We start from the raw sequence: 60,948 nt of genomic DNA, 5'->3' as shown, positions 1-60,948 counted from the left end.
TACATGTGCACGAATAACGTGATTATTTCCAATAAGCAAAGTAAAGACTTATGATGTTTACATGTCAAGAGCAGAGCTCACCCGTTTAAATGCAATTTCATTATTTGTTTTTTTTTTCGGTAAGAATTGTGCTTTTTTTTTACCGCCATTATTCACATGCACCACTGCACAGCACAAATGATGCACTCAGAAAGAGTACAGGTGTGCAGGTGCGTGTCACGACGTTCATTTACATCACAAGCACACGCGCTCTTTGGTCAGAGCGGCAATAAGTGTTTACATTTTGATTAAAATTGGAATACGCCACCTATGTTAATACGAATTATGCTTGCTGCAATTATGACCTTAAGTGTTGTGTTTACATGAGGTAAAGCTTAAAAGCAATATTGCCAACGTCTCATTATAATAGCATTAGTGCATGTAAACGCAATAAAACTCTGTTACTCACATGTGGATACGCACAAAACGTTAGATAAAGCATTACATTGCTACAATAAATGTGAATGAATTAACTTTACATTGCTTGTAAAAACAGCAAAACAATAAAACACAGTGAGCGGTTTGTATTGATTTAAACACTGTAAATGTTTAAAAACAAACCTTTCTTCGCCAGAATCAACAAATGCAGGAGCGCCGCACAGACATATCACGTCATAACATTATTACATGTACTTATGGAGAATTTAATAATCTGCGTTTGCCCTTAAATTGTTGTGATGTGTGGAGACTAAAAGATGTGCATCAAATCCAGATCACTTAGAATGACAAAGTTTTACTAAGAGATCCGGAATTTACTTTTGGCTTATTTCAAATGGTTTATTATAGTGTGGAAGAAACATTAGAACCTTCAGTGTTTTTTTTTTTCTTTTTCTTTTTTTCTAATCATATGATTACTTTAGGAATTGGATCAATTCAGTTTAAACCAAGTTTGGTGAAATGAAACCATACAACTTGTATGACAAATTATTCAAAGAAAAGGCCATAAAAATTACAAATGAAAATTTTACAAGCCAAAAAAAGATAAAGATTGGGACTATACAGTAAAAAAGTTCAGATCTGTTATATGGCCACCAAAAGGTAGGGCTGGGCGATATATCTAACGATATGATCATACGCATCTAGTCAGTAAATCTTTTTCAGTTTTTCAGTTCATTGTACTGGTGATCCGAAAACCGATGCAACCGGTTCTTGACTCGGTGGAAACGCGGCATAGCTCTAGACTTAAGCCTTGCCGTGAATCTGGTGGTTTGTCATCTAACGCCATTAACGCTCACTCTGACTCACTCCCTTACCAGTGAGCTGACTACTGAACTAGTGAGCTGACTGAGATGCACCCAGAGATTTGTGTGGATTTATTTTTATTTTCTTCTTAATCATGTCCAAACACACAGAAAAAAACTCCTGTTGAGATCCACACACTATTATAAAGATGCCGTTTATTAAAGAAGAGAATGAAGATGTGAAGAAACCTTCAGTGTCAAACATGAAGATAATGAGGAACAAACAGGTTGGTTTTCAGTCTCATTTGATCCTTCTTAAAATGTTAATCACTACAGGAGTGTTTGATATTTTTGAAGCATGCCCAAAGGTATAAAATAAATTCGACTTAATCACCGAATTTATTACTTTGGGTGATTTGTATTTAATGTACTAAGTACAGAGTAAATTTAAACTGGCATTTCATTTTCTACCATCTTACACCTGTTAAATATGGTAAACAGGACTCTGCTTGGCCTGTGAGAACCGATGAGGTTTGTCTTCATGAATCTGATGAAGCATATTGAAGTAGAATAGTTGCTTATTCCAAAAAAAAGTTTATTCATTACTTTTGCACTTTTTGATATAACCATTAGCTGTCTATGTAGTATCATGGCTGAATTCAAAATATTGAGTGAACAAAAAAGTGATAAGAATTTACACAATTAATAATTTGATAGCCATGCCCCCTCATTTTTCAAATGAAATATTACAATTCTCCAAAAAATTTTTAAATGAACACTGTATGTTAAATTAATTGTAAAATTGTATGTTAAATTAACTGTTTCACTCAGATAGACGTCACAGTAGAGAAATAAGGACAATCGCTACTTCCGTTTCATGCCGACTTTAAAAGTCAATTATTGTTTCAGACATGGGCATTGAATACACAACACAACACTTTCTTCAAATGTCAGCATTGTATGTTTAAATTCTGTCACTCATCATTAATTCAACACACATTATTGTATTCTTTCTGCATGCTTCTGACCTTTGCATCACATCTGGCCCATTAAAGTTATACTCATTTACTCTCCCTCATATTGTATGACTTTCTTTCTTCAGATAAAAAAAACGAAACATTTATTAACACCACTGAACATAAAACAAATGTAATACTGTAAAACTGTAAACAACAATACTCCAGCTGGTCTAGTGGGGAGTAAAAAAAATATATATTTTTTTACTATTTTGGCCTGGGCAAGCCTTTCAAGGGCCCGTTTTCTCTGTTTTGCCATGTGCCTGTTTCGGGCCACACTTTCTTCCTCCACCACTTCTGCCCTTTTTACAGCAGCACTAGTGGATGGCTGGCAGCCAAAATCCATGCTCCTTTCACTGACTTTCAGCTGCTTTTGCTGCCTCCCTGGTTCCAGCCGAAATGATGTTCCCACACAGCCTTCTATCTACTGGCTCAAATTTTGAATCATCTCGGCTGAACATATCCACAGCACTCAGCTTTCTGCTCTGTAGAGTATATTTGACAGTCTGGATAGCGCTGAATGGTGTTAAAGCTTGTACTTTTCTTGTCAATAATATTAAAAGAAGATTCAACTAATGGGCCATGGAATATTGACATTGCAGCTTTCACTGCTTGACACAGGCCTGGATATTTTCCAGTATCGTCGACACAGGCCCACCACCTCACAACATCATCTCCATCTTGGAAGCTGGGCAGGGACTGATCTACGTTGTACTGGAGAATTTCCTGGTGTGTGTCAACATCAGGCAGCAGGTGATCCATCATTGCAGTGAGTTTCCTCAGTTCAGACCCAGTTTGAGAGTGCCCTCTCAGTATTGGGTCCATGGCCGACAAACACTGGAGGGTCTTGCTCTGCAGTGATGTAGACATGTGATGTATGCCTGGGAGACTTCTTCCAGGAATGGCTTCAGCAGCTGAAACAGATCAGCAACACTTACTATACTTTTATCATACAATTTCTGCAGAGGCTCCTAATCAATCATTAATCATTCTAAGTGCAGTACACAATTTAAATTACTCACAGGGCGTTGTGGATGTGCCACTCTGAACTGATTAGCCTTCTGCCCCACATACATCTCCCTCACAGGCAGCAGTTTGTAGCCAGAGTTTTGGACATCAGGTTCAGGTGCTCAGATTTGAAGCAGGCAAGGAAGTTGGTAAAGACTTGAAGCTGTTTTTCATGCAGTTTATGAACAAGTGTCTGACTGCCCTATAAAGAAAATAACATTAACATACATTGAACATGTGTGTGTTTTGCATGTGCATATTAATTTTAACTCAGGACTCCCGAAAGATAAATACAAGAATTCCCTTTGATCACCTCACTATGAAAAAGCATTATACCCTCTGGTCAAATAAAATGTTGTCAGAAATTATTAGACATGGGATCACTATAATTTATTTTCTATACCTAGGCACCACAGAATCCTGTAACATTTTTATAATCAATCTAATTCTCATAATTTGTGATATTTTTTATTTTTTTGTTGAGAAATGTAGCATTCACCTGAGTAGAAATGGGAGCCAGTTTTCCTGGAAAAATCAAAGGCTCTATAACAAAGCTCTGTACAAAAGCTAAAATTCCTTTGGTTACCATAGTGCAGGTAGGCAATCACAGATCCAAGGATAAATAACTGTGATGAGTTACCTTTTTTGCCGAGGTCCTCATGAAAGCATTGAATCTGTCTCTGTGCCTTTTCGCTCACTTTGTAATTGGCAAAAAGCTGACTCAAGGGCTCCTTGTAGAGGGCCTTGTCTTCCCTGCCCATAAAGCCATAGTAAAGAACCTTGTAGGCAGGAAGCAGCCTCTGGGTGCCAATGGCAACATCATAAGCCGATAGCCAGCGATGCTGAATGAACCTTTTGGGAGCGGAACCATGAAGGCCCATGAACTCGCATATCTCTCTGAAGTACGCCAACTGAGAAAGAGAGATATATTAAATCAGTTTTTTTTTTTCCTCAAAGAGCTCAGGTAGCCTAAATTTGTCAGTTAAGGATAATTTTTTTTAGAATCTAAATTACATATAGAAAATACAGTCTCACCATTTTGTATGCTGCTGCTGTGCGTGACAGCTTCAACCCACTCAGAGCTACTTTATCTTTATACTTTATCTGTAGCCAGCGTTTGGGCCAGCTTCACCATCACTGGTGCAAATGTAAAAGGAAGTGTATGTTCCGCAAGAGTAGCGAGAACCATCGCCTAGACAAAGAAAACATTATTAGATTTTCATAAGCAAAACTTTTGCAAAAAGCCTGCCTTTTATTATAACCCTGAGAATCCTATTGAGTCTAGTTCAACTCTAGTACAATTGAATAAACACACCATATACACTACATACAAATTGTCCTGGTAATGTAGCCTACTTTTATGTAGCCTGACAATAGCTTACTGGCAAATGTCAAGTAACCAGTCAACAGTGAAATAGTAGTGTAATAATAAAACCTTTATATTCATCCGGAAGAGGAAGGCGGGAACTGGCGGACAATCAAAACGAAACTTTAATAGTCCAAAATAAACACAAAACAGCGCACCAGCCCCTCACGGACGACTGGTGCGCTCAAATAAAAACCAAAACACAACTAAAAGCCCAGGCCTGGTCCTCTCTCGTCCTTCACTATCGTCGCTCCAGTTTTATATCCTTCCATCTCCTACGTGGGACTCGAGACCGGCGGTGGGGCGCAGGTGTCGCTGATTTCCCAATCATTCCGCCAGCCTCACTCCTTGTTCCCACGTCCCTCGGCCCCGCCCCACTCGCCACAAGTAGTTATTAAATTATTTAATTTAATATTTATACAAGCCTATTTAATTGATAAAACACACCTCTGCATTAGCAACCCGCTGACATGTAGGTTACAGGCAACCTAACTCGCGCCCTCATGGCTTCAGGCCCCGGCTTGGGAGCACTTTGACTTGAGACTGGAAGGACACTGGCTGTAGTCATTACAGTGCACACTTTTTGACGGTGCACCTCTGTTTGGCAGTGTGCCGAAAGAGCATGAGAGCCCTTGTTGCTGTAGTTTATTTCTTTAGAGCAAAGGCTGCATTTTGAATACCCCGCTTTGTCAATTTTTTTTTTAATACTGTGACAGCAGGAAGCTGTGCTGAACTCCCTTCACCTCGTCTTGACATCAAGCCATTTGCACCTCAGCCCTGAGTCAAGCTGTCTTATATAAATAGAGTCCTCCTCTTTAAGCTCGCTCATTCTGAAAAAAAATTGTCAATATATTAAATGCTGGGCTCCTTTTTTATGATCATAAATGTTTGTTAAGGCCAAATCCCACTGCATTAGTCAACGTTAAATGATCCGCCAGAGCAGGTGTTTCGATCACTCATTAACGTTAAACCAGACACCAATGGGTCTTGTTTCATTACGTGTTCGTTTTCATTTCGCTCATTTCTTATGACAAGATATACATAAAATAAAATTAAGATAACAATGTTAATTTTGACAGCAAATTTTGATTTAGTTTTAGTCATAGTCTTTTGACTAAAACACCATTTAGTTTTAGTCATATTTTATTTATCTGAATAGTTTTAGTTTTAGTCTAGTTTTAGTCGTTGAAATACAATAAGATTTTATTTTATTTAATCAAATAAAATATAATGGGTTTAGTTAAATTGTAATGCATTAATTTATAATGTCTCTAAAATGTCCAAACCCATATACTCCCGGATAAAACATCTATTAACCTGTTTATATAATTGATTTTAAAGATTGAACATGCAATACAGATACAGATTTAACTACTGTGACTTATCTTAAAATGAAATAAAACCACTTTTCCTAAAGTAGAACAGTCTTTTTTCAATTAATGATATATGCATTCTTTATAACTACTTGCATACATCATTCTGTATTCTTTCAAGCAGACATATTTAAAAGAATAAAATATAATTAATCCTTAGTGAACGCTTTTCTTTGTCTTTTGTTGCTTGATCAATATTAAGGACACAGAACGCATTAGGTTTATTACCCACTGTCATTTTTCGGATCATCTATGAGCTATGGCGCGGTTCAGCGGCAAGCAGTGGCAAAACGCCAACAATCAATCAGAATATAGACGTCCTTCGCGCTGGCTGATTTCGGAGAAACATAAGATGTAAACTTTCGTTCCTACCAAAACATTAGTTCCGAGAAAATGGAGGATAATCGTTGTAGCTGGGTTTCTTATCATTTAAGATACAACTTATTTTTTCATACAGAAAAAATTCAAAAGACAGAGAAAGCCCCGGCCGTGCAATCACCTTCACCGTCTTGCTCTCTCTCCCTCGTGCATATTAATCAAAATAATTTTTTGCCCCAACCAAATGTGACCAAAACGGTTATAAAAATGCTGTCATTATAAAGGTGTAAAATGTCGTTGATGAAAATAATGACGAAAAGTACTCGTAAACGAAATTAACAGTAATGCAGTGGAGGAGATAACTTAGCCTTGCCAAAATCCTTCACAGTGACATTAAGCTAACAACACAATTTGCTGATCTTACTAGCTGACTAGGCGACACTTCCATTAAAACGTTAATGTTAAACATGTTAACTAACAACAACCTTAGAGCAAACAATTATATTGTTGGCAGACAACAGCACTTACCTCAAAACTAATGTCAGTGTCCAAGATACATTGAAGTACGAGAGTGTATTGAGTATGCTGTTGCGCTTAATTCTATGTGAAGATGTAAGAGTTGGTTCCTTTGAAAGATCAGCATAGTGTTCCTCATTAAGAATCTTTATTCTCAATTTCAGCCGTGGATCATCCTCTGAAAAAACTTCTTGAGACAAAACTTGTCAATCAAGCATAAGCGGCTGAAATAGTTTGCACTGAACGACTCCAAAAAAACGAGAATTGAGTGAATGCACAAGTTATCACCAGTGATTTTTGCTAGCGTACCCCTTATAGGCATCTTGCAGAAAGGGACCTTTATTCCTTCTGTCTCTAAAACTGTCATATCGTCCACAAAAGGCTTCAATATTGAATCTATTCCATACTTTTTGGCATCTTGTGAATGGAACAATGACACCAGATGAATGTTCATTAGAGTTGAATTTACTTTTGGTGAAAGGTTATGGAGAATGAAGTACAGACAACCAAGTTTATGAATGCCTTTTTTTATCCTAAGGGGTTAGCGGCTTCAAAATTGTTGTAATAGAGTTGAATTTGTAGAGCATATCTGTGACTTGAAAACAAGGGGTTATTTTTAAAGTATGTTCCATCACAGAAATCTTCAAAAATGTCACGTTGACTGCAGTCCTACATGAAATCACACACATCGGAGTTTCTTAAAAATGAATTCTAATGTTTTTAGTATTGGTATATAAATAAATGTATTGTTAACCGGGAGTTGCTCATATGCTCCTGTTTGTTTTTTTCTCTTGGTGTCAGACCTAATGCCTAAAGGCACCTGAACTGGCTGCACTATACCCCACTTTCTATAGAAATACCTTTTCAATTTGTTGTCTGTATTTCAGTCAGAAAAAAACAAAAAAACAAATCAGATGTTCATAAATCATGTACTGATCTACACTGATATGGCACTTAAAGATATGACCCATTCATAACTGAACACTGAGTCAATGCTCACTGTAGTGGTGTTAAATATGGTAGAGTAAAGTTGCAGTGAAGAAGTCAACAGATTAAAGCTGCAATAAGTAGGAATTTTGTAATAAAATTTCCGAAAATAATTTGCACAGTGTGATATATTTCCTCCAGTTGTGTACTTACAATATCTCAAAAGTCTCCAAAGATTTTTTATTTCAGAGAAATTCCGATTTTATATAACTGGCCGTCCCAGAAAAGAAATGTCGCCTCTCAGTGATGCGATGTCCGCACTATACTTTGTTTCCGGTGTAGACCATGTGATGTTCCACCACACCGGAATATCACATGGTCAAATGCGGAAGTGGTGGTTATGTTAAGTATGGTTTGGTTGTCGTTGTTATGGATCAAGATTACTCTTTGACGAGTATTGAAGTGCCAGTAAAACGTAAGCGTCCATATTCGGATACACGCAGACTGTGTGACAAACGGAGGAATAAAACCAGGATAAATATTGGCCAGGCGTTTACGAGATGGAGAGAGCTGCGTGAAAATCTTGGACTTGACAGAGACTCTGCTCTCGCGAGTGTATTGATAGAAAGGTAAGCAAATCAATTATTTATTTTGTTATTGTACAAGTAACGTAATAGTTACAGTAAAGATGGTCCAGGTCTCATCTGGATTTGATAATTCCAGCGAGGATGTATCTGTGTTTCCCTGCAACACATGCAACTGTCAATAATAGCACTTATAAACAAATTTATATTGCTCTTTGTACTAAAGTAAGGATTTTTATCACGTGTGGTGACCGAGATTATGGCAGTACAATTAAATACAATCGGATATGTGTTGTTAAAAATATATTTAGTCATTACTTGCAAATTTTCGTTCAAATTTACTTTTAGAACGATTGGTTTGAGCACGTTAAACAACACGGCATTAAGCATAAACACGTAACACTGCACAACATTAACCCAACAAATCATTTAACAAATAGCTGTAAGTTGTAACGGGATAATATAGTATAACATTTCACGTTCCTTGCAGTTCATTAATTATGATGACATAATATGATCAGATATACAGGTAATACAAAAATGAATAAATTACCTCATCCGTGATCATGATTCGTTTATCCAATTTAGATACATTGCTATGGTGAAAACGCATTTAAAAAGACATCTCCCATCGTCACCTGCTTCATAACGTCATCAAGCTTCGCCTTTGATATTGTTGGAAATGCGCCCTCTTGTGGTCAAAAATCACATACTGGAGCTTTAAGTCCTAAAAAAAGGGAAGCCAATCGTCAACATGGGCATGTATTCAGGCTATACTGAAGATTAGAGCTGTACAATACATTGATATTTTCATAAATGTGCATATCGCAAAGGTTTGCAGTGATTTTAACACCTAAAGTCGTGGTTAGTAAATGATTTTGTATGGATGCAAATATACAGGTGCTGGTCGATTATGGAGTGTAGCCAAAGGTGTTGTATTATAAGTGAGTGGTAGTTTATAACTGCTCATTGGCGCATGCTTTGTTGATTTTGTTAAACTCGAGGTCACTTGCAAATGTATTAATTGACAATTAATCGATCATCGATTAATCGTTAACATCCATAATTATAAGCAGTCCATAACAGGTGAAGGTTGCAGCAGAGAAGCTAAAATCTAATACTTTGGATTGTTAAGTAGGATAGCATGAATACTCACCAGACCCTTGGTGTCCCGGAATCGAGGAAAAATGTGAAAGATGGATGTGGACTTCTTTGGGTCCTTTACAATCTCCTGACAGAACTGAAAAGTTTCTTTCATCTTCCAGAAGATGATATCACGATCAGTACTGTGTTTAAGCAGTGAGATTGCTTCTTGGCAATCATCATCTGTTAGCTGATCTGTAAGGCAGATATTTTCCTCCATTCTAGGGCCACAAGTTTTCTCATTTGATCGAGAGGACATTTTACAACTAGTGTTTCTCTGAACTGTCTTTAGGCGATTCATAATAAAACCTGTGCCTCTCTGTGCATCATAGTATTGTTCCTGTAAAAGAGACAAATTTGGGTAAAACAAACACATAAAAAAAGCTAAGATTTTAAGTTTTAAACATCTTGAACAGCAAGCAGAGATACTTACATAGCCTGTCTTCCCTTCAGGATCTTTTAGGTTTGGAAAGAAGGTAATAATCCCAAGGGCATACATTTCTCTTGTGGCCTTAAGTGGTATATTTCTGCAATAATAAACAATATACCATGAAACCAAAACCTAGTCTATTCTGCTCTGTTGACTTGGGGTAAAGACAATAGCATCTATAAAAACTGTTCTTGTTACACTTGGCATATAAAAAAGCAATATTAATGTTACAAATATTACAACATTTATGTCTGTTTCTCAGCCCAAATGGATTGGATCACTTTAGAAAACATAGGTTAAGCAACTAGGTTATGTATTTATTTAATAATAAATATTATTAAATATTTAATGATGTTTCACAGGCAGGGTCACATTTGAATAAGTTGAAAGTACAGTGGTCTGAACACATTAAATGAACAAAGCTTACCCTTCTTGTTCAGTGATGTGTGCAACCAATATATTAATCATCTCCTTTCTTTTGGATGTTGACATATTACCAGTGTCTTTATAGTGCTGCATCACTTCTACACCACCAGGTTTGCACTTTAGGATGTCTTCAATGGTCTAAACAGACAACACCAAAATGTACACATTGTCTATAGAACAGCATTTTTTTGATAAACTGGAGAACATTTTCTTTAAGCTGGGATAGATCCCTTGTCTTACCAACCTCTTTTGCAAGCTTGGAAACCTGGGTCTTTTGGAAGGGAATGCAGAGGTTTTGTTGCCTTCATTGCATTCAGTAAAGGTTGAAGACTTGCTGACAGAGTTCCCATCAGTCAGAAGAGGGGACAACTCGTGCTGAAGTGGAATCTACACATTATATACAAATATTACTAGCAAAAATGTAAACACCAACACAATTTTAAAATAAGACCAGAAAAGTATAAACATAATTACCATCATTAGTATGTAAACTAAAGCACATGCCCATTTCAGCAACAAGTTCAGGAAATACATCCACGTCCACTTCTGTAGAGGTGTCATCCGTTACCTTAACGGTGTCTGTTCTCGTATGGCAAATGCTTTTTTTGCTGTAGAACAATAACTTCATTACTACCCCCCAAAAAATTATTTATCATTAAGACATCAAAGTACCTTGTGCATTTACTGTATAATATAGCTTCATTTACAGACTTACCTTCAGTGACAAACTCCAAAAAGCATGGCTTTTTGAGTTTTACATATTATCTAGTGTCCATGTATTGTGTTCTTGCCTTTACTGTCCAACCTGTAAAAGTTAAGCAAACTTGAATGACATTTTATACAAACAAAAATGACAGAAAGATAAAAATACATAAGATACAAATTCAAACAGAAAAGTAATAAGAATTTAATTTGTCACCAAATGCATATAACAACATTACAGTGTGGACACAGGTGTTGGTTTATGTATTTGTGTTTAACTAGGACTCAATATAATCACTGTAGGTCACTTTGTTTTACTACAGATTCTGTTTAGTCTCACACAGAAGAACTTCCACTTGCCTATGCCAATTGCCAGCATTAATATAAATATATAAAGTTATGAAATATAAATTTGTTCTCAGACAAAAACTGCATGACCGGCAATGCAAATTTTCAAATAAACGCTTTCTTTATAAATAAACCACAGATTTTAGCTTAAAACAACAACATTCTTGCCTGAAATACTATTAAAATTAAATTTCATGACAGTAATATTTAGAAAATTATAAAAATATACAGTGGTTGTTGCGAATCAGCTCAAAGGGCAAATATGAATAATCAATCATAAATAATTTTTAGTAATTATAAATATTTAGATCCGCTGTAAGTATTTTGTTGACCTCTCAGTGTCAACTGTCTGTCAATTCTAAGAACTTTACTTTCCGGGATTTGAGTGAGCCAATGAGGATTGGTACCTTTTGGAGGGAAGTTTTACAAATCTTTGTTCCTAGTATGGTGTCTTGCATATGAAACTGGGGGGTTCAAGAAAATAATCTTTAAGATTCTTATAAAACGTATGTGTTGCATAGACATCAACATATAATATACACTCTCATCACTCTCAAACATCATATAGAAAAGGGGTGGTGTTAGCGCAGTGGAGAAGACACATGCGTTTGGTGTGAGGGACCCGGGTTTGAATCCACTGTGAGACGCCAATGTGTCCTTGAGCAAGACACTTAATCCCTAGTTGCTCCAGAGGCATGCGACCTCTGATATATATATAGCAATTGTAAGTCGATTTGGATAAAAAGCGTCAGCTTAATGAGTAAATGTAGATTACATTTATTATATTAACTGTGGTCTTGTCTTTACAGGGAATCTGTATCTGGGGCTCATCTAGTTGTCCTGGTCTCTGTTGTCTTTCAGTGCTGTACTGTACTGTACTGTTCAGTGCTCCTCTCTAGGTGCTGATCCACCATCTGGGCTGGATACCTGCTGGATCTGGCTGACCTTCTGACCTGGGTACAGATTGGATCTAGTGGCTACGGTGACCTCAGAATAATAGAGAAATAGACCAATATTAGTGTAGATGTCATTCTTCTAACGATGTAGCAAGTACATTGGGTGTTATGGGAAGTGTTCCTAGTTCCAGTTTACCTAATTAATGCAGCCTAAAAATAATTTAATGGATTTGGATATTAGAAGCATATTAGTGTGTTATGTATGAGCTAGGTTAAAGAGATGGGTCCTTTACCTGTACCTTACCTAAACTATATGTCTGTTGCTATAAATAGCCTATGTTTAAATGAAAACGAAAAAGGGGCTTATTTTAAATACAGTGCTGTAAACTGCAGTAGCCAAGGCGAGCTGACTGACATTATCAAGTATGCTGCTGTTCTATTTGCAGAAATCCTGGACTCGCGTTGTCCCATCCCCAGGAATTCACAATCCCGAGTTAAACTTGTGAAGTCCAAACTACAGAGGACACAAGTCAGATTGAGAAATGTGCACAGACCTACAGGTGCATATAAAGAAATTAGAATTTTGTGGAAAAGTTCATTTATTTCAGTAATTCAACTCAAATTGTGAAACTTGTGTATTAAATAAATGCAATGCACACAGACTGAAGTAGTTTTAAAAGGTTAGTTCACCAAAAAATTACAATTTTGTCATTAATGACCCTCATGTCGTTTCAAACCCGTAAGACCTCCGTTTATCTTCAGGACACAGTTTAAGATATTTTAGATTTAGTTGGAGAGCTCTCAGTCCCTCCATTGAAAATGTATGTAAGTAAGGTATACTGTCCATGTCCAGAAAAGTAAAAACATCATCAAAGTAGTCCATGTTACATCATAGGGTCAGTTAGAATTTGCTGAAGCATCGAAAATAAATTTTGGCCCAAAAAAAAAAAAATAGTACGACTTTATTCAGCATTGTCTTCTCTTCCTGGTCTGTTGTGAGCACATTCATGATGCTGCTGACATATGACGCTGCTGATCTTTTTTCTGGTGCTCTCAATGTGATGGTTATTGGAGAGAGAGAGGACTCAAATGTGAGGGCAAAATGACAGTCTTTAATTAAACAAGGGAAAGCCACAGGTAAATCCAACCAAGGAGTACAAAAGATGAGAACCGAGGAAGACCCGAAGGCTGGGTATAAATAACACAGGTAACCTCTGTGGCTGGAACGACCAGCAGGCTGGCGAGGCGGAGGCTTGACCGGGCTCAGGGGAGAACCGGAGATCGGAGCTCGCAGAGCGGGGAGGCCGCGGCGTTGGACAGCAGGTAAGGTTCTCTAGTGAAGACGCCAAAGACAACAGCTTCATTCGGAAGTAACAATCTGACAAAGAGACACGAGAACGAGAGGGGAGAAGTAGCCCAAATAACGAGGCAGGATGAGAACCAGGTGGAGGGGAAATTATCTTAATGAGAAGTGAAGACAGCTGTGACACAGAAGCGAAGAGCGAGGGAGACAGGAGGGGAGAAACCAGCAGGGGGAGACAGAGAGAGAAAAAGAGAGAGATAGAAACAGGATCATGACAAGACCATGACACTCAATAACAAAGATAACACATCAGGAGCATCATACGTCAACGGTCACAGCAGTCGGACTAAGAAGAGAAGACAATGCTGAATAAAGTCGTAATTTTTGTTATTTTGAACCACAATGTATTTTTGATGCTTCAAAAAATTCTAACTGACCCTCTGATGTCACATGGACTACTTTGATGATGTTTTTCTTACCTTTCTGGACATGGACAGTGTACCGTACACACAGCTTCAATGGAGGGACAGAGAGCTCTCGGACTAAATCTAAAATACTTTAAACTGTGTTCCAAAGATGAGCGGAGGACTCACGGGTTTGAAACAACATGAGGGTAAGTTATTAATTACATAATTTACATTTTTCAGTGAACTAACCTTTAAGTCTTTGGTTCTTTTAATTGTGATGATTTTGGCTCACTTTGAACAACAACAAAAAAAAAATTAGAATATGGTGACATGCCAATCAGCTGATCAACTCAAAACACTTGCAAAGGTTTCCTGAGCCTTCTAAATGGTCTCTGAGATTGGTTTACTAGGCTACAGAATGGAGAAAAAACCTTGGGAGAAACCAGGCTCAGTTGGGGGGCCAGTTCTCCTCTGACCAGACGAAACCAGTAGTTCAATTCCAGGCTGCAGCAAAGTCAGATTGTGCAGAAGAATCATCTGTTTCCTGTGGTCTTGTCCTGGTGCTCCTCTGAGACAAGGTCTTTACAGGGGATCTGTATCTGGGGCTCTAGTTGTCCTGGTCTCCGCTGTCTTTCAGGGCAGTAGAGGTCCTTTCTAGGTGCTGATCCACCATCTGGGGATATATTGTAATATATTATTTTCCCTTTTTATTTTCTAATATTTAATATATTTGAATACATTTAATAATATATTGATGATACATATATTATATAATATATTGCAAAATATACAAATGATTGCCGCTTTTAATATATTGCAGTATATTGCAAAAATATAAATATATATAAGAATATATGCCTAATATATTACATGATATTTTCCAATATATTGCAATATATTTTTGTTTCATAAGGGGATTCTGATGATTCATGGTGTCAAAAGCAGCAGATAAATCCAGTAGAAGCTTTCGCAATCCGCAAGGCTCTCGTTACTGACTAATGCAGTCTTAGTTGAATGACCACTCCTAAAACCTGTTTGGTTAATGTACATTTGCCTATTCTGTGAAAGAAATAGCAATCCATGGTTGAAAGTAACTTGTTCAATGCTTTTTTTTTCTATGAATGGAAGGAGAGAGACATTTCTGCAGCTATTTGTAAGTGAAGTGTTAAATGTAGGTTTTTTGAGCAGTAGGGCTACCCAAGCCTGCTTAAACATGGTGGGGAAAATGCCTGTTAGAAGAGATGTGTGTTGGTCTATGGTGTGACTAGAGGACAGATTGTATGGCTGGAGAGAAGTTTAGATACTTTTGCATTAGTGAGGGGACAGAAGAATTAGAAAATTGATTTAGCAGTGGATGTGGTTGGTTTGAGTTCCTGTGTGTGGAACTGAGAACGGACTGCTAATGGTTTTTGTTTTGTCTGTGAAGAATGTGGCAAAATCATCAAAACTCTTAAAGAGATGGAGGGGGATTGAGGAAAGAATTTAATGTTTTGAAGAGATCGTGTGTTAACACTGTTGATTTGATTGTGGAAGTATGAAGATTGGCAGTATCGACATCAACAGAGAAAGATGAAAGTAAAGACTGATAAATATGCAGGTCTGATGGATCTTTTGATTTGCACCATTTTCTCTCTGCTGCCCTGAGTTTGGGCTGGTTCTCAAAGAGAACAGGGGTAAGAAAGGGCAGAATTGATCAAGACATCCAGCAAAAAGAAGAACTAAGTCATTTTGCAAAACAACAATTGCTAAAGTGTCTGGCTTGACATAAAACTTCAACTGATATGTTGAGAAAAAACTCAAACAAAGGAAGGTTCATTGCTTATTATAACCTTTAATTCCAGTTTAAATTCAATAACATTCGTAAGTCTTAGCAATATGATGATATACATTGCCTATAGAAAGTCATTATAACCCGTGAAATCGTTTTACCTTTTCTCACATTATACTCTTGAAAAAAAAAAAAATTATAATAATGAAGTACTCACACTAGAAAAGCATGCATTGAAGTGCAATTGTCAAAACTACTTGATAAAACAACATGATTTTCTGACTTACTCCAACCAACCTAAGTCTTACTTAAAAATATAGTCTTTGCTGGAATCTGAAGCAGAGATAATCAATGTGCACTTTCCAAGTCAAGATACTTGAATGTTATCCGCTTGTTCAATAATGTAACCTTGAATAATTACTGGACATTTGTTTCTTCTTCTAAGCCATAGGTGGTACTTCTAGGGCTGAAATGCTTTGTGAATTACTCTTAGTAAAACACATTAGGAGTCTAAAGTTATGAGTTACAAGCCCATTATTTTTAGGAGTCTCTCTTAAATTTGCCAGTTAGGAGCTACTTAAAACTTTTTTGTGAATGCGGCCTCAGGTAAAAATAAAATTACATGCTCATTTGAACAGTATGAGAACAGTATTTGAATGTTATTATCTGGTTGTAAGTGGCTTTATATAAAAGTGTCTGCTAAATGAATAAATGTAAATGTAAACATGTAGGCCAAGATAAAAGGAAACATTATGCCACAGGGGATCAGGAGACCTAGAGAGTTTAAATAAAAGTTTTTTTTTTTTGTGAAATTATAAGAATTTGAAGTATGATATGATTAGCAGAGGCAACATAACTTTTTTTTGAATATAGTTTTTTTATTAGTATTAGTAGTAGTGTTTGCCATAGGCAAATATTATTATTTTACCCTTTTTGTGAACTATTGTACTTATTCATGGATTTCATCAGGTCCCTGATACATCCAGTGTATCCTATCTACAGGACCAGTCTGCAGCTAGTCTTGGCAAATTCAGAAACATATTGATTCATGTCCAGACTTTTTGTGATTTTTTTTTTTCATGTGCCAAAATGACGAAATCTCTCTTCCTTGAATGCAGCATTGATCTTTGGAGAGGGGTGAGAATGCGGCTCAAGGTAGAAAAATAACTTTCACATGCAGCTGACGACACACCAATGATGAGTGCTATGACATACAGCTTATGCAAAATGGGGACGGCCTTTTTGTACTACTGAATGCCCTTGCATACTTCAGAGAGGTTAGCATCAGTGGACAGTTTACTGAGCAACATTGCTTTTGCAACAGCAATTTCATTTTGCAAGTTCATATTTTGCTCTGTGTCTGCAAGCACTTGAAGTGGGTTCAGGAGAGAAGGGTCAAGGAAAGATGCTGATTTTGGTAGGAGAAATGATGTTGCCCTCATTAAATCAACATTTATTTGAGATAATCTTGTCTCCATCTCCACAATAGCCCTATCAAGGAAGTTGAACATAGCCATTTTAAAAGTCTGATTAGGAGCAGTTTGGTCATCAGTCACCACCATGCCCTATTGTAGACAAGATAACTCAACTGACAAGTTGTGAATTAACTATCTGTCTCCTTTTAGGTGGGTTTGTAGGCCTACTTCCACAATGAGAGAAATGCTCCTCCCAGAATGAGTTGCATCGCATCTCCTTCAGTGTGACCAGGGAAGCTGTCACTACTGTTTGTGCCTGCAGAATTGAACTGGCTGGCTTCAGCGCACCAAGCACATGCAAAATAAATTTGCCAGTGTCAAAGAAGTTCTGTCTGTTAAGCTGGGTCAAAAGACCATCCTCATTGTGAGCAATAGACTTGGTGACATCATAATGACTCGTCCAGCAAATTTCTAGTAGTCTTTTCAGTGTGGATGTACTGTATCTATTTGCAACATAATATCTGTGACAAAATGTGGACCAGTCAAAGAACTTCTTTGCCACAGGTTCTGCATGCATTGCATGTACCACTGCCAAATGGAGTTGGTGGTTGTGGCAGTGCACATATGGAATATCTTTACCCACTTTGTTTTGCAGTAAAGCCTGCACACCGCCCCTCACTCCTGACATGACAGAAGCACCATCATAACACTGAGACACTAAATTGTCACCATTGTAACCCAGGTCAGACAGATTAGACAGAATTTGGTCACACAAATACTCAGCATCAAGCTGATTTAATTCAATGAGGCCGAGTAGGTGTTCCTCTGGAATCGAGTTGCGGACAAATCAAATGATGACTGACAAATTCTCAATGTTACACTGATCCCTGGTACCATCACTTTCAATACAAAGGCCAGGAGAGTCGGCCTCCTCATATTAGGTCTGGATGTCTTTTAGTACCATTTTGGCAAGAGTTTGAATTATCTCGTTCTGAATCAAATTGGATGTATATTTCGCTTTTCGGCAATGCTTTTTGCAAGCTCTGCTAGTTTAAGGTCTTTTTGGAGGGTGTAATCAAATAGCCTAATGAAAAGACCTTCCTCATCCCCGCCCCATGATGGTGCCCACGTAGAGCAAATCTCTTTCCGATTTGGAGACATTAAATTTACGGCAGGGAAATCAAAAGCTGGCATCACGTAAGATAGAATACTCGAGCCATGGTTGAGATTGATACCAGCTCGCATTGAAACACCTGATAGCCTGTCCAAATAGGTGTTTAGGATGGTGCATTTGGATTTTGTGGAGGAAATTTTGGAGGATTAACCATTGTGGATGCAACAAGGCTCTGCTTGGTGTTGGAAGCAGAGTACTGGGCTTGTCAGAGGCAGCATGTTCACTGTTGCTAGCAGGTGCGCTGAGCTCGACAGAGGCAGCTTGCATGGAGGGTGAAGGACAAGGTACCTGTTTTTAAAATGAGCCACTTATGCATTTTCTATGTTTAATAAAATCTGGTCTAATTATCATATCTAAAAGCCTACTTCATTGACTTAAGTGCCAACTTCAGTGACTAGAGACTAGCAACTTAAGTGGCTAGCAACTAGAAGTTGTTAAAAATGAAGTTTTAATAACCAAATAAACACAAAACAGCGCGACAGCCCCTCACAGACGACTACCATGCACAAACAAAACCAAATACAAAATAAAATCCAGGCCTGGTCCTCTCTTGTCCTTCACTGTCGTAGCTCCTCCATGGGACTTAAGACTGGTGTTTGTTTATACAGTAGTTGTTCAAGCATCTTAATTAAATTGGTTTATAAACATTATTTTAAACATTATGCATTAAACATTTTTTTTCCACAGATATTCATGTTTTCTTATGCTTTGAATAAATGTTTATTAGTAATATTTTGCTCGATGCTACCTCTTGTGGCCTCGGGAAGGAAACCAAAAGTATGTATTTTAACTTGAAATAAAATTCTAATTTTGATCATATTTAAGTAATAAATTTGAATTTAGTTTATCAGCCATTTTCACAGCCCTAGTTTGCAGTAAGTTAACACGTTGCTCAATTACAGCTCGACAGCTGAAAGGCTCATTATGCAGGCCTTTGTCTTCTCAGGTGTAAATCACAATGATATTCATGATAGTTGACGCCTACTCGCATATGACTTTTACCAACAAAAAGTGTCTTAGAAAATTTAAATCAGTATATTGTTTTCTGTAAGTGAGTAAACAAGATGATTTTCACATAATTTAGAAAGAAAATTTCGATGCTACAAGCTCCAGTTCTCAACAGTCCTGGGAACCAGTGTTCTCTGTGTTTTTTTGCCTTATTCAAGTGATTTAACATTTTTAGTTTTTCACTAAGCACGCATAATGTACATACATGCTGTGCACATATTATTATAGCCCAATTTGTGCTGATTATAGTGAGATTACACTTTACCCATTTCGATATTTATAAGAAAAAAGCACAAATGTCAGGGCATGACAAAACTTCCCCAGGCCCCAAAAATACCTTTCGACTCTAGAGGGTTAAAGGAAGTATAATGCGTAAATTTGACCCGATGGTGCTTTCATGTATAAACCCACCACTTTTATTCCGGTTTAATTTAAATCATGTGAGTTTGTTTACGCATTAAATTTATGAGAGATTTTATGAATTTTAAACCAAAAGGACTCAAGCTTATTTTTTTTTTATCTTACAGTGACAGTCATTTCTTAATTTATGCCAGGAGTTATGGAAATGAAAAATGAAGTCGAGATCAATGTGAAGCTAGAGTCTTAGACCTTTATAAATAAACATATGAATAAAAATATAAATACTAACATTCCTTAATATTAAATCTTTCCTTAGAAAGCCATGTTTCTAGCATTTGTAAAATTGCATTTTTCCATCTCAAAAATATATCAAAACCATGACTTATGCTCTCAATGTCTAATATAGAAATGTTTAAATGTTTAAAATAATGCGTTTATGACCTCAAGGTTAGATTATTGTAATGCTTTATTGGGTGGTTGTTCTGCATGCTTAGTAAACAAACTACAGCTGGTCCAAAATGCAGCAGCAAGAGTTCTTACTAGAACCAGGAAGTATGACCATATTAGCCCGGTCCTGTCCACACTGCACTGGCTCCCTATCAAACATCGTATAGATTTTAAAATATTGCTTATTACTTATAAAGCCCTGAATGGTTTAGCACCTTAGTATTTGAATGAGCTCCTTTTACATTATACTCCTCTACGTCCGCTACGTTCTCAAAACTCAGGCAATTTGATAATACCTAGAATATCAAAATCAACTGCGGGCGGCAGATCCTTTTCCTATTTGGCGCCTAAACTCTGGAATAACCTACCTAACATTGTTCGGGAGGCAGACACACTCTTGCAGTTTAAATTTAGATTAAGACCCATCTCTTTAACCTGGCTTACACATAACATACTAATATGCTTTTAATATCCAAATCCGTTAAAGGATTTTTAGGCTGCATTAATTAGGTAAACCGGAACCGGAAACACTTCACATAACACCGTACTTTCTACATCATTAGAAAAATGGCATCTACGCTAATATTTGTCTGTTTCTCTCTTGTTCCGAGGTCACCGTGGCCACGAGATCCAGTCTGTGTCCAGATCAGAGGGTCACTGCAGTCGCCCGGATCCAGTACGTATCCAGACCAGATGGTGGATCAGCACCTAGAAAGGACCTCTACTGCCCTGAAAGACAGCGGAGACCAGGACAACTAGAGCCCAGATACAGATGCCCTGTAAAGACCTTGTCTCAGACGACCACCAGGACAAGACCACAGGAAACGGATGATTCTTCTGCACAATCTGACTTTGCTGCAGCCTGGAATTGAACTACTGGTTTCGTCTGGTCAGAGGAGAACTGCCCCCCCAACTGAGCCTGGTTTCTCCCAATATTTTTTTCTCCATTCTGTCACCGATGGAGTTTCGGTTCCTTGCTGCTGTCACCTCTGGCTTGCTTAGTTGGGGCCACTTCATCTACAGCGATATCATTGACTTGATTGCCCAACGATTGCAAAGGTACTATTTAAACTGAACAGAGATGACATCACTGAATTCATTGATGAACTGCCTTTAACAGTCATATTGGTTGCCATATGCCTAACATTAAATATTAAATAGCATGTGTCCATCACAGTTTTTAGCCAGCTGAAAAAATGACATGTGCTCTTCATAAAATGACCAGCTGGTGGCGCTTGAGAACGCTTTGGTGGCACAGCGTTTTTCCAGCTGAGACCCTTTAGTTTAGTTGTCCCACCCATCCTCTATTTATATATCTATTTATTTTATATTATTTAAATAGTGACAGTAATAAGCACTACGTTTTACAGTTATCAACCCATTTTTTTTTTTATTACAATGGAGGGCAAGGGCAAAATGAACGTGTAACTATTATGGCAGTGCATCAAAATTCAGTGTAATCAGTTTGCCAAGAGAAACAAAGTTTTACGCACCATTTACGCGTGGTAAGGAGCAGGTGTACATTTCTTTCATACCAGGTAACATTTTGAAATAAAAACATTTTCATGAATTCAAAACTTTACGTCATAAGAGCTTTACGAATAATTTACAGAAATTAATTCTGTTCGTGTTTCACAAAAGAGGCCCTACTAGAGCTTATTAAACCATTAAGCCAATTATGTATTTTTGGTAATTATTATTTTATTGTAGTTAGTTTTTCAGTTACTGTTGTTGGTTTTGTTTAGTTTTAGTTTTTAATTTATTTAGAAATTTTCATTTATTTCAGTTTATGAAAATGTTTTTTCCTTAGTTTACAAATAATAAACTTGGGTTGGGCTACCTCAAACTGAACTGCAATGACCATAGATGGTAACATGAAGAAGACCGATATGTAAATAATGAAAAGTGGCTAACAGAACAGGAAACTATGGCCAAAACAAGCACTTTTTGCCTGTTCTGACACACACCTGCTTGAACAAAAACCTTGCAGGACTGTGGCTCTCCAGGACAGATGTTCAAAACCATATTAGAGAGCAAAAAAAAAAAAAAAAGAAAAAAAGAAAAGAAACGCCACCAAAGATATTTTACCAACGATCTCACCTGGCCAAGGGGGCACAAATCAGCAGCTGGCATTCCCAGTGCACTAGGCCGGTGTGCAAGGAGTTTGAGCCCTGCACTGGCCTCAACAATAGGCCCTAGTCCAGCCCTGAATTCTTCCTAATTCTTGACCCTAGTCTGACCACACTGTAAAATCTAATAAGTTGGGCTTACTTAAAAAAAAGCATGCAAACCGATTGCCTTGAAAAAACTAAGTAAAGTGAAATAAAAATAGTATGTTGTACTGACAAATGCTTAGTATAGTTAACTTACACAAGAGTTCTAGTAACTAAAAAAGAACTGTAGGGGGTACTTGATCCTTTCATTTGTGTTTACTCATGACTTAGTATAGCTACTCACTGACTCCCAGAATGCATTGCGCAGATTAAATTATGCAGTTGTTTTGTTTTAAAGTTGTTGTTTTTATTTGCCAATTTTATTTGCTGTCTTGTGTCAGCAGTAGCATAACAAAAAGAGCAAATAAAATGGCTATTGTTACAATTAATGAAAATAAATTAAATTTAATTGTTACGATTGTTGTGATTCACATGATGAATGTTTAAGTCTGTGTGCGACTTCAACATATTACCACTCACTATTTAAGGATTATATAAAAAGCATATCAAGGTATTTATGAAAAATAAAGTCTATAAAAGGTCATTATTAAACACACACATAAAAATGCTTTAATTAAAAAATTGGTCATTTTATTAAAGCAATCAATTTTTTACTTTTCTTTGAAATCAAATAACTCTGATTTCATGATGCATTTCTCCATTAATAGAGAGAAAATTATAGTAACATAAATGAAGTTTCAAGTGCCCAACCAAAGGGAACGCTAATCACTATAATGGTGAGCTAAAAAAAAAAAAAAAAACCTGGCAATTAGCAACATATTAGTGCACTGCTGCCTCCTCACTGGTTTTTAATGTCATTGGTTCCTTTGTGGCTACTTGAATATTTTAAGTAAGTGTCACTCAAAACAGTAAGTAAATTGTTTTATTTGCCTTGAAAGTTGCTGAAACTTAATAAAACCTAGTAAGTATAACAACTAAGTAAAGATAACTAATTAAATCTAAGTAAGGTAAATTATTGGATTTTACAGAGACTCTACCCTTCTTCCAAAGCAGCTAACTATTGTTTCAGCTATTAAAATAATTCAGTTTTTTATGTAATGGTAAAGTGATTATATTTTGTTTATTTATTTTTTTTAAACAATTTCAATTTAGAAAAATGTTTGGAGCATTTTTTATTTTATTTTTTGTAAATTTTTGTTTTTAAAATGACGACCAAGCAGCCAGCGGCAGATTGTGAGTTGATCATAGCCTATGTTTGAGAAATTAAGCCTTCTTAAATCATCACGACTTGCCTTAAATATAGATATAAAACAGTTCAAGCATATCGCAATGTTAGTTAAAATGTTTACCCTATATAGCTGTGTGCTGTTAGAAGTATATCCAATCATTTGAGTGGAGAGGAGCTAAAGCGCGCTTTGCAGGTTGTGATCACTTACATTTCAAACAGCTTAAAATACACAGTTGTGGAAGTAACGGAATACAACTACTCATATTGTAATTAAAGGTCCATTGAAGTGCCTTGAAACACACAGCATTATTCTATGTATGGTGACAAGAGGGCGGGACATATTGAGCAGCCACACCCCCTTGTTAAAATAGCCAATAGGGCTTGGGCGCCGCATTCTGGGACGTGGTGACCTTGTTGATGGCCTTTCGAATGTAAACATACAGCAAGTCGAACGAGAAGAAGCAGAATTGGGACAAAGAAAAAGATGCTAAAATCATGAAAAGGTTTTGGGATTTACAGCGATACAGAAAACAGGGATGTCAGTGACCGGTATGTGGACGAAATCGGCACTTTGGTTTGGATTTATATGAAATTCCCAACAATTTCTTACAGTAACGTGATGCATTTCTGGTTTCAAATTGTTGCTTTTAATTTCTGTCATGGTGGTACTTTTCCATAACACTGAATGTGGAAATAAAGAGTTGGTTATGCTTAAAATGTTGATCTTTTTTTCTGTTTGTTTGTTTGTTTGTTTTTGTTTAGTTGTGCAGTTATTAAATCAGATTGTGTGTGTAAACCATACTTTTGTAACATATGATACTTTGTAACATTAAAAACACTGTGTACATACTTTTGAATTGTTGTTTATTGTTTATTTTTGTGCCAGAAAAGCTTTGTAACAAAGAGGACAACTATTCCAAAATAAATTAAAATAATAAAATTAATTAAATGAATTAAAAATGAAATTAAAATTAAAAGATAATAAAGCCACAGGGTCTAATAACCTTAAGAAATGAACTTTAAAAGTACAAAATAAAAAAACAACAAGCTTTGCTTTTTTTTTACATAATAATTTTAAATGAATGCGTTTTAAAATAAATAACACTTTTGTGTCAAAATAAAAACTTTATATCAAAGAGGATAACTATTCCCAAAATAATTTTAAACCATTTTAATAAAAAATAAATGAAAATTAAGAAATACTAAAGCTACGGAGCCTTATAACAATAACAAATTACCTTTAAAATCACAACAACAAAAATATTGCACAACAAACTAGTCTTTTTCTAAATAAATAAAAATAAATAAGCTTTAAAATAAATAACACACTGTGGCTATATTTTTAGGACTTGCTTTAAGGCATGTTTGCATTTTAATAAAAAAAAAACAAGCTCCCTGACCTTGGATGGGCTGAGTCTGTGAGTTCTTCTATCAGAGATAATCTGCCCAGTTTTAGAAAAAACAAATTCAGATGACACGGATGTGGCCACAATGCAAAGTCTTGTCTTTGTGACTTCAGAAAAGCTTGTGTATACTGGTGAAAATCTCCTCCACCAGGCCAGAGGGTCTGATGTGCGGGGTAAGAGTGGCTCTGCAAGGTTGGCCCGCATCTCTATCATAGCATCTGAGGTCTTAGAAGAGGTAGCAGAAGGCCTCAAACTTGCTAACCTCTCGTCAAAGTCTTCCCAAAACATGGCCCCTGCACTGGCAGTCGCACCAGGATCTGAAACTCCTCACTCTGAGCTGGGTTAAAACTGTTAAAGCTGAAGTTATCATAACCTTAATGTCTTAAACTAACATTAATAATTCAAATTCAAAATGTTATTTGCTTTTAATGTATGTCATTATGTCCTTTTTTGAGCAATCTTCTTATACATATATTACACCAATATGTCAAGTCTGCCTAGGAAAAGCAATTATTATACCAGCAAACTCAAAATTGGAGTAAAAATGAACAAACTAGTCTATAAATACTTTTTATTGTAAGCTTGGATTATTATATTATTATATAGCCTAGTGTTTATTTACCGATAGACAATCAAGAAGACAAATTAATCAAATTTTTATTTATAACAGGGTTTTATTTATTTATAAAATAATAACAAACCACAGATCCTCAACAAACAGTAACAAAAACACAGTGACAGAAATGTCAGAAATAGCGCATGGGTCTGTCACGTGATTAAGGAACTAGTCAAACTCGACCTGAGACCCGAAAGACTCATGAGATGAACTAATCAATTCTCTTTCCGGCTCACGACCGCGTTGGTTTTGCGTATGGGTCTGTCACGTGATTAAGGAATGACTTAAACCTGAAGACTTCTTCTTGTCAGATAAGAGGTGAGATGAGCTAATCACAGACTGAAGACCCAGGTAAAGAATTAATATTTTTTTCTGTATCTTATAGCATTTTAGTTTTGTATTGTTTGTAGTGTGATCAACGTTTGCCTAAGTACTAGATGTGTTGGGGAGGTAGTACTTAATATTTGAATTACATTTTGCTAAAATGAACGAAATGACTCGAAAAAAGATTAGTTCATTTTGCTGAACGAGATTCAAAAGTCCAAGTCGGTAAAATGATCCGAACTTCCCATCACTACTCCAAGCAGGAAAGAGGTGGAAAGTTAATCCATTTTAATTTTTTCCCCCATAGCAATTATGTGTTGCGCTATTACACCCCACATTACAGCAACAGTTTACCATGGTTGAAATAGATTTTTAATTAATCAACGACGCAGCTGATAGGGAGTACGTCTAAACATTGCGCAGTAGTCCGAGTGGCGGTAAAGGAGGCCATAAACATGGTAACCACGCCAAGTAATGACGTCACGACGCCCAAGCCATATAGTGTTTTTTATTTATTTATGTCTGCTCTGGCCAAAGCCGTTGAGCTCGGTAAAGTCATATTTGACAACCACAGTATAACAGATTACCCCTATATTCAATTTGAAACTCTTAGTAAAACAAAATAGTGGTAATAATCATGCTGAGGCTGTTGAGTTGTAAAAGTTTTTAATATATGCTGACTCTTGCATATGATCCGCTCTGTGCAATTCCGTCTCTGGACCAGAGCCAAAGTTTGGATTAGACTGTGTATGTTGCCACAGTTCAATTCAGTTCAATTCAAGTTTATTGTATAGCGCTTTTTACAATACAAATCGTTACAAAGCAACTTTAAATTATGTTTCTACAATATTTAGTAGTAGCTAGTAGTTTGTGCACGTTTGACAGGATTTTAGAAAAAAAAAAAAATAAAATAATACAAGATGTAGTCAGCTAGACGATGAACTATCAATATTATTAATTGATAGTTATTATATGATGCAGTCACACATGTAGCAATAATTGTTAGTTCTGTTTGTTGATTCAAGGTTAGCATCATCTGGGGTCCTCTGAGGGTCAGCATCATCTCTTCTCAGGTGTTCTGGATCCAGACTGGAGCTTGTGTAAATCCTAGTTACATCCCGTGGCAAAACATAGAAACAAAATAGAGACATCATTAGCATAGCTGCTGATCCAACAAAGTAAAATTAGTTTACAGAGACTGTAAAATTGGGGTAATATGATCATATTTTCTTGACCTTGTAAGGACTCTAGCTGCTGCATTTTGGACTACCTGTAGCTTGTTTATTGACGAAGCAGGACAACCACCTAGAAGTGCATTACAATAGTCCAGTCTAGAGGTCATAAATGCATGAACTAGCTTTTCTGCATCAGAAACAGATAACATGTTTCGTAGCTTGGCAATGTTTCTAAGATGGAATAATGCAGTTTTTGTAACATTGGAAATATGATTTTCAAAAGACAAATTGCTGTCTAATATAACACCCAGACTTCTGACTGTAGAGAAAGTAACGGTACATCCGTCTAGTTGCAGATTGTAATCTACAAGATTCTGTGTAGTGTTTTTTGGTCCAATAATTAATATCTCTGTCTTATCCGAATTTAATTGGAGAAAATTATTTGTCATCCAATCTTTTACATTTTTAACACACTCTGTTAGCTTAGATAATTGGGAAGTTTCATCTGGTCTCGTTGAGATATATAGCTGAGTATCATCAGCATAACAGTGGAAGCTAATTCCGTATTTTCTAATAATATTACCAAGGGGCAACATGTATATTGAAAATAGAAGGGGACCTAGGACGGATCCTTGTGGCACTCCATATTTTACTGATGATAAATGAGATGACACCCCATTTAAGTAAAAAAATGGTAGCGATCGGACAGGTAGGATCTAAACCATCTTAGAGCCTGCCCTTGAATACCTGTATAGTTTTGTAATCGATCTATGAGTATGTCATGTTCTATGGTGTCGAACACTTCACTAAGATCAAGTAAGACTAGAAATGAGATGCAGCCTTGATCTGACGCAAGGAGCAGGTCATTTGTAATTTTAACAAGTGCAGTTTCTGTGCTATGGTGGGGACTAAAACCTGACTGAAATTCTTCATACAGATCATTTTTATGCAGGAAGGTGCTAAATTTCACGTGAAACCAGTCCACATTTGCCCCAATCGAAAGCATATTTACACTATCTGAATAATTCTCTATCACCTACATTGTGCACTACGAGCCATTCAATGTACAGGAAATAGTTCACTGTGAACAAGTGTCCGATTTCAGCCGGCGCTTCAGAGTCTATAGTTATAGTGCAGGGGTGGAGGCTTTGGATTCTAGAGAGCATTTGATTGGTTAGAACACTTGATGAGAAGATGAAGTGCGATATGATGTCATGAAAATCCGTGATCCGTTTTAACGGAAGTAAGAGACTGTAAGTTTTGAATGCAAATTTTTATTATTGTTTCGGAAAACCATCTTATTCATAACCTTAAAGCTAACATATTAATACTAAAAGCTAAAAAAAAAAAAAAAAAAAAGAAACTTACATTTTAATTTGTGGAGAAGTTAAGTAGGTTTTTTTTTGTGGTACTATATTTTTTTTAATCTGTATTTTTACTTATATTTAACTACAAATTTTGCAAATAATCTACCTCATTACTTTTAAATAATAGTTTGTAACTGAGTAATCCCACAATTTAAATTGATTTTCAAACCTTTGACAACACTTCAATAGCCAATAAAAATATCTGAATGTAAAGGGACCAGTAAAATCCCTGATATCTGGACCGGGAAAAGCCACAGCTGCAGAAGGTTTTGAAGAGCTGACCAGACAGATCATGTGTGGACAACAGAAACCCTAATGAAGTGATTATGTTCTTTTTCTAGAGCTTTTCAGAAAAAAAGGAAATTTGGAAAGTAAAGGTCATTGAGGGAACAATGCTGATGGATAATTTTTATAGCAATTGTCTTCTTTCATCATTGATCGTTTTTATGCCCTTTCCCTTCATAATTATCACATTTTTTTTTTAATGAAATAAATACTCAAAACAGTTTCCCAACAAATAACCTAAACTTAAAATTCCTTTCACATGTGATCAATGTTGAAAGAGTTTCCAACAAAAAAAAAGGAAAACTACATTTAATTGCAGTAACTAATTGGTCATTAAACCACAACCAGCATGTTGCAACAGTTATTATCGCTGGCATTCATACATTTGCTAGGGACATGGGATTTAGCACATTTACTATACTTATTATCTGTTGAATTTTTCTAAATAATAATAATAAAAAGGAACAATTTATGTTTCAAGATATGTTGCAATGATGCCATGTGTACTTCGATAGCTGGTTCTTTGCAATATCATGTAGTTTATATTGGGTAGTATAAAACCACTATCCAAAAAAATTAAAACCTATTCAATAATTTAAATTTTAATATTTCTCACTACGTGTATGTGACTGATATTACATACGAAACGTGTCACAAAGGAGGATAAAAACAACAGGCACATGTCACGCTCGTCGTGTCAATGGTCCACTCGTCAATAGGGGGCGGTAAATGCACTTATTTGTGTAAGATCCTACGTAACACAAGAAGACGACGTCACCTCTAGCGTCATCAGTCAGCGTGGGTCTCCCGAGGTAAGACAATCGGTTCACTGTGCTTCATGTAATGTACAATTATAAAACACTGTTTGTTAAAGCAGCATTTCACGGATTCATTCTGTATCGTTTTCATCTGGTTCAGCGTTGTCTGTGCGTCTTTTCTGGCGTCCGCTGACTGAAATAAACATTAAGCCTAGCAGACAACAACAGTGCGAGGAACGTTAATGCTAAATTCATTCAAGACCTGTGATTTTGTGTGTTTTTATGTCCGTGTATTATTTTGATAATTTTGAGCAATAATGGTATTGTTTTTGAGTGTCACTTCATCAAGTCAAATTTTCCAACAAATTAATGTTATTTGTATTTATATTTTGCCTGTGGGTGATTTATATGAAGAGGTTTGATTGTAACACTCAATTTGATGATGAACGCATTGAATTTAATAACTGTTTATTATTATTATTATTTATTTAATTTTTGCAGCGATTCACCTACAGTTCAGCATTTTCAAAGTGCTTTACCAATAAATGCTGGAATGTTCCCATTAGCCTAAAAGTGAAGAAGATTAAGTTTGTGTGAGAAAATTGAAAACATGAATGATCCAGAGCCCTGCAGAATAAAACAGGAAGATATTGAACAACAAATAGGTTGGTGTTTGTTCTTAATTCTTTAATAAAGTTATAATTCTTTTAAAGCTGAAGAAATAAAATTGATAAAAAAAATGTTCCACAATCAGTTATCGAAGTACATAGACAATAAGTGTTCAAAACTGTCTCCAAAAAATTGAGTATTTTTGGCTTATTTTCTAGTATATTTATATATATTAAAAAATGAATCAGGAAGCGTTTACATGTCAAGTAAAATGACTTAAGATGCAATGTCTTGTGTTTCCTGATTCCAAATTGTGTTTATTTTTACTGAAAACAACTAAAAATATCTGACAATGGGGTACAAAACAAACAAACAAAAAAAATATATTGTTTAGCCTTAGATTAAAGATTGTTTTTCTTGCCCCATTGGCAGATGTTTTTGCTTGCTAAAAAACTAACAAAAATTGGATATGTATTTAAAAAATAAGACATTAGCCTAGTTTTCACAGACAGGGCTTAGACTATTGTAAGCCAGGAATAGGCCATCATTTAGTAAGGATGTTTAAGTAAGTCTTACAGGTGCATCTCCAAAAATCTGAATATCATAGAAATGGTCTTTATTCTTTGTAATGAAAAATAATAATAAATAATATTATGTGATAGATTCATTGCACACAAACTGAAATATTTTAAGATTTTTTGTTTTTGTTTTAATTCTGATGGTTATGACTTACAACCCTGGAAAAAAAAAATACAGTATCTCAAAAAATTAGAATATTCCATTGTGAGCTTGATTCGTTTAATTTTCATTATAAATAGTGGGTACCTCTTGGGCTAATTTATAACATGCAACCACAATTATGGGAAATACTTCTGACTTTTGTCCAGAAGACAATCATCAATAGGAGGGTGAGGGTAAGCCACAGAAGGTCATTGCTGAAAGGGCTGGCTGTTCACAGAGTGCTGTCTCAAAATATATTCACAGAAAGTTGACTTGAAGGAAAAAGTGTGGTAGGAAAAGGTGCACAAGCAACAGGGATGACCACAGCCTTGGGAAGATTGTCAGGAAAACCCAGAGTCAGCGCATCAAGAAAACATCAGAAGCATTTCACCTGGGGTAAGGAGTAAAAGAACTGGACTGTTGCTCAGTGGTCCACAGTCCTCTTTTCACATGAAAGTAAATTTAGCATTTCATTTGGAAATCAAAGTCTGGAGGAAGAGGCACAGAATCCAAAGTCCAGTGTGAAGTCAGTAATGATTTGTGACATCTGCTGGTGTTGGTCCATTGTGTTTTATTAAGTATAAAGTCAATGCAGCCATCTATCAGTAGATTTTGGAGCACTTTATGCTTCCATTTGCTGACCAGCATTATGGCGATGATGATTTAATTTTGCAGTAGGATTTTAGCACCTGCCCACAGTGCCAAAAACACTTCAAAGTAGTTTGCTGACCATGATATTACTGTGCTTGATTGGCCAGCCAACTCACCTGACATGGGCCTCACAGAGAATGTATGGGGTATTGTGAAGAGGAAGATAAGTACCATCTGAAAAACAGTACAGAGGAGCTGAAGGCTGCTATCAAAGCAACCTGGGCTTCAGTAATTCCTCAGCAGTGCCACAGACTGATCGCCTCCATGCCACCCCGCACTGTAGCAGTCATTCATACAAAAGGCGCCCCAACCAAGTATTGAGTGCATAATTAAACCTGCTGTGGAGATCTTGAACATTTCTATTTTAAAATCTTTGTTTGATTTGATCTTTGATTTGAGATACTGAATTTCTAATTTTCCTAAGATGTAAATCGTAACCATCAGAATTAAAACAAAAATCTCTTGAAATATTTCAGTTTATGTGCAATGAATCCAGAATATAAGAAAGAAACTACAAAAAAACTACAAAAAATAAAGAACTTTTCCATGATATTCAATTTTTTTTAGATGCACCTGTGCATTTTAGTCTGGTACAAGGCTTAAAGAGATAGTTCACCCAAAAATGAAAATTTGATGTTTATATGCTTACCCTCAGGGCATCCAAAATGTAGGTCACTTTGTTTCTTCAGTAAAACACAAATTATGTATGATTTTTAACTTCAGCTGGTGCTGTCTCTCAGTCTACAATGCTTATAAATGGTCATAGAATCCATGAGAGAGAAAAAAAACATGCACAGAAAAATCCAAATTAAACCCTGCAGCTTGTGACGACACATTGATGTGTAAAGACACAAAACAATCAGTCAATGCAAGAAACTGAACAGAATTTATATATATATATATATATATATATATATATATTTTTTTTTTTTTTTTTTTTTTTTCTCTGGTTCAATGTCCGAAATGTTAGAACTCTTGTGAAAGCGCTTCACATCAGCAAGTGCCTGAGGCAACTTCTTCTTCCTGCTTTATTAGCGGATCGCAGACATATAAGTGCATTACCACCACCTATCATTTAAATGTACCATTGACACTCTTATCTAGAATCTCAATTAGGAGTGTCAGGGGTCCACTTGAGAGATGGGTGCCGGTAATGCACTTATAAGTCTGCAATCCGCCATAAAGCAAGTAACAACAGTTCTAACAGTTCTAACATTGCATGAACCAGAGGTTTTTATATATATATATATATATATATATATTAGTCACCTACATCTTGGATGCCCTGGGGTAAGCAGATAAACATAACATTTTCATTTTTGGGTAAACTACCCCTTTAAGCCTTGTCTGTGAATTACAAAAATGTTCAATTTGTGCAATCTGTAATTTTTAAAAATAATAATTCAGTAATTCAAGTTCAGAGTGTATCAGAATGTTCATATTTCTATTATTATAATTATTATTTTCCTTATTTCTCTCTTTGATTTTTATGTAAATGAAATGTATTTATTTTAGTAATACAGTATATATATTATTTATTTATTTATTTATTACTTTTTAGACCTAAAAGAAGAGAACAAGGAGGTTGAAACAGGGGAGAAACATCAGGTCAAAACTGAAGATCTATCCTGGAGCTCCTCACTGAAAAATGACATTTTATGTTTCACTTGCTTTCACTGTGGAAAGGGTTTCTCATGCGAGCGGAATCTTGAGATTGAGATAATATTTCATTTTGGAGGGAAGCCTTATGCATGTGATGAGTGCGAGAAGATTTTTACAATAAACGGAAACCTTATTGAACACATAAAAAGTCATACCGCAGAGAAGCCACACAAATGTGATCAATGTGGGAAGAGTTTTGCACAAAAAGGTAACCTTAGTGTACACAAGAAAATCCACACTGGAGAGAAACCATATGCATGTGACCAATGTGGGAAGTGTTTCATACAAAAAGTACCTTTTAATGATCACATGAAAATCCACACTGGAGAGAAGCTGCACACATGTGATCAGTGTGGGAAGAGTTTTTCACAAAAAAGAAACCTTAGTGAACACATGAAAGTCCACACTGGGGAGAGGCCGTTCACATGTGATCAGTGTGGGAAGAGATTCACACATAAAGGTAACCTTAATGAACACATCAAAATCCACACTGGAGAGAAGCCATATGCATGTGATCAGTGCGGGAAGTGTTTCATACATAAAACAAACCTTAACGAACACATGACAATTCACACGGGAGAGAAACCGCACATCTGTGCTCAATGTGGGAAGAGTTACGCACAAAAAGGAGGCCTTAGAGAACACATGAAAATCCACAGTGGACAAAAGCCACACACATGTGATCAATGTGGGAAGAGTTTCATAAAATCAGGTGTTTATAAAGTACATCTTCTTACTCATTCCAGAGAAAGGCTATATAGCTGTGATCAATGCGGTAAAAAGTTTTTTAGGGCAGATTTCCTTAAGGATCACATGAAAGTTCATACAAAGGAGAAGCCTTACGTGTGTTCTTTGTGTGGAAAGAGTTTTAGTCAGATGAGTACTTTAAAATTGCACCAGAAAAGACACAGCGGTGTGAAGGATCATGTTTGCTCTGAATGTGGTAAGGCTTTTTTTACGGATGGTGCACTGAAAGTGCACAGGACAGTTCACACTAGAGAAACACCTTACAAGTGTTCACACTGTGACAAGAGCTTCAAACGCTCAGAATATCTGAGGATACATGAGAGGATCCACACTGGAGAGAAGCCGTATCACTGTCCTTCATGTGGGAAGAGTTTCACTCATTTTTCTTCTCTAACCGCGCATAAAAAAATTCACGTCTGAGATTTTATAGCAATTACAGAGTAGTAGTTAGAGTTCTGATCTGTAACGCTGCATAAAACAAGTATATTGAGAATTGATTGATCAAAGATTATTAGAACAAGTTAGAACTGATTGTTGATTATTTCAGAATATTTTTTTTAATCATTTGTTCTAATCATTTTATTATTATTATTCAACCTTCCCCCCATGGCCATATCCCACCTGAACAACTCACAACCTCTCACAGTACTGTACATCTGTAAATAACTTCATCTGTATATAGCACATATACACATTCACAGTTCTTTCAATGGACATTTTTGCTTTTTCTGTATATTTTTATTACTGTTTTTATTAATAATTTATTGTCTATTTTCTCTAGCAGTAGTGTTTTATTAACATATTTTTATGTATCTTCTGCACTATGTTTGCACTTGCTGTACTGGAAGCTCTTAACGCCAAGACAAATTGCTGATGTGTGTAAACACAATTGGCAATAAAGCTCTTTCTTATTCTGATTAATTTGTCTTTCTATGTTTTAACATTTCTATCACTAATTTATAAAATTCTTAAGTTCATTGCAAATCAAGGATTTGTTGATCTGGGTTTCATTTTTACATTGTGTTGCACTTTTAAACAAAGATGAACAAATCAGGGATAAGAATTCTAACCTGCAATTAAAATCTTCAGCAACTATTAATTTTCTCCGCCATTATTAATACACCATGTAATTAAACAGCAACAATGTCAATATTCTTTATCCTAAACTGTCTCTGACATGTTGTTTTGTCGATAAAGAAAATAAACTTGTGAAATGCCAACCGTCTTTATAAACTGCTATGTATAGAGACTATTGATCAAACATCTGGGGCCTGTACCATGAAGCCGGATTAGCTGGCTAGCCAGGTAAATTTCAGTTTAGTTTGCACCAATCATGGGTTTTAGGCTACCAAGAAAGTGGTTTGTTTTTTGGCTGCATTTATTGCCATACTAACTCACACTCCACTGCTAACCTGCAATATGTTCTGACTTTGAGTTCTTAAACTGAAATTTGGTGACAAACAATGGTGACAATAAAGATGTTATAACTATTGTTATTATGTGTTACCCATGTTAAAGCATGCATTGCAGGATGAAACATTTAGTTGATTGTCTCCATTGTTGAGATTCATATTCTTGATGTCTCTGTCTCTCTCTGTGCGTGCGTGTGTGCGTGTACATAGTACAATAATTCTTAGATAAATACTTTGTTTGCATGTTGTAGTTTTACATGGTTGATTACAGAAAATCTATATGTACTGTTAAAAAAAATAACTCAAAATTTTGCCAAATTCTACTAGAATAAATATTTATTTAAATATTGTGTATATCAAAATTCTACATATACTTTATATATATATATATATATATATATATATATATATATATTAAAATGTTTTCCATCATAATAAAAATCACAAAAAATTGCATCACTGTCCATTACTGTTCCTACTTGTGATGGTTTTTGAGTTTATCTGTCAATCTAGTTGATGTAGCCAAAACAAGAAAAAGGGCATCACATACATTACATTGTTCTCAATGCCATTTAACTACAAAACATGGCGTCTTATTTACACATGAACATTGATATGTATATATAAATTGGGAGAACTGGGATATTTTTTATTATAGAATCAAAGTATTAAAAAAAAGCTCCTTTATTAGATAAATAAAATAGTCATCTATTTGTTTTCAGGCCAACATTTACATTAAACCATTTAATGCTCTCTCCATCTTAACTCCATCACCCTGTATACAGAGAAAAAACCTTAATATACATGAATCCCACCTATAACCAAATACACTCAAAAAACGACTCTTTGGCTGAACATGATTCTTTTATGGACAGTGGTTCCACATGTTTGTACCATGTTATTTGGACAAATCAAGTTATAAGGACATGTCTACTTCTAGTTGAATTTACTCAGTTTGTTTTAGTTCATCCTTCATGAAATATCTGAGTAGAGATAATATGTTTTACGTCCATTTCTTGTCCATTTCTTGTCTCCTATAGGAGATATATTGCCAATATATTGCAATACATTTGGGAGTCTGCACAGGCTGTTTATTTTGAAATTGACAGGGATTTTTGACTTTTATTTTGCATTTCTGGTGCGACTTATGCGCGTCCGTCAAAAATAGACTAGGCGCCTATATTTAGCGAAGCGGCGCGGAGAGCCGCTTCTGGGAAGCTTCTGAAACGCGCTGTGTCGCGGCCGGTGTAAACACAAGCATTGAGTAGAATGGGCGCGATCAGCTCTGGTAGCCGTGTCGCAGCCGTAATGCGCCGCACACGTGTTCAGTGTAAATGAGGGGTAATAGTGGGTGACTCTATTATCAGAAACATCAATTGCAGAAATTCAACAACATGCTGCCTTCCTCAAGCAACAGTCTGTGATGTGAACATGGAACTCAAGCACAAGACTGCAAATCGAATCATCATCCATGTGTGCGAAGAATGATATTCAGAAAGAGCAGTCAGAACTCCTTAAGAAGGACTTCAGTGATCTCATCAAAACACTTTGAAGACTCAAAGTTCAGTCGTTTATCAGGGGAACTAATGTGGTTTCACAGTTGCTTGGGCTGAACACATGGCTAGAAAGATCTTCCATTGACAATGTTTACTTCTCTCTAGTCTAAAAACACTTGTCAGTGTCAAAATTATGGAGATGACCAATTGAATAAAGGAAGGCATGTTTTATTGTTCACTTGAATTCAGATGCATTTAGGGTGAAAGAGTACAAATTAAGATTTAAGCTAGAGCTAAACATTATACATCTGACTGCTGCTTTTAGATTGAAATGATGAAGACAAATGAGTAATGAGTACACTGTTTTTGGCTTGTCAAGGTAAAATTTTAGTATAACAGATGTAATAGCTGTTTTATCAAAGACATTTATCAAAGAGTGCATATAGTTGATTTAGGAGCCATGCAGTTAATTTAACTAAATATTAGCCTGTATTGGTTAGCATTTCTTTCTTTTTAAATTGCAGCTATGGGGCACAATGAGCCAAATGCTGTGGCGTAAATTGAGCCAGTGTTTTACCTTACCCCAACATAAAGCATTGAAGTTAAGTTAAATCTCTGGGCCCGCATTCATAAAGATTCTAAGAATCCTCTCAGAAAACTCTTAATTTAGCTTAAAAACTTTTACGTAGGAGTCTTAGCTTAAGAGTGATTCGGGACCAATCTGAAAGCAACTCTGAGTAAGGAAAAGACAAAAACTTTCATCTTAGTGAGGAGGCGGGGTTGACCCCGTTGCTATGTATGACACAATCATTTGAAGACTGTGATTGGTTGGTTGTACAAGAAGGAAAAAAAGAGTGATTTTATGTATAGGGTCTATTCTAATTCTCAATTTAAATTTACATGCGTAATTTTTCCTATTTGACAGTTCTCTCTCTCTTTCTCACACACACACACACACACACACACACACAAACACACATTATATGTGTGTATCTAAATCCTTTTTTTTTATTTACCATGCTTGTGATTTCCTATAAGGTATTTGATTGGCTTAGAATGATAAAAATTGGTCCACTCTTTCCAATTACAGTGATTATTTAAGTGGCGGTTTGAATGTTGGTTTTAATGTATCAAACATGGAATCAAAACCAAGAAGGGCGAGAAAACCAAACTGGTCAGAGGAACAGTGTTTACTGTTAGCCCAGTTAGTGGATGAACACAAGGCCATTCTTAAAGGAAAATTTGGGCCGGGTGTCACAGCAAGAGACAAGATGCAGACATGGGAGCATATAGCACAAACTATTAACGGTTCATTCTCCCTGCCTGTGCGCACCTATCAGCCTGCTATATTCATAAATGCAGTTTTTTGAGCCTGTAAGGTGGTAATGTCCAGTGGAAACTAAATGAACTGCGACACAATAAGATGTTCTGAAAGTGCTGTAATTGTTTGTGTTATCACTCTGCTTGCAGAAGGTTATGACAGACCCAAATCATCACTATTGCATTGTTGCATTTTCCCAGTTGCCAAATATCATGTAGTTATTAATTTAATTTATATATTAAATTATAAATTATTATATAATCTATAGCGTCTTATTAACTCACTGTCATCCATTGTCTGCAACACATTTCTTCTGCCTCTTTGTCTTTCTGTCATTTTCTCCTCTGCTAAAGAAACTCTTAAGCCTCTTAAAAGTCCTCGTCTGTGCTCCTAACAAGTTTGACCTTAAGACCTCGTTTAAGGGTTAAGATGCTTTCTGAATTACTTTTTTCTTTACTAGGATTTTTTCTTTTTTTTTAAGAGTAAACGCCCACATTTCTAGGAATTTTCTTAGAATTTTATCACTAGGAGCTACTTTTTGCATTAAGATTCTTTATGAATACGGGCCCTGAAGTATAAACTGGTATTACCAGTGTCACAGTGTCTGGTCTTTGTTTCCCTGGGTGTCCACTAGTGGTCTCACTTCCCCATAGAGTCACCTCACTGCAAGCACTACATTTCCCACAAAGCCTTGTTCCTTCATCACGGTTAATTGCACACCTGTTAATTGCATTCAGCTGTCTCCACTTGCATCGTTTTCACCTGTCTACTTAAACCGGTCTGTTTCTATCTGTTTCATGAAGTCCTTGTTTTCCGTCACCTGGGTGAGTACAGTAAGGTAGTTTCTAGCCTCGAATCCTCTACTAATGAAGTACCATTAGCTTTGTTGTAATGGTGACTGTGATTTCTCTCTTTGAGCTAAAGACAAGTTTTATTGGTTATGTAGGCTGTAACACTTTTTAAATGTGATATTTTGTAATCATGCATGTTAAAATCTCGTGCCAGGTTTGGAAAACCGTTGTCGTGGCTGTAGTTGGGTATGAGAATATTTGATGTAGGCTAATACTAAGTGTCATGTTTTGTGTAATTGTGTATAACATTTTGCAGACGGAAATGAGGGTTTATCTGATGTAGGAGCTGCTGCTAGGAGTTTAATTTTAAGGGTTTTATATTTTGCTGTATTTAAATGTGTTTTTTTTTTTTTTTTTTTTCTTCTCCTTCTCCCTGGTTCTGTTTAAGGACCTGGTCTTTTTCACTGTTTGGAATTCCTGTTTGCTCTTTGCAACTTGCTACCAGCTAAGCCTATTTGTGTGTACCTGCTTTAGAGCATTTTACTTGCTAATAAATGACGACTACAAGGATGATTCAGAATTTTTACAATAAAGTACAGAGTTTTCTATACCCAAAAATGAATCACATGAAGAGTCTTGACCTAGCAGCCTTTTCATGCACTTAGTCATAGCAATACAGCTTCATCTTTTTCTAGATTTTGGTCAAATGTTAAAGGGGTGCAGATACAAACTTGCATTTATGGTGCTTGAACAATGTGTTGGCAGTGTGTACACAACCATCCTATGATGATAAAAGATCCACCAAGTGCCCTGTGACCCTCCCACAGCCCCCCCCCCCCACACACACACTGGACCACAAAACCAGCCATACCTTTTTTTTTTTTTTTCTTCAATTATGAAATCATAATGAAGTATGCTTCAGAATGATGTATGACCTGTTAGGATCAGACACCATTTGGCTGGAATCTGAGGGTGCAAAACATCTAAGTATTAAGAGTCTTTTAAATTTGTCCAAAGGAATTTCTTCGCAATGTTTATTACTAATCAAAAATGGTTTTGATTATTGATGCAAGGATTTGCTAAATATATCCATGGAACATTTATCTTCAGTTAATATGCTAATGGTTTTTTTAGAGGGGCTTCTGGGTCTGAGGAGACTGGTATCAATGGCCTAGAGTTAATTATGGCCATTACCTCTGCCATCAATGTGCAAAGGACTTCATGGGTAATCTTCGACCTCCCTTCTTGGAGCAACATTGAATCCAGGATACGCCATGCTGTTCCTATTATGCGCTCCAACTGCCTCCTATATTAGACGCATGCGGGGGGTTAAAGACCCATGTGCACTTTTGACTGAGTAGGTATGCATTGACACTGTCCTCTTGAGTGTCTGGGGAAAGCTTTAACTTGTTGGTAGCCCCAACAAAATTTGTCCCGCGATCTGACCTAATCTGCTTTGCTGGTCCCCTGATCGAGAAAAACCTGCGGAGGGCATTTATGCAGCTTGAAGCAATCATCGACTCAATCACCTCCAAATGGACAGCTCTAGTGGACATAAAAGTAAACAATATCGCCCACCTCTTGCTGTTGGCACTTCCACCTCTGGTCCGACGTGCTACGACTTCCCAAGGCCCAAACACATCCAGCCCTATATAGGTAAATGGAGGCTCTTGCTGCAGGAGCTCTGGGGGGAGGTCCGCCATCTGCTGCTGTTCCTACCTGCCACACAATTTTCTGCATGTCACACATTTGTAGATAAGGCTGTTGATGGCTCGTTTTGCTCCCACTATCCATAGGCCACTTCCACGCACAGCACCTTCTGTGAAGTGCCTTCCCTGGTGTTTAACCTGTTCATGGTGATGGCGAATAAGTAACACCGAGTCTCATCCGCAGGTAGGTTTGAATGGGTAATGCGTCCTCCTACACGTAGCAGACCCTCTTTGTCCCTCACAAGATGTAACTTCTTTAGAGGGCTACTCCCAGGTAAGTCTTGTTTGCTTTCAAGGCATGTCATCTCTTCTGCATAAACCTTGCATTGCACACTCTTTATGATGACGTGTTCTGCCTTGGTTAACTCAGCACTTCTAATACCTTTCTTGCAGTAGTGCCATCCAACACAGTCTGCACCATGCGCTGGTTTGTGTAGGCTTCGTGCCACATGTAACAGTCGAGCTACAGCTGTTGTCACTCGACTCCATGACGAAAAGCGTTCAAAATGCTTGGTGTTCAGTTGTTCTCCTGAGACCTTTGTCGAAAGCGCTGTGACCTTTGGGCGAAGTTCCACATCCGAGTCTGGATTGACCAGTTAAAAAGGCCATAATGTCCGTTGATGATGACTCAGGTTCCAATAAAAATCTTGGTCCCATCAACCAACTGGTTCCTTGCAACTGACTTGCAGGCACAGATCTTGAGCCGAGATCTTCTGGATTGTTTTCGGTGGCTACATATCTCCACTGACTTGGATGGCTGGACTGTCTGATGCATTGCACACGGTTATTCACATATATGTAGAACCTTCGAGATTCATTAGTTATATATTCCAACACAACCTTACTGTCTGTGCAGAATGTGATCCTGTCCAACTTAAGCCCTATTTCCTCTCTGATCTGGTCTGCAATTTCTATGGACAACACTGTGGCCTTGCCAAGTACAAAACTGACTTCTGTGTGACCTTCATCAGTTTCCATCTTTAAGTAGGCAACTGCTGCAATTGCCTTTACCGAGGCATCAGAAAAGCTCTGTAGCTTTGGCCCTGGTCAGTGAACATGTAGAATAGGTGCGACTGATGTTCAGATGATTAAGACCTTGCAGTGAGTCCTGCCACCATTGCCACTTCTCAAATTTCTCCGGAGGCAGGGGATTGTCCCAATCTGTACCTTGAGACACTAGTTCACGTAGAAAGAGCCTGCCCTCGACCATCACAGGTGCAAGGAAGCTTAAAGGATCAAACACGCTGTTGATGGTCGAGAGCACGCCTCTGCGCGTGAAGGGTTGCTGAGGCTCTGGAATGTTAAAGGTGAATGTATCCCTTGCCGTATCCCAGGCTACACCCAGACTGCACTGGATGGGTAAGTCATCAACTGCAAGGTCCAGAGTCTCCATGCCCCTGGCTCGATCTTCTTTAGGAAAGGCATTTATAACATCGACCTTGTTTGATGTGATCTTGTGGAGCTTTATGTTGTAACCTGCCAGCAGATTTTGGGCTCTCTTTAGAACATCAACTGCTTCAACCTCAGTCGGAAAAGACCGCAAGGCGTCATCCACATAGAAGTCTTTCTTAATGAATTCACAGACATCCTTGCCGAAATCCTTCTTTCCCTCCTGTGCAGCTCTCCTCAACCCGTAGGTTGCAACAGCAGGTGATGGAGTTTCCAATAACATGGACCCTCATTCGGTAATCCACCACTTCACTTTCAGGGTTGTTGTCCTTGAACCACAGAAAGCGCAAAACATCTCGATGCTCTTCCTGGACCAGAAAGCAATAAAACATTTGCCTAACGTCCACAGTTATGGCTACTGGTTCCTTCCTGAACCTAAGAAGAACTCCCAGAAGACCATTGTTGAGATTGGGCCCCTGAAGCAAGACCTCGTCAGTGAGACACCCTCAAAGCGAGCACTTGAGTCAAAAACTACCCTGATTTTACCGGGCTTGTGTGGGTGGTAGACTCCAAAAATGGGAAGGTACCACACCTCCCTTCCCTCTGATGGTGGTGCCAACTCTGCATAATTATTCAAAATCCCTTGCATAAACTCCAGGAAGTTTTCCTTCATGCTGGGTCTCTTCTGGAAAGCTTGCTGCAATGACATAAGCCGTTGGTGTGCCTGGCGCCTGTTGTTAGGGAGTGGCTTCCTCGGGTTTTGGAAGGGCAAGGGTGCCACTCAGCTGCCACTTTCATCCTTTTACAAACCCCTTGTCCACTAGCTGTAGGAAGGTCAAATCATCGATTGAGGGTGCTAACTGATTATCTTTTTCAGTCCTTTGGAAGATTGTTGCACCAAGGAGGTCCTCTTGCTGCTCCAGAGAATGAGGCCAGGTTCATCCAGTCTTTCCCAAATGAGGTTGAGACCCACCAATGGTTGACAGACATTGGCAGCTTTCATCCTGCGAGCCTGATAACTCGATTCGGGACCTAGCCATTTTATGAGCAGGTCAATTTGTTCATGGGCAGAGATATCAAGTCCCTTCACGACACTTATAAATGTTGTCTTCCAGCCAAGGAAGTTTTCTGGCCGATCATCAAATTTGGTCAAACCCACTGAAACCAGCTGACTTATTAAGAACTTAGCCAAGTCTGATGTATTGATGTATTTATGTCCTGACTAGGAGAGGAATTAGGAGTATAGTGGCTGAACACTTGCTGCTTTTTATGATCGGAAGTATCAACTTGTTGCTTTTCTTCAACTTTGATTTTTTTTTTTTTTATGTAGGCTTTGGAATTGGTGACTGGAATACTGCTGGCTATTTAGCTTAGGGGTATGTTGGTAGCTATCTGGCTGACATAACTCCGAGTGATCGAGATGTGCCTGATGTGGGCTTGAGTGTTTTGGCATCTCACAATCTCCATAAGAGTGGTGTGGTTTAAGACTGAGGGTCTCAAATGCTTTACAAATGGATCCGCCTTTATCCAACGTTAACAGGGCAGATGACCTCTGTTGGCTTATATCAAACTGCTCATCTGGGTGAGCCTTGCCACATATTTACTCACTTTGTCTTGTGGACTTTGCGATGGTAATGACTCAATGTCCCGCTGGCTCCCGTGAGAGCTAAATTCGACAGCAGCATTTTCCATGACAATGGCCTTCGCTATAGCTGCCTCTGCTTCCTGCCTGAGCGCATCTAATTCTGCCTCTAGACGAGCTTTTTCGATTTTAATGTTCATTTCCCTTCTGATAAAGGAGACTCTGGCTTTCGCTGCTTCCGGCTCTGCCCGTGCCGTAGCAGCTGCCACGCTGACCACAGATCGGTGAGAACGTGTAGATCGACGTCCACTAGATGACGTGTGTGCTTTTGCATCAGCGTTCTTCATATTGTTTTGTATTTTTGGGTTCTCATTCCTTGAGACTGAGGTTCTTTCTCTGAAACCATCTTCTCAGAGGAGGTCATTTTACTTTACTGTTCTCATCTAACATGAAACGGCAAGCTAAACTCGTTCCTTCAAAAAGTTTTTCTCCAATGAACAGGCGATTGTGTTGTACTTTGCAGGTAATTTTAATGAAGAAAAGGTAAAACTGAAATAACAAAATACAAATAAGTAAACAAAAACATATTCAGCGCAAAACAAATAATATATTACTCCTTAATTGGGTCTTAAGTTATTAAATTAAATATACTCGCTGACGATGCCCCATGAACAAACAAAAGATGGATTGATAGAGATGGCATTAACTACAACATGTGCTTCCTCAACATGACTGGAACAAAGCACAACAGGAAAGACATCTTTTTTTTTTTTGCGCAAGATGGCGGAGTAAGCGCGCGTAAGTTTCGGAGCTGTTCACCTTCAGACTTGCATACTAGTGATTCATAGTTACGTAAAGTATTTTTTTGGAGATGCCTTAATGCAGAGTTAAGTGCATCGTGTCATCTTATTGGTACTGTTTAGAATTTTCACTTTTTAACGACGCACGTGGAGAACTACCTCAGCTAACAGCATCACTAGCTAGCATCTCACAACTACGGCAGCATGCAAGTATCGACGGACAATCCGCTTGTGAACAACCTACACGACTACTGTATGGCAGATGTGCCTGTGATCTCCCTTGGGGACCCTGATTTCCCAGCTCTCCCCATAACTCCTTCCACAACTCCCTCCAAACCTCCTGCACCAAAAAAAATGAAGCCGCAGCGCTCCGTGGATATAGACAGTGAAGGTATTGTGCAGAGAATCTCAGTCATTTTCAACACGAGAATTGACTCCCTGGAAAAAAGTGTGGAGAAAATGATTTCTAACAATACATTGAAGATTGAGGGGCTAAAGAAGACAGTTGATTTTGCCTGCGCTGAGATCAGTGAAGTGAAAGGTAAAGTGACACACATAGATAACCGTGTCAGCGTGGCGGAGAAAAAGACGAGCCTACTGGAACAACGAGTTACTGAGCTGGAAAACTATTCGCGACGGTGGAACCTGCGACTCTTCGGTGTGGTTGAAAACAAAGACCAGAACGTCCGCCAAGAGGTTATACACATCTGTCAGTCCATCCTGCCTGAACACAAGGACAAACTCCCTGATGTTATTGACTCCGTGCATCGTCTTGGCCAACTAAAGAAAGGCGCCACCAAGCCTCGAGGGATAATTATGCAGTTCAGTGCTCGCATTTACCGCGACGCTGTTTGGAAGGCCGCAAAGAAGTCTACTTTCCTGCAAAACAACAAGCTACGTTTTGCCGAAGATTTGTCCCCTGCAGTCAGAGAGCGAAGGATGCAGCTGTGGCCACTGGTGGCTAAAGCACGAGAACAAGGGAAAGCTGCTTATTTCGTTGGAGGTCGAGCCTTTGCTAATGGGACTGAACTGTTTCCTGAGTCCTGACTGTGGTAAACGTCACACCTGTCAATATGTGCCTTAAGTCGAGTTAAGCTATAATATCCTAAATGCTCATTATTCAATGGGTGTATATTTTTATGTTCTGAGATACACTTTATTTTTCAAATGTTTTTAGAAAGGTTGTTGAGCTCTGTAATGACACTCAACTGTTTGTTTATAAGACAAGGTCTATTACATCCTGTTCAATTATTTGCAGTGCTCTATATAGCATTTTATGGCTATTAGTTGCTAATATCTGGTATTTATTAAGTTGTCAACCGTAAAACCTAGGTATCTCATTAGTTTTCAGTGTTTCACTAAGTTTTGCTATGTACCTTCAAGTTTATTGGTGCAGCTCCTTACAGTAAGGTTAAAGTCTATTTTATTTTATTTTTTCTCTCTCGACCTTTACCTCATATTGTTCTATCAGTTGTTGTTAATACGTCTTTATCTATTATTACTCTCAATGCCAGGGGGATAAGGAATATTGTTAAACGCAAGGCGTTATTTTTGTTTGTCAAGCAGCACAAATCTGATTTATGTTTTATTCAAGAGTCACACTCTGTTCCGGACGATGGTAGATTTTGGAGATCCCAATGGGGGAATGATCTGTGGCAGGCTCACGGGTCTGAACATTCTGCTGGTGTTGCGACTCTAAAATATAATTTTTCAGGGACTGTTCTTTTATCTGTCAGTGATACTTCAGGTCATTTTATTTTTCAAGTATTAACCATTGAAAAGTTTACTTTGATAGTTATTAATATATATGGATATAATTCTAACCATGAGAACGACATACTGCTTGAAACCTTAGAGAAGCATATACAAAATACACTTAATAAATTTCCAAATTCAGGTATTGTAATAGGTGGGGATTTTAACATGATTCTGGATCACAATATTGACTGTTGGCCTCCACGTGTTTCCACTGCAGTAAATGATAACTTAAAATTATTTATGGAAAAATTTAACTTGATTGATGTATGGAGATTTCACAACCCTAACATAAGTGCTTTTACTTGGAGTAATAGAAGTGCCACCAGACGTTCTCGATTGGACTATTGGTTAGTTTCAGATAATTTGAATATTGATAAAATATCAGTTAATATCATCACAACCCCATTAACCGATCATAATGCAGTCTCCATCTTTATACCTTTGCACTTTGCCCCCTCCACAAGATGTAGGAATGCTTACTGGAAACTAAACAGTTCACTCCTGCAACACGATGTAGTAAAATCAGATATAAAGAATCTAATAGTGAAATTCTGGAATAAAGCAAAGTCCGAGAATGCTTTTGGTAGCAATTGGGAACTTTTAAAATTTAAAACTGGCCAATATTTGAGAAATTATGGTAGTATCTTATCAAAAAAACGTAAACTGGAGGAAGAAAGAGTGGTCTCTAAAATAATTTCCTTGTACCAGAAGGACCCTGCTGGTATATCAGAAGAGGAACGACTATCTTTAATTTCAGAACAACTTAAATTAAATGAGATCTTCTCTAACAAAGCAAAAGGTGCCTTTATAAGGTCAAGGAAAAGGTGGATTGAAGAAGGGGAGCAGAACTCTGCCTATTTTTTTGGCTTAGAAAAATATCATGGGAAATTTAATTTAATCCAGCAACTTAATATCAATAATACTGTAACTGATAATCCGAAGAGCATAGCTGTTTTCTGTGCGGAGTTCTATAGTAATTTATATAAATCTCAATATTGCCATCAATCATCCACTACATTCTTGAACTCTCTTATCATCACTCAAGATGATAGGAAACTCTGCGATGACCTTATTACCTTGCAGGAAATTACATTTGCAATTGAACATTGTAAAACTAACAAATCTCCTGGTGTTGATGGCCTCTCTGCAGAGTTTTATCAGGCTTTTACAAAAGAATTAGCTCCTTTTCTACTTGAAGTAATATTAGAAAGTGTTGAAAAAGGCTCTTTACCCCCCTCGCTGACCCAAGGTTTAATTACGTTAATCCCCAAACCCAATAAAGACCCACTGTTTATAGATAATTGGCGACCTATTTCATTACTAAACACAGACTACAAAATTTTTGCCTCAATTATTGCAAAACGATTAAAAAATGTTTTAGACCCTATTATTGATGAAGTTCAATCAGGTTTCATGAGAAAAAGACACATCTCAAACAATATTCGGCTTGTCTTAGATATAATTGATTATTCATTTTTATGTCCTGATGATAGTTATATATTTTTCTTGGACTTCTATAAAGCCTTTGACACAGTAGAACATAACTTTATATTTCAAACTATTGAGAAATTTGGTTTTGGTGAGTTTTTCTGTAAAGCTGTTAGAACAATGTACTGCAAAGGCAATAGCTCTATCAGACTTAAAAATGGGACATCACCTAGATTTGAGCTGCAAAGAGGCATTCGACAGGGCTGCCCTGCCTCCCCCTATCTATTCATTTTATGTTCTCAACTTCTTTCCACCCATATTAGAAATAGTACTTTAAAAGGAATTTCAATTGCGGAAAGAGAAGTTATCCTCACCCAGCTAGCAGATGATCCCACACTATTTTTAAAAGATGCCAGCCAAGTGCCAATTGCTATCAAAACAATAGAATTATTTTCAGCAGCTTCTGGACTCTGCTTAAATCTGAAGAAGTGTGAACTTTTTTCCCTTAAAGAAAGCGACACCTCCCAGATCTGTGGCATCCCAATCAAAGATAAGATTACATATCTAGGGATTACTATAATGAAAAATGAGGAGGAGAGATGCTCTGTAAACTTTAATTTGATTCATGATAAGACAAAGAAAAAGCTAAATCAGTGGCTGCAGAGAGATTTATCCTTGAAAGGACGAGTATTGTTGACAAAAGCAGAAGGTTTATCCCGTCTTACATATGCAGCCATCCCCTTGTTTGTCAACAAAAATCTCTCTAATTCTATTGACAAGTCACTTTTCAATTTTATTTGGAAAAACAAGACTCATTATGTGAAAAAATCTGTTATCATGAACACCTTTGAACGTGGTGGTCTTAATTTTCTTGATTTTACAACCCTTAATAATACTTTTAAAATTAATTGGATAAAGCATTTTCTAAAAAATCCCACATCTACATGGAATTTATTATTATACATTATACCTAACTATATCTTCTCTAAGGTTGGTGGTCTAGAATTCTTACTTTTATGTAATTATAAAATAGAAAAAATTCCCTTAATTTTATCTAAATTCCATAAACAAATGCTCTTAGCATGGTCATTAATTTACAAACATAATTTTTCCCCACATAGGTGCTTCATCTGGAATAATCAGCTTATTAAATCCAATCAATCAATCACCTTTATTTATATAGTGCTTTAAACAAAATACATTGCGCCAAAGCACTGAACAACATTCATTTGGAAAACAGTGTCTCAATAATGCAAAATGATAGTTAAAGGCAGTTCATCATTGAATTTAGTTATGTCATCTCTGTTCAGTTGAAATAGTGTCCGTTTTAATTTGCAATCAAGTCAATGATATCGCTGTAGATGAAGTGACCCCAACTAAGCAAGCCAGAGGCGACAGCGGCAAGGAACCGAAACTCCATCAGTGACAGAATGGAGAAAAAAACCTTGGGAGAAACCAGGCTCAGTTGGGGGGCCAGTTCTCCTCTGACCAGACGAAAACCAGTAGTTCAATTCCAGGCTGCAGCAAAGTCAGATTGTGCAGAAGAATCATCTGTTTCCTGTGGTCTTGTCCTGGTGGTCCTCTGAGACAAGGTCTTTACAGGGGATCTGTATCTGGGGCTCTAGTTGTCCTGGTCTCCGCTGTCTTTCAGGGCAGTAGAGGTCCTTTCTAGGTGCTGATCCACCATCTGGTCTGGATACGTACTGGATCCGGGCGACTGCAGTGACCCTCTGATCTGGACACAGACTGGATCTGGCGGCCACGGTGACCTCGGAACAAGAGAGAAACAGACAAATATTAGCGTAGATGCCATTCTTCTAATGATGTAGAAAGTACGGTGTTATGTGAAGTGTTCCGGTTCCAGTTTACCTAATTAATGCAGCCTAAAAATCCTTTAACGGATTTGGATATTAAAAGCATATTAGTATGTTATGTGTATGCCAGGTTAAAGAGATGGGTCTTTAATCTAGATTTAAACTGCAAGAGTGTGTCTGCCTCCCGAACAATGTTAGGTAGGTTATTCCAGAGTTTAGGCGCCAAATAGGAAAAGGATCTGCCGCCCGCAGTTGATTTTGATATTCTAGGTATTATCAAATTGCCTGAGTTTTGAGAACGTAGCGGACGTAGAGGAGTATAATGTAAAAGGAGCTCATTCAAATACTGAGGTGCTAAACCATTCAGGGCTTTATAAGTAATAAGCAATATTTTAAAATCTATACGATGTTTGATAGGGAGCCAGTGCAGTGTGGACAGGACCGGGCTAATATGGTCATACTTCCTGGTTCTAGTAAGAACTCTTGCTGCTGCATTTTGGACTAGCTGTAGTTTGTTTACCAAGCGTGCAGAACAACCACCCAATAAAGCATTACAATAGTCTAACCTTGAAGTCATAAATGCATGGATTAACATTTCTGCATTTGACATTGAGAGCATAGGCCGTAATTTAGATATATTTTTGAGATGGAAAAATGCAGTTTTACAAATGCTAGAAACGTGGCTTTCTAAGGAAAGATTGCGATCAAGTAGCACACCTAGGTTCCTAACTGATGACGAAGAATTGACAGAGCAACCATCAAGTCTTAGACAGTGTTCTAGGTTATTACAAGTAGAGTTTTTAGGCCCTATGATGAACACCTCTGTTTTTTCTGAATTTAGCAGTAAGAAATTACTCGTCATCCAATTTTTTTATATCGACTATGCATTCCATTAGTTTTTCAAATTGGTGTGTTTCACCGGGCTGCGAGGAAATATAGAGCTGCGTATCATCAGCATAACAGTGAAAGCTAACACCATGTTTCCTGATGATATCTCCCAAGGGTAACATATAAAGCGTGAAGAGTAGCGGCCCTAGAACTGAGCCTTGAGGTACTCCATACTGCACTTGTGATCGATATGATACATCTTCATTCACTGCTACGAACTGATGGCGGTCATATAAGTACGATTTAAACCATGCTAATGCACTTCCACTGATGCCAACAAAGTGTTCAAGTCTATGCAAAAGAATGTTGTGGTCAATTGTGTCAAACGCAGCACTAAGATCCAATAACACTAATAGAGAGATACACCCACGATCAGATGATAAGAGCAGATCATTTGTAACTCTAAGGAGAGCAGTTTCAGTACTATGATACGGTCTAAATCCTGACTGGAAATCCTCACATATACCATTTTTCTCTAAGAAGGAATATAATTGTGAGGATACCACCTTTTCTAGTATCTTGGACAGAAAAGGGAGATTCGAGATTGGTCTATAATTAACTAGTTCTCTGGGGTCAAGTTGTGGCTTTTTTATGAGAGGCTTAATAACAGCCAGTTTGAAGGTTTTGGGGACATATCCTAATGACAATGAGGAATTAATAATAGTCAAGAATAAAATTCAAGAATAAATCCTTGTTTTTTAAGACTTGGTTCAATAATAACATAATTCTAGTTTCCCAACTAATAAATGATAGTGGATCTTTGATGAATTATTCTGAATTCCTTAACACTTTTGGCATTCCAGTCACCCCAAGAGAGTTTGCAATTGTTATGGATGCCATCCCATCTGGTATTTTAATTCTCTTAAAAGGGGCTGGAAAACCAGATTGCCTACCAGATTTGGACCCTAAATTGACCTCAGTTGGTAAAATATGTTTCGCAACCACAATGAGGAATAATAATCGTAATATTCGCTCTTTATTCCAGAAAGATGTTACCAGCATACCTAATGTTGTTCCTTATTGGTCTAACTTTGTTAACAACCTGAATTGGGGGAATATATGGAACCTTCCTTACAAATATCTCCTTACGAATAAAGTAAGAGAGGTCTCTTTCAAAATCATACATGGGTATTATCCTGCTAAGCATTATCTCCTTAGGTTTAAGCTTGACATATGTGTTAACTGTTCTTTTTGTGGAATATGTCCAGAAACAATGGTACATCTATTCTGGCAATGTCCCTATGCCACCACTTTCTGGAAAGATCTGTCCCGATACATTTCTGTTAATCTTATTGCAGATTTTTCTTTGTTTTGGAAAAATGTACTGTTTGGCTTCCATGATAACAAAAAACAGAAAGAAATATACCTAGTTAATCTATTGATCATTTTAGGGAAATATCATATTCACAAAGCTAAATTTAGTAATTCTAAACCTTCTTTTATTGCTTTTGGTAAGGAGACAGAACAGTACATCAATTCCATCCATGATTCAAAAAATAAGAAGGCTGCTAAAACCATTCAGTTATGCTCTATCTTTAATGTATTTATTTGAAACTCCCCCTGGCTCTGTTCTTTTATATATTTTTTTGTTTCTGTATTAATGACTCTATTTGTGTGTTCTTATTGTTTGTATCGTAAAGATTTAATAAAGATGTAAAAAAAAAAAAAAAAAAAAAAAAAAAAAAGCACAACAGGAAATGATCTCACTCACAGGAAATCTAAATTACAAAATAAAACCCACACCTTCAAAATAAAAGGCATTCTACATTAAACAGTCTCTTGTAACTTTTCTTAATTACACCACAGCTATAAATATACCTGTGCTACTTTCGTGTTGCACACAAATAAAAATAATTGTTCTCTGATTCTTGGCTCTGTGATGTAGGGCTGTGCAAAAAATCGAATGCGATTTTTCATGCACCTCTCATCAGTAAAGACGCTCCTGTAATTAGAAGTATATCTCCAGCTTTTGCGTTCAGATCAGGGTTGCCAGATTTTAACAACAAATCCTGCCAAGTTGCTTCTGAAAACGAGTCCAAAACTAGCCCAATCGCATTTCAGGGAGGTTCCCCCCCCTAAAAATTGCTTCCCGGTGTTCAAATAATTTTTTTTGGAAAGGGTTTCCCTGTTAAAATTAGCATTTTAGGGGCTAAATATCACGTTATTGGGATTGCTTCAAACCGCGGACATGAAAAACAACCGCAGACTTGGCAACACTGGTTCAAATGGAGTGGCAGTTACTACACAGAGCCGCCGTAGTCTACCGACAACTAACACAAAATCGCTTTCAGAATCGCCTGCGTTTTTTTTTTTTTTTTTTTTTTTTTTAACATCGATTTTGTGTAGATTGTCAATGAATTACGGCTCGGTGTAGTAAATGCCAACCAGTGTTGCCAAGTCTGTGGTGGTTGTTTTTCATGTCCGCGGGTCACAGCGACCCCAATTCAAATAACGTGATAGTTACCCCTAAAACGTGAATTTTACCAAGGCAACCCTGCTAAAAAAAAACGTATTTTAACCCCAGGAAGCAATGTTTTATCAGGGAACCTTCTGGAAGTGGGCTAGTTTTGGGAAGCAACTGGGCAGGATTTGTTGTGAAAAGCTGGCAACCCTGATCTGAACACACGTGCTGGAGATATACTTCTAATTACAGGAGCGTCTTTACTGATGAGATGTACATGAAAATCGTATTCGGGTTTTTTTTTTTTTTTTGCTGCACAGTCCTACTGTGATGTCATGTTGCCTAGGATCCTCCCATGACTGTTGATTGACAATGGTGTGTGTTTTTTTTTTTTTTTTTAATTGCAGACTCGTCCTGAGTGAGCTGCAAACAGTCTGGAGAATGGCTCCCAGGCTGTTGAGATGCTCTGTTGTTGGCTTTAAGGATGAACATGGCTGCCGTCACTTAGTCCCGACATCTGAGCCGCTGAAGACGCAGTGGATTACCTTTTTGTTTTTGAAGGGGCACACAAACACATCAGGGTGCCCCTGATCTACCTAAATGTGTTTGTGTGCTCATCATTTTACACAAGACTGCTTTGTAAACGAGGGTCAGTACAAAGCAGGATTTGCTACAAAATTGATCCTGAGGGATGGAAACCAACTGTGTGTTATCCAGCTTCACCTTCAGCAGAAGTGAGTATTTATTTGTATTTTTTTTTTTTTTTTTTTTTAATGTGTGAATCGCTTTTCCTAATGTGCTAGTTCATAGGTCTTCAACCCTGCTCCTGGGGACCCACTGTCCTGCAAAGTTTACTTCCAACCTGCTTCAGCACACATGGCCTGTGACTTTACAAGTGATCCTGAAGACCTTGATTATCTGGTTCAGGTGTGTTTGATTAGGGTTGGAGCTGATCTCTGCAGGAGAGTGGGTCCCCAGGAGCTGGGTTGAAGACCTATGTGCTAGTTGACAAGTTTCATGAATACGGCAAAAGGATAAAAGATTAGTTCACTACCAGAATGAATATTTCCTGATAGTGCATAACCCTCATGACATCCAATATGTTTGTCTGTCTTCAGTCAAAAAGAAATTAAGTTGAGAAACATTCCAGGACTTTTCTCCATACAGTGGATTTCAAAGGTGGCCAACGATTTGAAAGTCAAAATGCAGTTTCAATGCAGCTTCAAGGAGCTCTACACAATCCTAACTGAGGAATAAGAGTCTTATCTAGTGAAACACTTGGTTATATTCTGGAAAAAAATTATACACTAACCACAAATGTTCAGCTAACATTAGCTCTGCGATGCACATCTTTATTAGGTGATGTTGGAAAGGTCATTCACTGACCATTTCAAATCATTGGCCACCTTTTGAAGTCCAGAGTATCAAAAATAAAATCCTGTTTTCCTCAAAATACTTTTATTTGCAACTGAAGAAAGACATGAACATCTTGGACGACATGGGGGTGATGCACTATCAGGAAATATTCATTCTGGTAGTGAACTAATCTTTTATCCTTTTGCCGTATTCGTGAAACTTGTCAACTAGCACATAGGTCTTCAACCCAGCTCCGACCCAGAAAATATTTATTCAGGAAGTGAAGTTATCCTTTAACGGTCTCAGAACATTGTTGTCATTTTCCATTTATAACATTCTCAATATAATGCATAACCCCACTTTTATAACGAACAATACATTAAGGTGATTGTGTTATAAACGGTCTCTTTTCTGTAAAGATAACATAACACTACATTAAGGTTGCCTTTCTAGAGGGCTTATAAAGGTGTTTGGTAATGACTAGTGCTTTACAAATGTATATTAATATTTTCTGAGCTGTTATAACTGCTGAATAAGAATAGTGACCTTAATGAAATATCTTCCAAATATTTTAGAGCCTGTGATTCAAGATGATTAGCCCTCCCACTGATGTCTTTAAATGTATAATGACAGGGTGACTTATTTTACCAGTTCACTTATTTACTCCATTTCATTATATTTAATCTTGTTTAGTCAAGCTCGTCTAAAGAATGGGCCAAGGTGCATCATGTGGCCTGTCAGACTGACACAACACAACTCTGCACAGTTGCCACCCAGCTGTCAATAAAAACTCTACGGCAGGCTGAAGCTAAACTATGCAGGATAGTGGCCCTCCAGGATTGGAGTTGCCTATCCCTGCTCCATGTCCTCACTACAAAAGCAGAGGTTGGCTGATCTAGACCCTACATAGTGGGAATTCATTATTCTGTTTCTGTAATATTAAGTTGTAATTGCTATATATTTTTTTTTTGGGATGCAACGATACCTTTTTCTTTTTTATTAAAAGAACCAGTCCGATACTAAAAATTAAGTATCTGCCTTTAACTATACAATCCAATGCCAGCACAGTTTAAGTCAATGTAGAATTTATATACTTTTCAGTGTTGACCTGGTCTTTACTTTGTTAAACACAATCTACTACATCTTTATTGTAATGAAAACAAACAAACAAAAAAAAAACATGAAAAATATACAAAAGAGTTTGTGAACTGAATTTAATGTCTTAAATATTCATCTGTACCTCACACTGAACTATGGAACCGCTTTGGAACACTTACAATATAGTGGCACGAAAACTTTTTGGTGCTTATGATAATAACTTAATAATAACCACACTTTTAACAGTCTTAAAGCTTACAGCAAAGCTTACAGCAAAAAAAAAAACAAAAAACTGATGTGCCAAACCATCAGAACTGAACCAAAAACCGGTTTGTACAGTATTGTTCAAAATAATAGCAGTACAATGTGACTAACCAGAATAATCAAGGTTTTTCGTATTTTTTTTTATTGCTACGTGGCAAACAAGTTACCAGTAGGTTCAGTAGATTCTCAGAAAACAAATGAGACCCAGCATTCATGATATGCACGCTCTTAAGGCTGTGCAATTGGGCAATTAGTTGAATTAGTTGAAAGGGGTGTGTTCAAAAAAATAGCAGTGTGGCATTCAATCACGGAGGTCATCAATTTTGTGAAGAAACAGGTGTGAATCAGGTGCCCCCTATTTAAGGATGAAGCCAACACTTGTTGAACATGCATTTGAAAGCTGAGGAAAATGGGTCGTTCGAGACATTGTTCAGAAGAACAGCGTACTTTGATTAAAAAGTTGATTAGAGAGGGGAAAACCTATAAAGAGGTGCAAAAAATGATAGGCTGTTCAGCTAAAATGATCTCCAATGCCTTAAAATGGAGAGCAAAACCAGAGAGACGTGGAAGAAAACTGAAGACAACCATCAAAATGGATAGAAGAATAACCAGAATGGCAAAGGCTCAGCCAATGATCACCTCCAGGATGATCAAAGACAGTCTGGAGTTACCTGTAAGTACTGTGACAGTTAGAAGACGTCTGTGTGAAGCTAATCTATTTTCAAGAATCCCCCGCAAAGTCCCTCTGTTAAAAAAAGGCATGTGCAGAAGAGGTTACAATTTGCCAAAGAACACATCAACTGGCCTAAAGAGAAATGGAGGAACATTTTGTGGACTGATGAGAGTAAAATTGTTCTTTTTGGGTCCAAGGGCCACAGGCAGTTTGTGAGACGACCCCCAAACTCTGAATTCAAGCCACAGTACACAGTGAAGACAGTGAAGCATGGAGGTGCAAGCATCATGATATGGGCATGTTTCTCCTACTATGGTGTTGGGCCTATTTATCACATACCAGGGATCATGGATCAGTTTGCATATGTTAAAATACTTGAAGAGGTCATGTTGCCCTATGCTGAAGAGGACATGCCCTTGAAATGGTTGTTTCAACAAGACAATGACCCAAAACACACTAGTAAACGGGCAAAGTCTTGGTTCCAAACCAACAAAATTAATGTTATGGAGTGGCCAGCCCAATCTCCAGACCTTAATCCAATTGAGAACTTGTGGGGTGATATCAAAAATGCTGTTTCTGAAGCAAAACCAAGAAATGTGAATGAATTGTGGAATGTTGTTAAAGAATCATGGAGTGGAATAACAGCTGAGAGGTGCCACAAGTTGGTTGACTCCATGCCACACAGATGTCAAGCAGTTTTAAAAAACTGTGGTCATACAACTAAATATTAGTTTAGTGATTCACAGGATTGCTAAATCCCAGAAAATGTTTGTACAAAATAGTTTTGAGTTTGTACAGTCAAAGGTAGACACTGCTATTTTTTTGAACACACCCCTTTCAACTAATTGCCCAATTGCACAGCCTTAAGAGTGTGCATATCATGAATGCTGGGTCTTGTTTGTTTTCTGACAATCTACTGAACCTACTGGTAACTTGTTTGCCACGTAGCAATAAAAAATATACTAAAAACCTTGATTATTCTGGTTAGTCACATTGTACTGCTATTATTTTGAACAATACTGTAATTGAATCCTGGACTAACTGTATTGTTGGATCCCTAATAGGCACAAAAACAGCTATGTCATACCCTGATATTGGTGTTTGCTTCTCAAAACCACTGCTGTCATCAACATAAAAAAAAAAAGGGCAATTAAGAGATCTCGTCTGAAGCTGGACGGGGAAGAGGACGACCGTTTGAATGCAGCACAAGTCTGATCGCCAAAGAGCCTTTGGATCTTGTGGACTCTTTCACAGATTTGACTGAGCCAACAGATGTGAGTAACGACTTTTCTTAACATTTTGCATTTAGTTGAATTGCATTCCTCAAAATATTTAAGGTGTATGTGTAATTTGGTCATTTGTGACCCTGGAGGACAAAAACCGTCATATTTAGCACAGGGAAATTTGTAACAAGCCAATAAAACATTGTATGGGTCGGATTTTTTTTTAATTTTTATTTAAAGCCAAAATTCATAATTATTTTAAGCACTATCATGTTACATGAATACACTTTGTAAATTTCCTACCATAAATATCAACTAAAATTTAGCTTAGTAACATGCATTACTAAGGACTTAATTTGTAAAACTTTAAAGGCGATTTTCTAGTTGTTAAACTGATCGTAGTTGTTCCATGAACCGTCTGGACCAAGCCCCATGGTTTGGTATGCATGTGATCCACAGAATAATGAAAAAAGTTTATAATTGTCTTCGTATTTACACAAGCAAGTGTGTCTTTTTTTTTTTTTTTTTTTTTTTTAAACTTGTTCTGTCTCTCTGTCTTTTATACCCAGACGTCGAACGCTGGCTCTTCTGATGTCATCACCTGGAGTGCTGCCAACTCCTCTGCCGAGGCTTTCAGTTGTTTACTTCACATTGCTTTAGTCCTTTTCTTCTTATTCTTCCTCTTAACCACCTGTGAAATACACCTTAACTACTATATGAAAGTGACGTGACATTTAGCCAAGTATGGTGACCCATACTCAAAATTTGTGCTCTGCATTTAACCCATCCGAAGTGCACACACAGCAGTGAACACACACATACACTGTGAACACACACCCGGAGCAGTGGGCAGCAATTTATGCTGCGGCGCCTGGGGAGCAACTGGAGTTTAATGCCTTGCTCAAGGGAACCTAAGTCATGGTATTGAAGGTGGAGAGAGCACTGTACATGCATCAGAGTTAAATCCTCCTCCTCCAGGAATCCCACAAACTTCTCTGCCTATAATAAAAAGCAGTTCATCAAGTTTGACCACTTTTACAACTTCAGCTGTAAATTTATTATGGAAGCAGTGCACAGGAATCTAATGCCCTGATCTCCAATCTGTACCAGTCTTTACGTTTAAAAAGATTCTTTTTTTTTTTTTTCTCTAAATGTGTACATGCACTCCAGTCATCAATTCATAAGATTCAACATTATATTCTGCCTCATCATAGTCCTCAATCCACATAATGAATGTATTCTTGAAAAAACATTCCTGGCATAAATCCCCCATTGCAAAGTTACATACAATTATCTTGTCCAATAACAATCCAGCAATTACATTTTCTTGTCAATAATTCTCCACCTGGGGATCTCCTTAATTCCTATATGAGCATTAAAAGAATGTTTTTTTTTTTTTTTTTATTGTGGTCATTTTTTGTATTTGTTCTTAATTTACTCAGTTACCTATCATATTAGGTTTCCATAATAAATCATGCATACATTTTCAGAGCCAATAACCCACTTAAATGAAGTTCAAAAATAATAAAAATAGAAAATAAAAACTTAAAAACATATGTAACCCCCCTTTTCATTTTAATTTATATTATCATTTTATAATATCATTCACCGTAATAAAAAGACCATCGTTTACCAGAATTTCCAAAAGGATGTCACTGTTTCCTAACAAAACAGCAATGCTGGTAGAATCATTCTTAAAATTATCCATTGTATATCACTCAACTGTTCAGCCTTCGTGGCACTCTGTTGAACTGCCATGTATTTCAGAAGTAAAGTCTCAGACCTTATGCACCTAAGGAGTGCTATGTTCGGTCAAGGTCTTTCCATGAATCCCTCTTTCAATGAGCACTTGTTTGTTCTCTTTATCTGTACTCCTACTAAGCCCAACCACCTTCATGATAATATTAACGACTGTAGAATAGCAGATTTTTAATAAACTTCTTATCAGTCCTCCAAGGCCTGTTAGTTCTCACAAAATCAAAATCCCAATGAAAAGCTCCTAATATTAAAATTACAGTGTCAATTATCCATTGTCTGTATCCTGCATATGAGTTAGTATATCGTAGTCTAGCTACGGTCCAATACAGTGGGCACAGAGTCATACATTTCCCTTTATCTTCTTCAGCATAATTCTCTCTCTTATCCATTGATATGGGCTTAAACGACGTGACTCCTTAAGCCAACATCCTATTAATTTCTTGATTTAATATCCAATCTTCTAACATTACTATCTAAAGGCATATTTAAATAAGCCCATCCTGGGTAAATAAACAGTTTTCCTGTAAAGTAATAAACGGTCCATAAGTTTCTGTCAATGGTCAAAACCTTTTTGACATCTAGAATGCTACTAATATTAACTTACATTTTATGATTAGGTGTTGATATAGTCAGAACATTATGGTATTCTGGGATATCCTTAGGAATAGCCCAAATTATTCTGCTATCATTTACTTAATCTCATCCTAACTACAGGAAAAGAATACTAAGCGCTTATGCAGGTATTTTTATGTTTAATATTTTTATTTTTATCTTTTATACTCCTTCCATCATGAGAATTTGAGCTTTAGTGTATATTCAAAAGGATTGAGAACTCTTGTGGGAAAATGTGCTTACTGAAATTGGAACTGAAGGGGATCAAATGATAATACAATTCATTTGTATTATTTTGATTTATTTGGTGATACAGGAACTAATATTTTGGAGAGCATTAATTCCTTCAATTGTTTCACCTAACCTATATTAATGTATAATAATATATTAATATTAACCTGTCAATCTATTAAATCAATTTATCCATGCAAATGGATCCCATAATTTTTCGTTGTTTCATACATTATATATTTATTGTCATTTTATAATATTTTTCACAGTTACTTTTTTCTATCTATCAGAACGAGCGGAGTTGGAATAATCTGAGTTTCTTTATTTGGCATAACACTGTCCTCAGTGTTGCTCGTGTAACACCCTAAATGTCTCTCTAGGTCCAATATAGAGTATATGCTGCAGGCAGTGCCAAATCTAAATTTTCTTTATTTGTGTAATGTTAAATGGGCTTGACCTTATTCTACATTTCACTAACGTAACTTTCCCCACTGTATAATTTTAATTATTTCCTCTCATTGGCTACATTCTTCCAATGTTTTTAGCTCACATGGCCCTGCAAAGAATTGAATCACTATAATACAGTAGGAAACTGGCCTTTAATCACTACTATTCGTCTCATACACGCTAATTTATCAACTTCATTATTTCCTTTGTCTGCCTAGGAATATCCTGGCTGATGTATCACTGTAACGTCAAAATCACTTATTTTTTTGTATCTCTTGCCATAATGTTGCGTGTTCAATTTGCTTACCTTTTGACTTGGTGTAACCGTTCCCATTGACAGATTTGCAAATTGTCATTAATTCCTGTTGCAACTGCAATCCGTCACTATTATGGCCTGTAAATATCCAGGTTTTTCAGTGTTTTCAAAGTCTGGAACACTGCCATGAGCTCTGAGTACGGTCCTGTGCCTTGCGCTACTCCCTCTTTTGAAGCTATGACCTTGTTGCTCGGTTTCAGAATGCAAGCCCAGTGAGCTTCCTCGTCTGCTGCAGTTTTTGAGCCATCTGTGAAAACAACTGTATTTTTATAAAGCTCTAATTTCTTTTTCTGGCATTTAAGTT

At 37.1% G+C, this 60,948-nt stretch overlaps 1 protein-coding gene and 3 long non-coding RNA genes across 5 annotated transcripts in view; 2 read left to right on the top strand and 2 right to left on the bottom strand.

Annotated features, from left to right (window-relative positions):
• Window positions 1-1,422: 1,422 nt before the first annotated feature.
• LOC113039803 (uncharacterized) lies at window positions 1,423-4,786 on the bottom strand. The gene is made up of 4 exons (XR_003275075.1): window positions 4,280-4,786; window positions 3,885-4,155; window positions 3,259-3,446; window positions 1,423-3,150 (listed from the first exon to the last, which is right to left on the bottom strand). It is a non-coding gene; the product is annotated as an uncharacterized LOC113039803 (long non-coding RNA).
• A 4,126-nt stretch (window positions 4,787-8,912) lies between these two features.
• On the bottom strand, window positions 8,913-12,934 carry LOC113039806 (uncharacterized). Of its 2 annotated transcripts, none has more exons than XR_003275078.1 (8): window positions 12,153-12,934; window positions 11,043-11,132; window positions 10,802-10,935; window positions 10,572-10,714; window positions 10,329-10,465; window positions 9,905-9,998; window positions 9,485-9,811; window positions 8,913-9,055 (listed from the first exon to the last, which is right to left on the bottom strand). It is a non-coding gene; the product is annotated as an uncharacterized LOC113039806 (long non-coding RNA). The 2 variants fall into 2 exon arrangements; XR_003275079.1 differs by having other exon boundaries at window positions 12,689-12,934.
• Window positions 12,935-29,478: 16,544 nt separating this feature from the next.
• On the top strand, window positions 29,479-34,792 carry LOC113039792 (gastrula zinc finger protein XlCGF57.1-like). Its single transcript, XM_026197891.1, has 3 exons — window positions 29,479-29,542; window positions 29,990-30,153; window positions 33,030-34,792. The coding sequence occupies exons 2-3, from the start codon at window positions 30,099-30,101 to the stop codon at window positions 34,295-34,297; spliced, it is 1,323 nt and encodes a 440-aa protein (XP_026053676.1). The 5' UTR covers window positions 29,479-29,542; window positions 29,990-30,098; the 3' UTR covers window positions 34,298-34,792.
• Window positions 34,793-52,886: 18,094 nt separating this feature from the next.
• Window positions 52,887-60,948, top strand: part of LOC113039807 (uncharacterized) — a 9,743-nt gene continuing 1,681 nt past the window's right edge. The window contains exons 1-2 of the long non-coding RNA XR_003275080.1: window positions 52,887-53,400; window positions 54,716-54,907. This is a non-coding gene — a long non-coding RNA (uncharacterized LOC113039807). The remainder of the gene's footprint in view (window positions 53,401-54,715; window positions 54,908-60,948) is intronic.

Source organism: Carassius auratus, chromosome 22, assembly GCF_003368295.1.
Source record: "Carassius auratus strain Wakin chromosome 22, ASM336829v1, whole genome shotgun sequence".
NCBI lineage: Eukaryota > Metazoa > Chordata > Actinopteri > Cypriniformes > Cyprinidae > Carassius > Carassius auratus.
Note: the sequence above shows the minus strand (reverse complement) of the source record. Positions and strands in the feature narration are given on the sequence as shown.

Coding starts and splice junctions, on each gene's coding strand:
- LOC113039792 (XM_026197891.1), top strand. CDS start 30,099: ATGAATGATCCAGAGCCCTGCAGAATAAAACAGGAAGATATTGAACAA. Junction 30,154..33,029: donor AGATATTGAACAACAAATAG/GTTGGTGTTTGT, acceptor ATTACTTTTTAG/ACCTAAAAGAAGAGAACAAG.